Here is a 67615-nt window from a genome sequence, read left to right on the forward strand (position 1 = left end):
ATAGTTATAGAGAAGCTTAAACTATTTTTTTCCATAATGAAAATTTAGGATTGATTTTTTTTTGGTGGTTGAGAGTAGTTATGTGAGTAAGAGAATAGAATTGGTTGAAAATTCCTAAAATTGGGGATGAAGATTAAGATCTCCTAAGAGATGGGAAAATAGAGGGAGAAGGGGAAGATCCCAACCTCGTTCTTCTTATTACTCCAATTATTATGAGATCCCAAGGAGGGTAGAGAAAGTCAAAAGTGTGATGTCAACAAATCACATGGCCATCATTGAAAAATAAGATCATAATATAATATAATATAATATAACTAACTAATCTGGAATGTAATGTGAAATATATTTAATGTATCACATTATACATATATTTTTGGTTACGTTTCCCTCTATACATATAAATTTTTTGTGGCTGCTATCCATTCCTCACACATTCCCCAATCCCCTCCCCCTCATTCAATGCTTTTCCAATCTCATATTTTATACTAATTATTCTAACAGATATATGGCCATAATGTGGATATATAATATAATTTTCCATTTTCTATGTATAATGAGAAAAAGTGTAAACCTACTTCAATATATTTTACTTCTAAATCTAGCATACGTTCTTATTAAGAGATGTGAACTTCCAATTCTCATCTTAAGCTAAAATATCAAAAATTTAAAATTTAAAAAAAAAAAAAAAGATCAATTTTGACCAATTTGTTAGGTTATTGTATCAATTTGGGATCCGAATCCTTTCATTTCATTAGTTTTTAATCTACACTTAACAAGGGTTAGCAAATTCTAATTATCAATTCAATCTTACATAATTTATTTAATAATTTTAACAAGAAAAAAAATAACAATGTAAAAAATCTGAATAAAATTTTGTCAAAAAATTTGACAAACACAACTTGATCATTGAATTACATTATTAAAATACATGAATCTCTTTGGTTTGGAGTACATATAAAAGTTAAATAATTTTGGCGACACAATGATCCTAACATATGGCTAATACTTACTTAGGATATAAAACATTTTGCTAACAAATAAAATTAAAGTAACAATTAAATGAAAAATAACCATTAGTGATAATGTTATATATACTACTCAAACATTAGTAAAAGAAAAAAAAAAACTCTCTAAATAATTAATAATTATTTATTAAATTTATTTTAATTCCTTTTAATATTTTGATTACAAAATACTAGAAAAGAAAAGGAAAAAAGAAGCAATATAGTACAAATAAATTGTCAAAGAAAAATTATGGAGAAATCTAGTGATCAAAATATCATTCAAAAATAGTTATTTATAAAAGAAAAATGGCACCAAATAGCATAATCAGAAAATAAATATAATCAATAGCGCAAAAAAAACAATACCGGTAAAAATTGACTTATTCCTTATCGACCGTATAGTAAATTTTTTAGAATTGTCAAATTTTCCCTTTAGTTTTCTTTCTCTCGTGCTATCGGTGATGACTTTAGTTACTCATATCATGCTATAATAATGATTTCTATCAATGAGAGATGCCTAACATATCAATGTGTTTTTCATGAATTTATCATTGGTAACTTGAACTTTGAATTTCTATACGATATAAAGTTTGATAGCATAACCTGAAATCAATAATTTATTTCAACAAAAGTTGCAACTGTATATCAATTTCACTTATAATATTACACTGATAGATGCTATCATATAGATAGTATGTTATTAGTGATTCAAAGCTTTTATGGATAGCATGCTAATCTAATCTCTTTTCTTTGTCCATCTATGTTAAAAACAAACAACCAAAATATCACTTCATAGTAAAATTACCTTAATATCATTGATATATAGTAGTCTATTAGGGATATTACTTATAAATGTTATTAGTGATATTCTTTCATTGCTACCACTGATAAATATTATTATAATTGCAATAGAAGAATATTTTTTATAGTAGCTATAAAAAAAATCAATTGATAGCTTAATTAAACCTCATTATTAGTGATTGCAATAGAAGAATATTATTTATAGTATCCTTATAATGATATCGCTTATAGTTACTATCAACAATATCTTTCTAATGCAAATCATTGATAGATAATGTTAATGATATCATTTTACGGTGATAGCAATATAGAAAAGTTACTTATAGTAGCCATCATGAATATTAATTGATAGCAACATCGTTGATAGAAGATATCAATTATAGTAATTGATACCACATTTCTCAAGTTGGAAAGCTATTATTGATAGTAGTTATCAACAATAGTAGCTAATTATAACAACCAATACAATATCTCTCAAATTGAAAGTTACTCTACCCTTTAGTAGCTATCATTGATAAAAGCTATCAATGATAGCCTTATCAATTATATTGACTGATAACATATTTCTCAAATTAAAAACTATGATTGATAGCTTCTCTATCAGTGATTACAATGTTTAACAGCTATCAAATGCTATCAACGATAGCTTTCCATTTAAGAAAATCGAAAAAAAAAATACTTGAAATGGTGACTAGTTATTACTAATAGTAGCTATCAATGATAACAACTGATAACACACTACAAGAAAGCGGAGCATTTCCGACGCCAAAAAAGACGTCGGCATAACGAACGTCGGGAAAAAGGGTATTTCCAACGCAGTCGAGACTGCGCTGGAAGAAGCATCGGGAAAAACCTTTTTCCCGACGCATCAAACAGGCATCGGCCACGCGACGTCGGGAAAAGACCAAATTAATTTTAAAAAACACATTATTCCCGACGTCGTGCACAGTGCGTCGAGAATGGCGTCGGGAATAGGGGGTTTTCCCGACGCACTGTGCGGCATCGGGAAAACCGTTTAATGAGCGTCTGGAATGACCTTTTTCCCGATGCCATTTGAGGGATATCCCGACGCGTCGACACGACGTCGGGAAATCCTCTTTTTATTCGTTTCAGTTCTGTAATTTACAGAACTGAAAGCCGAGAGGAAAAAAAAAGAGGAAGAGAGGGAAAAAGAGAGGTCGAAACCGAGAGGAAGAAACCGTTATGCCGCCGTCCCTCGTCGTTGTTTTGCCGTCGTCCCTCGCCGCCGTTCCACCGCTGTCTGCCACTTTAGGTAAGTGGAAAATTAAAATTTGTTTAGTTTAAAGTTATGTTTTAGGATTTTTTTTTAGGAAAACTGTTTTAGGATTTTCTTTTGGAATAAATTTCTGTTTGTTGAATGTATTTTTGTATAGAATGTGTGTTTGTACCTATTGAATACATTTTGAAATGATGTACCTATTAAATAAATTTTGAAATGATGTACCTATTAAATACATTTTGAAAGTAATTAAACTTTATGCACACATGGTGAAAGTCATGTAAATTGTAAGGATTGTATAAGATTGTTTAGAGCGAGAGAGTACTTAATAGGCCTTCCACTTTTGGGGTGTGTGTTTGATTATTAGTCAATTCTACACAATTGGAATGATGAAGAAAGCATCAAGATATTGAAGAAATGTAAAGAAGCAATTCCAAGTAGAGGTGAGGGAGGGAAAGTAATAATAATAGAGATGGTGTTGGAAAAAGAGTTGGAACAGATGAAGAAATCATCAGTTGAAACTCAACTTTGTTGTGATGTGTTAATGATGACAACTTTCAATGGTAGAGAAAGGAATGAAAAAGAATGGAACACTCTTTTCTTAGCTGTTGGTTTTGGTCACTACACCATTATTCCTATATTGGGTTTAAGGTCTCTCATTGTGGTCTACCCTAATTAATTACCATACCAACTTCTACCCTCTTTCCCAAAGCTAAGTCTCATCCCATTTGCCTTACCTTGCAAATATCCAATATGTATAATGTCAAATCTCTATATTGTAACAAAAGATTGTGAAACAATAAGATAACTTTTTGTTTTGTTTTGTTGTTTTTTAATACTCTTTCCCTACTCCTTCTTCAATCATGTGGAATTAATATAACAATAGTTGGGGATATGTGTGTTGTTGTTAAAGAAGAAAGAGAATAACCCTTTTTTATATATAGATATAATAAGTGACTTCACCATCATCTAATCTAAAACTATAACTCCTAAATTTGTTCAATCCACTTCGACCCACCTTGTTTTTAAAATCATTTTTGAGTCTGAAATTGTTAAAATTCAATTTTAACATTTTTCAAAAAAACATGCTTTTATTCTTTTGAAACTAATTTTAATCGTACAAAAATTGTACTATCCTATATATAAAACATAATGTAACACCCAAATGCATTATCGAAGTCTTTTACAAGTCATTGTCATTACAAGCAAACAATCTTATCGAATGTTTTTTTTCTATGTCCATAGCCATTATGAAAAAGATGATAGAAGAATTAACTCGTGCACAACAGGAACCATCACATGATCCCTAGCTTTGTGGTACGTATATGTCTCTATTATTCTTAAGTTTTTGCAAATATATGATTATGTACTAAATTTAGTTATTTCTATACCATTTTTAGGACCGAAGGTGTAGAATGACGCGCATACGCACCTCGTTGGGAGACTTTTTCTTATGTTTATGTTTTTTTCTATTTTGAGAACTATATTTATTGTAGTGAACTTATTCGTATTATTAAATTTAATTCTATTTTTTTAATTTGTGTTTGTATATTTCTTAATTTATTTTAATTTATATTCAATTTATTTTAATTTAATCCAAAAGTAAGAAAATTTTTTTGAGCAATCTGAACATCATTGTGAATGTTTGAGCAAAATATTATAAGAAAAAAAGTAGAAATAAAATATTAAAAAAATATATAAAAAGGAATTCCTGACGTAAAGAAACGTCGGAAAAAAAAACGTTGGAAAAGAGGATTTCCCGACGCCGGAAGGTGCGCCGACATAGTTTGCATCGGGAAAGAGGTATTCCCGACGCAAGCTATGCCGACGCGTAGTCCAGCATCGGGAGAGGCTTTCCCGACGCCGTTTTGTACGTCGGGATAACCTTTCCCGATGTACTTTTCATTTTCGCCGACGTTTTTTGGTGTCAGGAGTACCCCCGTCTCTTGTAGTGACAGCTATCGATGATATTCACTAATTATAGCTATTAGTGATAACTTTCGATGCAAAAAACAGAGAAGAAGTGTGTAAAATAATCATTTTTCAAATTGAAAACTATCGATAATAACATATAACACTAATAGCAATTATCAATTATAGATGCTATAATTGATAGTTGTTATCACTAATAGATGCTATCAGTGATAAATTTTAATTTGAGAAATTCGGCAAGAAACGGTTAAAATGGTGGTTTGACGTGGATATTTTAGTATTTTACTTTTTTTATACTATATATGCAATTATTTTATGGGGTCTTTTAAAAAATATAATAAAGTGGTAAAATATTTATACTGTATAAAACAATTTTGAAATTAGAAAAAGCCCATAAGCCCACAATGGAAAATACCAAAAATGCCTCATCAACCACGTCGTTAACAACGTGCGTAATATATTTGGTACATGATCGTTTAGATTTAACTATTGTTTGCAAAATCTAAACGATTTATTTTATTAATTCTATCGTTTAATTTGGTTACACGATCATTTAGTTTTTGTTAACCGATTGTTTAGATTTGGGTAGCCAAATCTAAACATTTTTTGTTCAAAATTTGGTATATGCTTGTTTAAATTTGGCTAAACGAATTTTTTCAAGATTCTTTTGGTACACGATCGTTTAGATTTGGTTAAACGATTTTTTTTAATTCTTTTGTACACGGTCGCTTATTTTTTTTACACATTCATTTGGATTTGGCTAATCCAATCTTGACGATTTTTTTCAAAATTCTTTATACAGATCCTTTAGATTTGAATATTTTTTTGTACACTATTGTTTATATTTGGTTCGTTTAGATTTGGGCGACGTTAAAAAAGAAGAAAGACAATGGAAAAAAATCGTATTGAAAAAAAAGAAAAAGAAGAAAGACGATAAAAAGAAATCACAAAGAAAGAAGATAGAAAGAAATCGCAGAGAAGAAGAAAGACGAAAGGACAAATGTGTAATATTTAAAAAATGGTTAACTTTATGGGCTTTGTTACTCGAGTCGTAAATATATTTTAGTAGTTTGTTATATTTATGAAAATTTCCCCTATTTTATCCTTATGCTATATATACCTTTATTTAGTTTTTTTTTTTCTCTTGTCATTTATGCAATTAACACTTTATAAAATATCGCTCATAAAAGAGGGTTCTGTTTAAATCTCACTACAAAGGAATGAAGAGCCTGAAGACCCAATAGCTGTTAAGGCCCAAACCCAATTGGTAGACACAGTCCCCTTAAAGCCCAACGTAAATAGAATGCTCCTTCAGAAAGGGAAAAAAGTCGTACAAATACAAATGTTTTGGTTGGCGTGCAAAATTACAAATACTATATTTTTCTTTCTTCATCTTTTGCAATTTTTTCCAGTTACAAACTTGGACAAATTCAGATGTTTCACAGTCTCTAGAACTTAAATGGTAATTTATACAATGTTGTAATTTACTTTAACTATGAATGATCACATAATAGGTTTATTAAATAAATGTTGTCATTTCAATATATATTCATCAAATCCACATGGAGTTAAAATTTCACCTCTACGTCTTTCTATTTCTCTATCATGTTATTCGTGGTTTCCCTCAAAATTCACGTAAATGACAACGTTAAGGTTATGTTATGTTGTTCATAAAGTCATATCGTTTTCAATTAAGTAACCATTCTCAAATAAAAATTATAATATTTTGAATTAGATGCTCCAAAGTCATATTTTATATTATAATATTTATAACTATTTTGGAAAATTGCCAAAAATAGGCCACTTTTAGAGGGATAAATGATTTTTAAGATTGAATTTGAAAAGTTTGAGTTTTAGGACAAAATGAGGCTAAAATGTCAATTTTATCCTTAATGAATTTTCCCTTCCCTTCCCTTCCCTTCTCTTCAACCTAAAACAAAATAAAACGTAAAGAAAAAAAAAATACTCATTTCTCCTCGCGCAAACTAAAAAAGACAAAAAAATTGAACTTTCCCACTTCAATTTCTTCTCCTCTCCTTTGGCGCCGTATTCATCCTCTCTTCCGGTGAACATCGATGAGGCCACGGGGAACGTCGCATTTCCATTACCTTTCTTCAGCTTTCTTTGGGACATCGGAGCATGCTTTCTTTAGTGGCAATCGAATAGTGTAAACTTATCCTCATGGCTTTTTCTTCGCAACTCAGTGTAAACCTCTCTTCCGATGAACGTAGGTGAGGTAACGGTGAACATTGGAGCACGTACTTTCCATTGCCTTTCTTAGAGACTCAACTGTCATTGTTCAATTTCTTCACCAAATCTCGATAGGTGATCACTCTCCCTTTCCTCTTGTATGTGCTTTTTTTTTTTACCGTTGTACATATAAATTTATATAAATTTGTGATAGTTGTTGGGTGATTTTAGCCTATTTGAAAACTCTCTATCGTTGGGTTATTTAATCATTTTTTCTTTTTCTTTGTTTATTGAAATCAATTATATACCTTTATTTACTGATTTGGATTGAGTGTAGATTATTTTTGTTGTTGTCTACTTATTCTTATCTTAGAATATGGAATAGTTTAGTTGTTTTGGTCTAAGTTAACGTGGAATTTTTGTAGATTAATATGGAATTGTTGTAGATTTAATATGGAATAGTTGAGGGTTTTATGAGGCTTTGCATATGCTTTATGCATGCTTAGTAAGTCTCTTAAGTACTTATGTTTTATCTCGCACACATCTCGCACATTCCAAACTTTCATTATGCGTTTTAAAATCAAATTGTTACCCTTTCTAGTCATTTAGAGTCTTCTTATGCATGTTTAGCAAGTATCTTAGGCACTTATGTTTTATCTCACACACATCTCGCACATTCCAAACTTTCACTATGCATTTCAAAATCAAATTGCTACCCCTTCCCTAGGTCATTTAGAGTGTTTTTATGCATGTTTAGTATGTCTCTTAGACAATTATGTTTTATCTCGCATACATTTTGCACATTCTAAACTTTCACCATGCGTTTCAAAACCAAATTTCTACTATTCTGAAGTCCTTTGGAGTGTTTTTATGCATGTTTAGTAAGCCTTTTAGGTACTTATATTTTATCTCACACACATCTCACATGGCATAGAGACTTTAAATTGCTTTTCATTTGTTTCTTTTTTGTTCAAGCTTCCGTTATGACATCGACATCAACTAACATACCCATGTACAAGATTAAGCTGTCCCATTATTTTTAGGCTCTAGTAAGTTATTTATCTCATTTAGAAAATATAACACTTAATATTAAGGCCAAACTAAAACCTGATCAGTTAGTCTTATTTAGAAAAACAAAGTTTGGCCACTTTTTGGATATAAATATTGTCTTCAATAGGCAACTCATCCATTACTTATTGTTAAGGGAGGAGGAAGATGAAACAAAAGATCATATAAGTTTCTTCCTAGGGGGTGTTGTGTGTACTTTTTGTAGGAGGGAGCTTAACATTGTATCGGTCTATGGGATCCCAAAAAAGAGTCTATTTAGTCTGTTGGGAATAGTAGATTGTTGGAGAAGTTCTTCAAAGACAAAGAGTCCATTTATGTAAGCGAGTTAAAGGATACACATTTTTGGAATACGAGGGTGATGACGATGATATAGTCAAATTAGTTTTGGTGCACTTTATAGAGCTATCCTTATTAGAAAAAGATAAGATAACTAAAGTGGACTAAAGTTTTTTAAAAATTACTGATGATTGAAACACATTTGATAATTATGATTGGGGCGAGATTGTTTTCGGACGCACGCTTAGTGCCTTAAAAAGAGCCTTGGACATGCAACATGCTAAGGGAAAGAGGAAGTTTACTAAGACGAAATATACTATCATGGGATTTTCGCATCCGTTACATGTTACTTCCTACTTCAAACTTATGCACGCATACACACATGCACACACACATATCCTAGAGCACTTGCTAAACTTGTTTGTTATATGTGGAATACGTTTGGGCATATGTGTTTGACTCGCCAATGGTGTAGCAAGCAATAGTAACTAACTTGAGGATCGCATGGTTTTATGCCTTTTTGTTTATCCTAAATGCATTTGCCTTTTCTCATTTTAGTTGATAATTATGGCGGCCATTGAGATGACACTTGAAGAGGAACAGTTGAGAATTAGTTCAGGCGAACTTTTTGACAAACCTCACCCATCTAACATTGTTCATATGAAGAATGGTAGTTCAAAAAAAGTATGAGAAGTTAGTAATGATTGAAGTGACTTTAAAAAAAGTAAGAAACAGAAGTCAAAGTCTAAGATGAAAGTCTACTGCAACTTAAAACACATTGAACTTCAAAAAAAGGTTAGAAATCGAAGTCTTGGTTTTAAAAACTGTTAATGCTCTTTTGATCTTTGTATCGAGTTCAGTTGTCTAATACTAGGTAATTACTCCTATGCTTAGTTCCATATTCTCGCTAATCTTGATGTTCAGTTTCTATTATTATCCTTACTAATGCATTTTGAGCTTCCATAAGGTAATGAAGGAGTCTACACGAGGTTTGAAGGCTTGGTAGATCATATATTGCAAAATGAAGAAGTGAATGCCTAAAATCAAAAGGTTGACATAACCGGTACCCTTCAGATTGAGGATGCCGAAGGAGGATCACTTAAATAATGAGGTGAAGATGGGTGACGAGCAACAAATGAATGCATTGGGCAATGAGGTCATATTGAGTTAGAAAACCTAATCGAAGTATCAGAGAATAAGGTTCAAATTGGTTTAGAGGAGCCAATAGACGTCGTTGATGATGTCGTTGAAATTTGGTCAAGTACTGTTATTTTGTGCGTTGGAATGTGTCAAGAGATCTCCTAATGCTATATTTTGTGCGTCGGAAGATCCTCTCCCGACGAGCAACAAATGAATGCATTGGGCAGTAAGGTTCATATTGAGTTAGAGAAGCTAATCGACGTATCGGAGAATAAGGTTCAAATTGGTTTAGAGGAGTCAATAGACGTCGTTGATGACGTGGTTGAAATTTGGTCAAGTACTGTTATTTTATGCATTGGAAGATGTCAAGGGATCTCTCGATGCTATATTTTGTGTGTCGGAAGATCCTCTCCCGACTCATTTTCGTCGACTCCGACCCCGATGTGGATTTATTCGTCGAAAAAGGATTTCCCTACGCTTTTTCATATATCTCTCGATGCCTTTGTGCATCGGAAGACCTCCACTTTCTTGTAGTGGGAGAAAATTTTCAAATACTTACAAATACTTCCTGAAAATACTAAAATCATCAATGGGTATCCAAGATACTTCCTAAAATTAATCAATGGCCGGTATTCAAGATACAACCTACAAATACTAAAATCTTACCAAAAAAAAAAAATCAACAACTTGCAAGAGGGCTGGGTGATGACAGCAAAGGGCGAAGGTGTGAGTTTGTGCGTGACAACAACTGGAAGAAACGTGAAATAAAATGACCTCGCGTTAGGCAAACAGATTTAAAGCCATGACAAACTTGGTAGGGCTAAACGTTTCTAGATCTAAGAACTAGTGGACTTGGCGAATAGATCTGAAGGATTTGGCATGAGGAAGTTTTATTAGGAGAATGTAAGAGAATAGAGAAAAAAAACTTAAGGAAATGAAGAAAAACTTTAAGGATTTGGCGAGACTAACTAGCAGTCGACACAGTGGCGAAGATCGTAGAGATGGAAGAAGAGGAAACTAAAGATTGATTTTGGAGGAAGAGGAGATGCGAGATGAGAGATATGGAGGGAAGAGGGACAGAGGTGACTGCTAAAAGAAAAGCAATGCAAACCCTAAATTAAAAGGAAAATATTAATTTTATAAAAATAAAAAAATAAAGGTTAGCTTTAATGTCGATTTTAAAAATCCGTGTTTTTAAAACCGACATTAAACCTCCATTTTCATTTTTTCCAACCACATTAAAAGCCATATTTCTTATAATGTGTAGTGGTTTCATAAAACCCTTTCAAAAACTTTACAAACACACTTACCATCAACCAATAAGATACACTTGGGGGCCCCAATCTCTTATTTCCACGATCATCTTCCTCAAAATACTCAACAAAATATGTGTCCTATTTCTCTTCCTTTAAAATTATGAAAGCTTTTTCAAATTTCATTGCATGTTCAAGCACTAAATATGTAGAATTCCACATAGTAGTTACATCTAAAAAAACAAGAGCCTTACATTGAAAATTTTTCTAGTTTCACACATGTTTTAAATTTTGCCATTCTCTTACGTGATGATTGTACATATGTAACGCCCTGAATAGCGAGGTAAAATTCTAGCATTTTATGTGAATTTTTCGGGATTTTTAAAACTTTGTAGATGATGAAATAATAATATAATATTATTTATCGCATTATTATTATTTATTTTCACCATTATAACTTAATATTAATGCCTTTATTTTTATTGGTTATTATATTAATTATTTGATATTAATATTGTTATAATTAATTAATATTAAAATTGTATTATTTATTTTATTTTTATTATTTAATACCTTCTTTTATTATTTATATTATTACTGTTATTTTATTTATTTTATTATCTATTTCGTTATATATATATATATATATATATATAATAATTTTTTTTAAAAAAACCCTAAAGGCGCGCGACACCCCTCCATCATCAATTTTCGTCTTCTTCTTCCTCGCGCCGCCACTGCCATTCCAGTGCCTCTCCGTCCTTCACCCGACGACGGCTGCGGGACTTCTTCGCCTCTTCTCCTCCGTCGCGTCTCCGTCTCCGCCGTCGTGGTTGTCAGCTTCAACATTTCGTCCGCCGCGGCTCCCTACCATTTCGGATCTCCTCTCGGTTTCACGCACTCGGACGTCGCCGTGCGTTCTTCGTCCGACCGTATCCGCCATCAATCAGTCGCCCTCCGCCGCGTTGAAGCAGAGTCAGTCGTCGGACTCCACCAAGCCGCGACGCGTCTCCGTCGTCGAACGCCCGAAGCCGAGCCGAGCCACCTAAGCCATATTTTTCTCCCTCCACTTCGGATCACGGCGAGTCTTCAGTAAGGATCATTTTGATAATTTACCCAATGTTGCCATAACCGTTTCGAGTTTGAATATTGGAGTAAGACTGGGTCCTATCTTTCGTTCCTTGAAGGTAATAGGGGTTGACACTCAAGTTCACGGTCCCACGGCAAGTTAATTTGGAGATAGCTTTCCTTTCCTCGGGTAAGTCAACGGATGTTGCTTAGGACCATTTAAAATGACTTATACTAGTATCCTCGTTTAAAACCCTTGTGTTTTCGTTTAGGTGGATCCGTTGAGCGTGGACTCGATCGGGGGGCATAACCAAGTATCAGGTAAGGGTTTTCCTACTACTGGACCTCAGATTGAGGTTGGAAACGTAGTAATCCACAGGGGATTACACGTTAATAACTGTACTGAATAAATGCATGTGAGTTTGACTTTAGTATCGTTGCTATGTTCTTGTCTGATGTAAAGGTAACGCGACCGTTAGTTGTAGCTTGTGCGCCATCGGGTGTAAGGAATTGTGTACGGATAGGCACCGATGCCGGATGTTCGGTATATTGTAGTTATGTTAATGGGCTACGTTGTGGATTGGAATGGTATGTCGATGGGCTTGAAAATTTTGCGGTTAGGTACGTGGTAGTCTTTTGTTTGGATTTTGGTCATGGAGTCTGGTCGTGGAAGGACGGTGAGTCCGGTTTGATTGACTAGTTGACTGGATCTAGGGTTATCACAATGGTGTGTGAAGCGGAGACGCATATAACTACCGAGGATGTAGTTGTCTAAATCTATATTATCTGACTGGCGAGGCCTATGGCGAAATTGTAATATGAGTGTTGTTGGGGTATGACTGTTGTAAACGGTTTAGTATGGACTGAGGGGTAACGGTTAGCTTCATCTATGGGGTAGTGTACCTTACGGATATGTGCATCCTTCGGGAGCACTAGACTGATATGTGTATCCTTCGGGAGCACTAGACTGATATGTGCATCCTTCGGGAGCACTAGACTGATATGTGCATCCTTCGAGAGCACTAGACTGATATGTGCATCCCTCGGGATCACTAGACTGATAGGTGTATCCTTCGGGATCACGAGACTGATATGTGCGTTCTACGGAACCATTAGACTGTTATGTAGGGTACCTCTGAATAGGAAGTTAACTATTGTTCCCTAATGGGCCCGGTAGTGGGTCCCTTACTCGGTATAATTATACTCACCCCTTTTCTCTTCTTTAATTTTTCAGGTAAGGGTACAGCGAGGGGCAGACCGACGAGAGGCAGGAAGGATGCGTGAAGGCCATATGGACGCGTCTAGTTTTCTTTATGCTTCCGTTGATGTATTTTGTTAGAATATTTGGTTTTGTGATTTTGAGTTGATGACCTGAGTACTTTATTTGAAACTTTTGTGACAGTGATTTAAAATAGGGCCCGAAACTGTTTTTGTAATATTTCTAATGTTTTAATGAATCGTAACCGGTCCGTCATGAATTTTGTGTTTTGTGGTCGAGTCTTAGCACTGAGTAGTGACCTTAGCTTAGTCCGGAAAGTTGGGTCGTTACAACATATCTCACAACATTACGAATACTAGCAATAGAATCATGCATATCTTTCAATCCATCATTTACAATAAGATTAATTATATGAGCACAACACCTCATATGCAATAGCTCTTCATCTAAAAACAATAGATTTCCAACTTTTAAGTCTTCTCTTAACATATGAAATAGCCTCATTGTTGGAACTTGCATTATCAATAATGGTTGTAAAGATTTTTTCAATCCCCCACTCCAACAGACAACTTTCAATTGTCCTTCCAATAGTCTCCCCTTTATGATTAGCAACTTGACAAAAACTCAAAATCCTTCTTATGTAAAATCCATTTAGAATCAATGAAATGTGCCATGATGACTATGTAGTTCACATTTTGTAGTGAAGTCCAAGTGTCCGTAGTTCACATTTCATGTTTTTCTTCTCTTCAAGATATAGTTTATATATATCTCTAGCTATTGCTACTCTCAACGGAACATCAAACCTAGGACACGCAATACTACAAAAGTGTCTAAAACCCTCAGTCTCAACAAATCTAAATGACAACTCATTCATAATTGTCATCTTAGCATATGCTAGTCTACATGCTGATTAGCTAAACAATGTAGTCAAAAAATTACTAGCATTGACTCCCTTCTCATCATTTGTAGGTACAAGAGTTAAGGTTATTTGTCCTTTATTTTCTTCTTTGTACAGGTACTTTTTACATTGATTTCTTAAATGCTTCCACAAAGTGCTAGTTTCACAACTATTACTATCACATGCATAATCCTTGCTACAATAGTTACACTTGCACCTAGCATCATTAGCACTTGTTTCCATTGTTGTGAAATGATTCCACACGGGAGAAGTTTGTTTATTAGGTCTCTTTCTTTTGGACTTGGGAGGTAGAGGTGGTACATGTTTTGTAGTTTGGCTTGTATTATGAGGAGGAGGAAGAAGGGACGGAGGCGTTCCATTATTACCGATAGAACTCGAATTATTACTACTGCTATCCATCTATAAAATAAATGAAATTAACATCTAATTAACATCCTTCTTGGAAATGACGATGTCAAACTTTTTTGTTCTACGCTCGTGCTATTTTCTTTTGGTTCAACTGTCCTCTACATAGTGCAATCAGTCTCCTTTCTTCTATGAAATTCAATTGCTCGTACCTTACTTGAGTCCACTTTGCTTCATCTAGTTCTACCTCTTGGATTACCCTAAGGAATGGCACCTCAACTTCAACAGGTAAAACTGCTTCGAAACCATACGCTAGTGGAAAAGGGATTGCCCCTGTTGACGTGCGAACTGATATTCTATATCCATGCAATGTGAAAGGTAGCATTTCATGCCAATCTTTATAAGTGACCGACATTTTATCGAGAATCTTTTTTATATTTTTGTTTGTTGCTTCCACTGTCCCATTCATCTTAGGGCGATAAGGAGTGGAATTATAGTGTTTAACCTTGAACTGACTGCACAACTCCTCCATTAATTTATTATTAAGGTTTTTTCCATTATCGATGATGATGCGCTCAGGCAAACCATACCGACATATAGTGTCCTTTCGTATGAACTTGACAACAGCTGCTTGGTGACACTTTTGTATGAAGCAGCCTCTACCCATTTCGTGAAATAATCTATGGCTACCAAAATGAATCGATGGCCATTTGATGCCTTTGGCTCAATGGTTCCAATTACATCCAAACCCCACATGGAGAAAGGTCGTGGGGCCATCAACAAATGCAATGGAGAGGCTGGAGCATGCACTTTATCTGCGTATGTTTGACATTTATGGCATATTCCGCATGTTTGATGCAGTCTGATTCCATGGTCAACCAAAAAATAACTAGAATGTAAATCTTGCCTCGCCATCATGTGTCCATTTGCATGCGTCCCACACACTTCTTCATGAATTTCTTCCAAAATATTTTTGACTTCCAAGGCATCGACACATCGCAATAGAGTCATATCGTAATTAATTTCTTTTGTATAATACTTCACCACTTAGAAAAACTTCATGGCAAACCTCCTAATGGTGCTCTTACTATTTTCTGATGCCCCTAGTGGATACTCCCGATATGCGATGTAGTGCTTAATATCATGATACTCAGGTTTACCGTCAGGTTCTCGCTCGAGGCTCATACAATAGGATGGTGTCTTATACTTCTCCATCCTTATGGGTTGAACTTCTTCACCGTAAGCTACATTAAACATGGCAGAAAGAGTGGCTAATGCATCTGCAACCCGATTGCGTGTGGGACGTGTTCAAACGCTATCGAATCAAAAGTTTGAGCTATTGTGCGAATATAATCGTTATAAGGGATCAATTTAGCATCCATCATCTCCCATTCCTCATTTAGCTGATGTACAACCAACAGAGAGTCCCTAATGACTCGTAACTTTTTTATTTTCATCTCGTATGTCATTCGAATTCCCAGACTACATGCTTCATACTCAACCAAATCTTCGTATGTGACTTCTGATGTTGGTTATAAGGAGATTGACAAAATTCAATTTGTTTTAAACAAATGGAGCAACAACAACAACTCTGTTCTTAGTTTGATGACTATGAATATGAAAACAAGGTTTGATAAGTACTTGGATTTGCTTGAGAAGATGAATAATTTGATATTTGTGGCTATAGTGATTGATCCTCGATACAAGTTAAAGTACTTGAATTATTGTCTTTCCAATGTTTATGAGAGTGATGTTGTTTAAGGATGTAGTTGAGAGCGTGAAGATATATTTGTATCGTCTATATGACTTTTACAAATCACAAGATAACCCTTCTACTCAAATTGGTCATAGCACCAACAACCTTAAGCAATCAAACAATGTTACTATGGAAGTGTGAGAATGATGAAGAAGTTGATCCATGGATAACATTTTGTGCTTTGAGAGAAGAAGAAAACTTAATGGAAGTGGAGAATGACTTGACTTCTTATTTGTCTGACAAGGATGTAGTAGATAAAGATGAATTTGATATTATGTATAGCCACCTAATTTTGTTCGACATTATTTAAAATCAATTTAATTGTTAGATTAAGTTTTACCATAATTTGGTTTATTTTTAATTTTGTGATTAACTACCTTTTTCTATAAAAAAAATGTTACTTAACTACTTTTTAAGTTTTTTAGGTAGTTTGGTTAAAGTAACTAAACCATTTAGTTAGGGTAACTAAGATAGGTGGATAAATACATAAAATGATAACTTTTTTGAATTTGATTTTGGTTATTAAAGGCTCCATGCCATTTTGATATGAATGCTAAAGTTGGTATTATTTTCAAATGCAAAAAATTCCACCATTTTGAATTTTTAGCCATTTGAAGAAATGATTTTGGCTATAAATAATCTCTTCTTATTCATACACACAACACAACATAAAGAAAAGGCCACACAAAAAAACCCTAGAAATTTTTACAATCTTCATATCCTCTCTTCTTCATCTAAATCTCTAACTTTCATACCCCCTACTTCTTTTAACCTTCATACCTTCTTAAAAAAACCAAAAGATCTACAACATCTATTTTATGTTTTCTAAATCTTCATCTATCTCCCTACAATACCAATAATCCAACACAGAAAAAAAAAAACTCTAACTTAGTTGGAGGTGTATGATAGGGCTTTGATCTCAATGATTCACACCTCAACAACAAGTGAGTTTAGTGTGTTGGGATTTTAATCTCTCTCTTTTCTTTTTTTCTTATTCTTATTATTTTGTTTATTTTTCCTTCAAAGTTCTTTATTTTCTTTTCTTATTCTTACTATTTTCATTATTTTATTGATCTTTCTTTAAGTTTCCATAAAAAGATGCAAAAAAAAAAAAAAAAAACAAAACAAAACAAAAAGACAAAAAAAAAAGACTAAATGATTAAATATTTGCTTATTATTATTGTTCTTATTTCTCTACTTTTATTTCTCTTATAATTATTTATTTATTATCTTGTGAGTTTCTCTTTTATAGTTTTTTTTATTTATTATATATTTCTTCATACCTTGTTGTTATGTATTTTTTTTATTTATTATTATGTCTTTCCTTTGTTAATTTATTCTTAAGCTTTATTTTCTATATATTGTTTCTTTACATTCTTTTATATATAATTAGCATTTTTTATTTATTTAATTCTTTTTTTTCTTTTTATAGCATTTATTATTGTTTCATTAGTATTTTCTCATCTTGATTATCGCTTCTTTAATATTTTTCTCATCTTAATTATTGCTTCTTTAATATGTTCTTGTCTTTTATATGTTATTTAATATTTTGTTTTTTTCCCTCTTTTGTGGTCAAGTTAATATGTTATTGCTAAGAATTTTTAAGTTTGTTAACATTTTAAATTATTTTTTCTTTAAAAAAATCCGACGATGGAATCTAAGAAATTTGGGAGTCCAATTTTTTAGAATTCTTGAGCTGAGGAAATTGATTCTTTGGAAGTCTGAGATCGATATTCAATATGTTTTTATTAAAATATCAATATGTTATTTTGTGTTTGCATAATTTATTATAATGCTTCTTTACTCTTGTTTCTATTTATCTAATTTTCATATTAAGTCTCATTTTATTTCCTATTTAAAATTTTTAACTCTTTCGAATTAAAATTTTCAAGTTTTAAAATCCTTCAAATTTAAAATTTTTCAAGTTTTAAAATCTTTCACAAAATACTTTTTGTTTTAAATCATTTAGAATTTTTTTTCTTTTAAAGTTATAATTTTTCATGTTTTTCAAACATTCAAAATTTAATCTATGATTTCATAAGGTTTCTTAGTCAATCCTTTTTAATAACTTATACCATTTTTCTTAAACAAAATCCTACGACAAAATCTAGGAAATTTGGGTGTTCGATTTCCTAGAATTCTTGAGGCAAGGGATCACGCCTTTGGGTGTCCAAGATTTGATCCCAAGAAAAAAGATGATTTTAATTAATGTTTTTTAAAAAATCTCTTTTTTAGAAGACTATCCCTATGACAGATTTTGAGAAATTGTATTAATTTCTCACTTTCTTAAGGTGAGAAGATTTTCTTCAATATAGTCTAATTGATGGAATGCTTTCCACTTATTCTATGAGATCATTGCTTCAAATTTTGGAGTAATGAGGGGTAAAATAAGACAATTAAAGAATATTTTCAATAATTCAAGATTTGAAATTTGGCTACCGTTTTCTAAACAGGTGTTGTGAGGTGCTAACACCTTCCTCATACACAAATGACTCTCGAACTCAACTCTTGTTTTTGTAGACCATTTTTTTATGATTTATTTAAAATTGTTTATTTTATTTCGGTATCCAATCACATCGTGAAAAAGATTGGTGGCGACTCCTATTTTGTTTTGAAATTAACCCGTTTTAAGGACGTCGGTCGCTCTGCGTCGTCTCGAGCACGTGGCGACATTATGTATTGGTGGAAAATGAATGGGTACAAATATCCCATTCTATCAACAATTGTTCGTGATGTTTTGACGGTTTCAATATCTATGGTGGCTTTTGAATTTGCATTTAGTACAGGTGGGAGGATTCTTTATTACTTTCGTAGTTTTCTGACTTCTAGAACAGTCGAAACCTTGATATGTACACAAAATTGGATTTGATGCAGTTGGGTGTTATTATATCTTCATCATCAACTTGAAGAGTTAGAGACTTGTGAGAATATTGAGACAGGGTAATTGATTGCCTTCTTTATTATCGACTAACATGTATTATGCTAAGTATATTTTTATTTACTTTTGTATGATTTATTTTGTAGGGAATCCGTCATATTCTGTTATTTTAGACTAATGAATTGGATTTGGAAGAAGAGCGTATTGATAATTAGTATCATTTTTTATAGCATTACATGTTATTACTTACATTATATGCAATTCTTATGTGTTTGTATTTTTTCAGGAGAACAATCACCCAAAATCGTCATCGTCGTGGTACACTTTGGACGCCAAGTTGAAATCTTTTTTTAATGAACTTTAAACATTTTAATGTATTTTTAATGGACATTATTTAATTTTGAACTTTTCAAACTATTTTTCAATTTGAATGGACATTATTGAACTTTAAACTTTTGAATGTATTTTTTAATTTCAATGGACATTCTTGTTTAGTGTGATTATTAATTTTTGTATGAATTTGAATTTTTGAATTTATTTTTAAATTTTAATGGACATTGCTATTTTGTTTGATTATTATTTTTTTTTTATGATTTTGAACTTTTGAATGAATATTATTGTAGACTTAGAATTCGAAAAGAATATGAAAATTTGGGTTGAACAACTGAAAATGATGAAAATTGAATTCTTAGCAATATAAAAATTTGAAACACAATATAATTAAAAAAAAAAAAAGGCCAACCCGTCAACCCAACCTAGCCCAACCCGAATTTTTTGGGTTGGGTTGACCCTCGAATATTAAACCGATAAGGTTTAAATTTTGCCAACTCGGTCACTTTTGGTTGATCCATATTTTTCCTCCAACCCGGCTTATGTACACCTCTATTATATTTTCTAAATAAGCTAAGGTCATGATAAACAAGGCGTGATGTACTAGTGTCCAGCCACTAACCTGTAGACCCCTGATCACATTTACTTATGTGATCATAGCTACTAGTTCCTCTTGTACCAGGTTCGTTTGCACAACAGGACGATTCCCGTTTCTACAATTTCTAACTAAGTGTCCAGGCTTATAACAATTATAACAAACAATTTGTATTGTACTTTTGGGCTGGGGTTTCTGAGATTCTTCTGCTTGTTAGAACCTCGTTTCATTTTGTTTCCTTTCGGCTTCATATCTGGTTTCAGAACTACAATAGACTATTTTTGGTTAACCGCATTCACCTTTTCCCTTTGATCGTGTCTTCTTGCCTCCTCCTCTATCCTTAAACGCGTGATCAAGCTCTCCAACAAAAATTCTTTCGTTTTGTGCTTTAGAGTGTTTTTGAAATCTTTCCACAGTAAAGGTAGCTTATCAATAATAACAACTTGAAATTGATCATCAAGTGACATATCTTCGCTAATTATCTCATGTGCAATCTTTTGTATCTCATGTGATTGAGCCTCCACGAATCTATCATCAATCATTTGATATCGCAAGTATCTGCTTATCACGTACTTCTTGGATCTCGCTTCCTCAGTATTCTTTTTTTTATAATGTGTCCCACACTTCTTTCGCAATAGACATGATACTGTAATAGTTATATAATTCATTAATAAGTTCATTCAGAATTAACTTCTTGCATATAATGTCTGTCTCCGTCCATGCAGTAAGACTATTGATTTGTTCCTCTTGTGGATTGGTTTTTGGTACTTCTGGTTTTTCAATGGAACAAGTGGTGGTAACTTTCTTCAATGTAAGGAGGAACAACATATTTTGCTTCCATCTCTTAAAGTGTGCTCCTTCAAAACGAAATGGACAGTTAAGAGCAAAAGACATCAAATCGCCTTGGAGTGATCTGACCATCACAGCAAAATCGTACGTTTTCAAATTGTTGTTACAATTTACTAATAAGAAGTTGTTGAGAAGCTTTAATGCCTAGACTGAATGCCTAGAGAGAACGTGTACTTTCTTTTTTTGTATCTTGCATAGTGTATTTGTATCTCGCTTGAACAGAACACCTTCTTTAGTCAACACGTTTACTGGTCAACTCGCCTATTGATCAAAATGCCTACTAGTCAATACGCTTAATGATCAATTTTCCAAATGATCAACCCGCTTATTGATCAATTCGCCTTGTCAAAATGCCTACTGTAAAACAAAAACAAGATAGAATAAAAGGGCTAGCTAAGTCGCAGATCTCACTTTCTTTAAGACGTTTCACAGCTCTGCTCTTTGTGCAAACAGATTTTATCGCCCCGTCGTCCCTAGGATAAAATAGTTGTATTCTTCAATCAGGATTGCACTAAAACTGATTAGAATTCCAACACTCAAGTAGACACTCTAATGCTTGGAAAACTTGAAACAAAGAGATTTTTTAGTGCAGGAGAGAACTTTTGGAAAGGAAGAAGTCATTTTGTTTGTTGTGTTATTTTGAGAAGAGAAGCGAGGTCCATATATAGAATGAGTAAGGAGATACAAAGGAAAAAGCACTGACTGATAATTATCATTTAATATATTAAAGATTAGTATATTATGAAATTTGGGGAGATAAAAGTGATCATGTGATTGATGAGAGAGAATATTTGTTTTTTATTTTGGAAAAAAAAAAGAATGATGTGATTGGATAATAAATGTAGAGATTATGGGATTTGTTTTGAAAAGAATGACGAAAAAGAAAAAAAATAAAATAATAATAATATTATTTTTTCATTAAATAGGACCCCATTTCTCGTGAAAGTCATCATCTTCTTCCTCACACAAAACCCTAGCCTCAAAATATCTACCTTTGCCTTGCTCGTCTCTACTGCACATCCACTCGTCAGTTTCTGTCTCTGTCATTCACCGTCACTTATCTTGTCGTCCATCGAAGCCAATCGCAAGCCCAGTCGCCGTTAGTCACCAAGAGCCATCGCATTCGTCTAAAAAATTGTCACCGTCTTCCAACGCCAATCCCCCTGTCGAACATCGAGTCTCAGTCCATCTCCGATAGGTCGTCGCATCTCTCCTTCATTGACACTGTTTGGAATGTCGTCATTCGTTCGAGTCGTGTGCGTGTAAGTGAGTTGCTTCCTTTGTGAATCGCGCAAGTCAGCAACCCGAGCCGTCCTTCATCCCTTGCAAGCCGCATAAGCCATCTACCAAGCCAAGCTGATTTCCTCTTCACCCAAGCCGCCTACCCGACTTCAGCTATCCAAGCCATTTTTTAGCCGCCAAGCTTATTTTTTGTCCTTTTCCACCTATTTTGGTAAGTTTTTGTAAGTTTTGATTGGGTTTTAGGTATGTCCAACAAATATTAATTTTGAACTCTAAATAAATTAATTTTGGATTAAGTTAGGTTATTTTTTTGAAAGGTTTGGCTAGATCAAATTGGGAGTTTATGTTGTAGAATTTTCCTAAACCAAGGATAAATTGAATTCAACCTCAACATTGGGTAAGTTGAATTCAATTAGTTTTGGGTCTTTAAGCAACCATTAAATTATTATTTTAGTTATTTGGTTCCCTTGTTGTTTAGGACTTGATTGTTTGGAGAGTGCTGACTGTTGCTATTAGACATAAATTTTATTAAGTTAATATCGAGGTAAGAGATTCTTCTACTAGACTCTCGTACTGAAGTTAAGAGTTTGCATGTGATTTCTCTATTATGCATTGATGTAGTTAAAATGCATAATGTATTGATGACTGATAGTTACGACTGAGTTATGTTGATGATGATGACTGATTTATGTTAATGATGATGCATGAATTATTAACCTCATGATTGCAAGCATTATGATTAATATTCGTGTCATGGCTATGATGTTATGATGTGCTACATGCTATGGACTGGGTGTTCAGTTAACTTTATTTGTCAGGGTCGTACCCATATAGGTGTCCCTCAGGATTACCACCTTTTTTTATGACTGTATGGTTTAACGAGATCATCAATCTATCATGAGATGTTATGTATATGAATGGTTCGACGGGGTCACTTACAGTCTAATTGTCTTGTGTTCCTTCAGGTTCACTGAAGAACAGTTTGTCCTAGGTGTTCCTTCGAGTTCACCGAAGACCAATTTTGTCCTAAATGTTTCTTTTAGTTCACCGAAGACCAGTTTTGTCCTAGGTGTTCCTTTAGATTCACCAAAAACCAAAGATATTCTTACGGGATAATTAGATTGCGTGTGTTTGGGAACGTTCTAGTTTAGGAATACTTCTTTACAATATCCTAACAAGAAGTTAAAAAACACCTAGAGGGACTAGTAGTAGGTCTCTTACTGATTATATATTTATAATCACTCTTCTATGTTAAATTTTTTAGACAAAGGTAGAGGGAAGCTAGCGAATGACAAGAAGTGACCGCGACTTCCATAGGAAAACGTTTTGTTCCACTTTTACCTTACAGTTTTGATTTCAGTATTTTTGTATTCTTTGATGATTTCTCTTTTAAAATTAGATAAGACCCGAGCTAGTATTTCATTTTTAGAGATTTATTCTACATACTTTTATTTATTTATAATTTTAATGAGCATTTGAAGTTTTCAATTCAAGTTAGTGTTATTTTCTCATTTTGTTAAGAAAGTTTTTATTTTCGTTTAGTAGTAATGATCTCAGTTTAATATAAAAAGTTGGGTTGTTACGCATATATTGTGTTCTTGTCGCATAAAATATATAATATTTAAATCGTATTTTGGTTCCTAAACTTTGTTTCTTGTTTTAGTTTGGCTCCTATACTTTTAAAATGTTTGTTTTAGTCTCTGAACTTTTAAAAGCAGCGTATTTTGGTCATTATCGTTAGCTTTTCGTTAACTATGAACGAAACAATGTGGTAGCTTCTATATGTGGATGACTGAGCTGCAAATAAGATAACCACTCTTAAAAATTTGGGGATTTTAATTTTTAATTAAAGGTCATTTAATTTTTAATTAGAGGTCATATGGTAAATTAATGTTTTATCAAAGAACATAAATGTCATTTTACTTTCAATATTTTGATCATCCACATTTGGCGTCTTGGCATTCTAATTCACTTTCTCAACTCGCTAGATGCAATTTCATCTACATAAAAACATTTTAGTGCCTCAAGTTTGGAATATTTTGTATATCATTGAGGTGTTTTTTCTCTTCCTCCCAATTCTTTCTTTATTTTTTCTTTAGAATGGGAGGTTGTGATGCATTGTGAGAATATTTATTTGCAATTTCATAGTGTTTATTTTATACCTGAGTTGTATACTTATTTTACTTTTTATAGTTTTTACATTGTCATGAGTGCTAGCACGAGTATCTGTTTAAAGATTTCAATTTGAAAAAAAAAATATAGTAAAGGGTGGGGGAATTTAGGATGAGATGTGAGAGATTTAATTTTGAATAAAAGAAAGACATCTTTTAGGTTTATTTGATGAATTTAAAGCCTAATCTTTCAAATATAGAAGTGACCACACTATCATTTTGCTAAAGAGTTAATGAAATTCTAACGACATGGATTAAAGTAAGCTTGTTTTAAAAGTTTAGGAATCAAAATAATAGGATTTAAATCAATATGTAATCATTTAAAAACACATGATAAGCCCCCGTTTGGATGCATAGCTAGGCATTAAGTTTTAGTTTCTTCTAGGCATCAAGTGTCACCCCAACTCGGATGCATGTTGGTATTTCTCTTGCCTAAGTCACATCTCCTCTCAGGTTTGTGAGGAAAAAATTTGGGAGGGGCATGGCAATAGTATATAAAGAAGGTCGGGTGTGTTATCCATAAGAGAGTGCAACTTTGTTATTTATTTTTATCCAATTATAAATCAAGTCTCCCTCGAACAAATGAAAAAGTGGGATCCCTTGTATTCAAGTTTCGAACTTAACAATGAAGGGAGCTACTCACCAATAGTTTTCTTGAGAACTATAATTCTAAAAGGTCTTTGTAAACTACGTCCAAAGATATTTGTACAGATTGTTTAGCTACACACAAGCTTTCTTGAAATACTCAGTCCAATTGGAGAGTACACATCTTCTTGTAAAGATAACGTTTAGCAGAACACAACCTAAAATCACAAAATCCCAAGCTTTTAATTTCAAACCCATAACTTCTAATTAATTTTTTGGTGGTTAATTTGTTTGTGTTTAGAATAATTAATTCTTGTATGCCTCTTCACTGCTTTATTATTTTATTTTTCTAACAATGTATTGTTCTTGCCGTTCTCTCTTTTTGTCCTCTGTAATCTTATGCCAAATTTTTATTGTTTATTAAATTTCACCAACAAAGTTGATGTTATAAACAAATATTGCTACATACTATCTATAATTATAATCACAAAGCACAATGGTGCATATGAACAGAATTTTTATTAGACTACTTGATATCTACATTGTGAGAAATTTTCTATCACTTTTTATTCATATACAATTAATTATATATGTTTTTATTTTTCCTTTTCCTGCAGGAAGAGAAAAAAAAAGTTTATTTTAAGATTTTTATTTACAATTGACTTCTTAATATTTTAAATTATTCTAAAGTATATTGTATAATTTCATTTTTAAACTTAGTTAGAGTTGTCTTTGATACAACCTACTTTTACTTTATTATTTATTAACAATAACTTTATTATATTAATGTGTATAACTATTTTTTAAAAAAAAAATTATATAAGGTTCAATATACAAAAGAAAAAATGGAATCCAATTTACCTAAGAATATTCTAAAGAACATGGCAATTAGTTTGTGTCAATAATATAATTAGAGAATTAGTCAACATAATCTGCTTGTTGTAATCCCATTTTATCTTTTTAATTAATATAGGAATTTGAAAATTATGGAATCATATTAACAAATTAAAACTAAATTTGTCAAAACACAATAACAATTATAGATAAAGATGGTCCCAGTCATGAATGGTTTAGCTAAAACTAAATTTTAATTTTTTTTTTTAGAGCTATAGAAATTTATATTAATGAATTATATTATCCCTTCCGATTGCATCATGTAATTGAAAAAAATTAAACTTAATGAACAAATAATTTAAAATCCCTCAAATATATTCAAAAAAAATACAAAAGTATAGAGATTTACATCGTCATTAGCTGCGTATATGCATACGTAATTGTTTTAATTTTATAATTCATCAAAGTGTAAGTATAACCTTTCGTTAATTAAAAATACTCACATAATTATATTATAATCCAACGTTTTCTTTTTCTTTTTCTTTTTTTCTTTTTTTAGTTTGTCGGCAAAACTAAAATATTTTCCATAGTTATCTTCGTAATTTTGATTCTCTTACGTCCTTTTATGATATTAACATTTTCAGAACCATTATTTTTTTTTTTATATAATTTTTTGGTAGTTGGATTTAGTTCATTGATTGCATTAGTTTAATTTAGTTTCATTTAAAAAGACATAAGTTGATTTTGGTTTGTCACAAGATTGAGTGGTGGCATGCGTCAAGCTCTAGCCCAACAATATATAATCTATATATATCTTTTATGATTAATTTTCATTACATTTTTCACATTTATACTTCTCCATTAATTTCTTTTATTCAATTAAAATTTTCATCTTTTTGGTTTGAACAAATTTAGTCCGTAATTTTAAAAACTAAAATTTAATACTTTAAATTAAACTACGGTGTCATTTTAGCCCTCATTTTATTCTATCATATTCATACATTTTGGGACATTTTCAACTACAACAAGGTAAATCAAAATATTTATAAACTATTACAAAATTTCAAATTTATCACTAATATTGATCTACATTGATAAAAGTCTATCAATAGTGTCTATTATCGATAGAATTTACAACCGTTTATTTGTCATTTATAATTATAATCCTTGAATGTTTTACGTGGTGGTTTCCAAAAAATTTCATTTTTGTGTAAAGGTTTTTTTCTCTTCAAGACAAGTCTACTCGAATTTTTAACTTTAAAAAATACATATTCATTTGATATGTTTTGATTTAACTAATGAGCTTACTAGTCAAATATGATTAAAATATTCTATTGATTGTACACAAAACTCCTTTTAAGTCCATGGCGAACAAAGTTCAAATAGCATGTAATAGAAAACAAACTTAGTAATTATTGTACTTTGAGTTGCATCATGACTTAATAACAGTAGAAATAACTATAGTAACATATGAAAAACATAGAAGACACATCAAGCTCTGGTAACCTAGTTCAATTATCACTTAACATCTACATCTGGGGGGTCCTTGACCCATGGTTGAAGATCGTATATTGCTTATGTAGTAAATGACGATTACAATGTTATGACTGTGGGTACAACACTCTAAACACACGTCAACATACTGCCCATAGACTGACTCAAAAACTTCAAAACTAAGAATTGTATTAAAATAATTGTCATAACATCTACAAGGACGACTCCCCTTTAATCAATAATCACTTGCAATATCCTCATAGAGTATTCTCAATACCCATCAATCTCGTATCAGCTTCCTAAATTCATCACATTTGATATTATGCAAAATAACCAATATGGAATATACCTCCAATCAATAATAGATCACCAACAAAGCTATTCGAAAAAAAATCCCTTATTTTCTTCAACATACCACGCACGACATCGGATCCAATAATACGATGCACTACAAGAAAATGTAGTTATCACGATGCACAAAACGACGTCAGAAGAAAATATGTCAAGAAACAAAACCTACAGTCGATGTTGTGAACATTTGTGTTGGTTGTGGTCCTCTTTCCCGATGTTGCGTTCAAGATGTCGAGACAGCATAACCCTTCCCCGATGTCATGCGCGTAGACGTTGGGAAAATCTAAAAATTAAATAATAATTTCTATTTTTCCCGACGTCATGCAAATACACATCGGGGGATACCTAGCTATGCTCGACGTGGACGTGCAAGGCATCGGGGAAAATGGAAATTATTATTTAATTTTTTAGATTTCCCCAACGTGTACGAGCACAGCGTCAAAATTGTTCTTACTATGGCCGACGTTGACCTCGACCATGTTGGGAAAGATGTAACATTTAAATAATTATTTTAAATTTTTCTCGATGCCATAAGTGAAACGTCGGGAAAAAGTCTCAATAAGCCCGATATTTCACTTATGGCATCGACATACGTGGGGATCTCTGACATCTTCGTGCTGCGTCGAGAGATACCCTATAAATAGGATGAACTCAAACGAAAGAGAAAAAGTTAAAGAACGAGAGAGAGAGAGAGAGAGAGAGAGCTCCGCCACTGCCTTGTCGTCACCGTTTGTCGTTCGTTGTGCCCTTGCAGTCGTCGTCGAGTAGTTTCACCACCCACCATCCTTCCCTTGTCGTCATATTCTGCCATCGTTGTCGCTCTACATTTCTGTAAACGGTTTATTCTCTTTTTTTTTTTTTTTTTTTGTATATTGAATTTGTTTCCATGGATAGAGTTAAATTTGTTACAATGTATATTTAGATGTATTGAAATTGTTCGAATTTTAGGAATTAAGTTGTATGTAGAAAATGTATATTGAAATTTGTTATAGGTGTAGGTTGAAATTGTTGAAATTTATGTTTATATATATCGAAATTGTTTGAAGTTTAGGAATGAAATTGTTTGTATAAATTTTTAAAAGTATTGAAAAGAATGTTTGTGACAACTTGCTCGGTATATTATTGAATATTGAAGGAAAAATGAAAGGTACCACGAATGCTCAATTAGATCTACAAGATTTGAAAATAAGAAAGGATTTATACACGATAGAAGTTGGTAACAGATTGGTGAAGCCCCATGCAAGTTACACGTTGACTAGTAGCGAGCGAGTTGCATTTTGCAAGTACTAAAATCAATTAAATTTCTCAATGTATTCGTTTCTAATATTTCACAATGTGTAAATGACAAAGATGAGAAAATATGAAGTCTTAAGACCCACGACTGTTACATTTTGCTATATTAACTTCTCTCTATTGGTGTTCTAGCATATCTACCGAAAAATGTGTACACTGCAATTGTCGAATTGTGTTGTTTTTTCCATGACTTGTGCGCAAGAATCATACGAATCAGTGGTTTGGACCGATTGTAAGCGGATATCATAATCATACTGTGTAAATTGGAAAGAATATTCTCACTGCATTATTCGACGTAATGATACACCTTGTCGTTCACCTACCATATGAAGAAAAAGCCATTGGTCCGATTAATTATAGTTGGATGTATCCCATTGAGAGAAGTCTACACATGCTGAAACAGTTTGTCCCAAAAAAACCACATCCTGAGGGGTCTATTGCAAAAGCATATGTGATGAATGAATCAGGAAATTTTTGTTCGAGGTATTTAAATGGGATTGAAACTCGATTTACTCGAAATGAATGAAATGATGATAGAATTTTCAATGATGAGGTACTTGGTGAGTTTAAAGTATTCATGCAAAAGGTACGACCATTAGGCGCGTCAAGTTCACGAGCGCTATCATACGAAGAGAAATGCCTTACACATTGGTACATACTGAACAATGTAGATGAGATAGCATAATACCGCAAGTACACATTTTCAACTCAATACTTCACTAGCTATTTTAAGTTTTTGTTAAGTTGTTGTCGTCACAAACACATACAACTATGTACTTTAGAAAACACTTGAGATTGATATGTCCTCAAGCTCAAACCGCTGCTTACTTATTTTAAAGACATCAACAGTCATTTCCTTATTGGTTCAGAGCTCATATATATAGAGTACATGAATTTGAGAATTGGTATATCCTTATTTCAGAATTAATATTCATTTACATCAATTTCAGGTTAGAAATGCGTGAAAGAGAAAACCTTTTAGATGATTTCTTTTCACTTGCGATGGGACCTTCACTTGACGATCGATCCTATAGTGGATGCATCATCGATGGAGTATGATTTCATACAATAGAGCATGATTTCCAACGCACTACACAAACACAGTGGAGTCATGGTAATCAGTGAAAACAGTGGCAATGGAAATGCCGACAACAATTTCTACGGTGTATTAGATGTTCTTTCCATTCAATATTCGATGGGTCAACGTGTTTGACTATTCAAGTGTAGATGGTTTGACACGAACAAGAACAAAAACCATAGGACACATGTGAAATTAAGGTATAAATCAATCAACATGTCGCGTTTTTTGTTCCTTAAGGAACCAATCATTCTCATAATCCAAGCACATCAAGTCTTTTACCTCGAGGACCCAAAAAATGGTGCCAGTTAGAAAGTTGTTCAAGTGGCCCAAAATAAACGTATACGGGACATGCCCAAAGTGGATGATGTTGAGAATGAGTAATTGAATGTACTGGAAATCATTGTCAAACATCGTGTGGATGAACACATTAAGGATGACACCATGTGCAGACCAGACATTGATCTTACAGTGATGGAAAGATCGATTGTTCATTAGGTCATTGACGACTTCATAAACAATGGAGATGAACAATTATCCATTTAAAGCAGATCAAACGACGACGAATAATAATGACGAATCACGTATTCAAATATTTCATTTTTTATATATTCAGTTTCAAATACTCTCATTTGTTTATTTAATTTTATTTCACCTTTTCCACAGGTACTATGTCATTCACTAATAGTTTCAATGAGACTGATGCTCTTTTTTATTTCACAACCGACATGTTTAATAATGCAGGAGGAACGTCCTCGATGAGCGACACGTCAGGTGAGACCCATTACGTAAAAAGTTAATTGCATAAACACAAACATCATTCTGTTTCAGATAGTCTACTGTTTCCGTAGATGCCTCTATACTCATTACTAACACTCTTAGAAGATGGGAGCACTCCAAGAAGTTAGACTAGATAGATACGTGTAGTAGAATGGGAAGATCTTAATATCCATCACTCCAGGAGTGGATAAGCCGATCTTGCCACATGTTGTTCGCTTCAGCAACACCATCGGTGTGTTAACACAAGATACATTTTCAGTCCGCTTTATTAAGTGGGCTTATGTTACTCCTGACTACATCGAGGTTGTGAAGGGCAATTTACGGGTAGGTTTTTTAAATTATCGAAACCTAATCTGTGTGTACTTTTCTTTTGTAGTGTTGGTTCGTTCTTGATTTCATAGATCAAGCACTTACCCAATTTGTTAAGCATCAAATGCTTAGCACGTGGAAAGAGTTAAGGGAAGACAACCATAGGCACGTTAAGAAGTTTAGTAATCTTGAACAAAAATGTGTCAATCCACCCCCAAGATTGAAGAATCGTGTGGAAGATTGGCAATTCCTCTGTAATCACTACGTTATTCGATAGTTTCAGGTGATTTACATTTTTTAATGTTCCTCGGCGTTATTTAATTTTTGTTGTTTCTAACATTTTGATTGTTTGCATGTAGAAGCAATTAGGGATCAATAGGGCTGCTAGAGCGAAGCAACCTTACAACCTCAATAGCGGATCCAAGTCATTTCTACAACGATAGCATGAGCTCACTGAAAACGAGGTCAACCAGTCGACTGTGTGGAGTTGTTTAGAGAAACACACACTCGGAGTGGCCAATTTGTTTCGCAAGCTACCACGGATGCGCATGTAAGTTTATGAAAATCTTGTGTTATTTTGTACTTTTATTACGAGTTTGACTTAATTAAAACTTTTCTTGCAGAATCAAATGCTAGAACTCCAGTCTCAACATACCTAGAGGATTCTCAACCACTCTCTAAGGATAAGATATGTGAGGCAGTTTTGGGTAGACGATCGGACTATTCAAAAGGTCTTGGTTGGGTCCCAGGCCAAAGTCCCGAGAGACTACTAGAAGTTCTTCGTCTTCATCATATGAGCAAGAGATGCATGCCACGGAAGTTAGTGCCTTAAAAGCTCACCTTAACAGCGCTCAACAATTAATTGAAGAACAACGAAGAATGTCAAAGTTGAATAAGCGACGAACGGAAGAAAGTACCCGACAAGTGAAAAAAATGTCCGATAAATGGAAGAAATGAGGAAGATGCTTGAGGAACTGAATCAAGCACAGAGAGGACCTTTACTCCATTGACGTACATATTTTTTAACTTTTAAGTTCTTTAATTTTTCAAATTACATGAATCTAAATTTACTTTCATGTCAATGTAGGTTGGGAGCCTGGGAAAATTGGCGTCCATGGTGATTAGGAGAATTAGTTTTTAGTTTCTATTTTTCATGTAATTTCTGAACCTACAGACGTGTACTTTTTGAATATTGGATTTAATTTTAATATAAATCGATTTAGTATTTTAATAATTTTTATTAATTTTACGTTAGTTGTTTTTTAGAATTTGATTGAATTTAAATCGAATCAATAGATTACGAAAAAAATTAAATAATAATAATTCAAACATATTATTCAACATTTTTTCCGACGTTATTGGTTCATTGGGCATTATGGTCTATCCTGACGCCGCATCGGGCAAATTTCCTCTAACGCCGTGGCGGGCATTACGTACTACCGACTTAAAGGGCAACGTCGACAATAATCTATTGATGACGTATTGATCGGATGTCGAAAGTATCCTTTACCCGACGTTTTGAATCAGTCTACAAATGGTGCGTTGAGAGAAAACTACTGACGACGTCGTCCTGTTTGTGCATCGAGGTCTCCTCCTCTGACGCATTACTTCCAACTCTATTGTTGATGTCGTTTTCTGTAGGCAAGCCAATCTTGTCCGACGCATTTTGTAGCTTAATTGAATGCCTCTATGCATCAAGCGATCCCCTAATTCTCGTAGTGATGTAAACATAAAATAATAGGTTCAATCCCAAGAAGCCAAGAATGAAGGCACTGAATAACAACCAGTCGAGAAAGCCCAACAACCAAATCTCTATCGATATAAAATACTTAAAACAAATAAAGAAAGTGGGACCACAGAATTAACAAACTCCCCCTTGAGACCAGTTTCCTTTATTTGAGCAGACAAGCATAACATCAACCAACAACAACCAATAGCAGAGAAACAGAACCTACCAAACAGAAAAATATAATGGGCTTCAAAAATGAAAGTAGGCCTCATAGTAAGCAAACCAAAGGACACAGAGTAAGTAAACCAAAAATAGCCAAAATCACATTTAGACCTAATAGCAACAAAACATAAAAGATCCATTAACATGGTAGAGATCCATATATCCAGATCCAGTTGCAACAAAAAAGTATACCAAAAAACAATAATAATAATGTGAACAATGTGCTATCCTTTGCTTGCTGCCAAATAAAGTTAAGAAAGAGGTACTGATGTAGTAGTATCAGACGCCAATCATTATAAGTCTCTAAGCAAAGAATCCACAATGGTGCAACGATCAAACAAGCCATGAATAACGCATGTAATGGTGCGAGACTCCTTAGAAAGGGCTTGTACCACACGAGAAGCCAGATGAGCAAACAATACCAGGCCAGGAGAGGACAAGGGACATCTGGAGGGAAGTTGCAGGAACCACCAAGAGCAACACAGAAATCCAAAGGCAAGTCAGAAACATAGACCCTTTGAAACAGGAAAAACTAAGCATCATAGTCTTAAGAGTAGGGCCAGCCACATCTAATGCAGACAGAATGGTGGGATATGACAGTAAAAACACACACAGCTAATGAAGAAAGCATATAGGAATATGAACGCCAAAAGTGTCTATATGGCGTAACAGATGATTAAAAACAAACTCTCGAACATCAATCTTTGAATCAATATCGTTCAGATAAATAAAATGACCAAGTGAAGTAGAGATGGTAGATGCATAAATTGAGGGAACCAAGTTTGCTATACCAATTTTGTGTAGTATAGCATACTAGACACTCAACAAAGCAGCAGGAATCTGACCATCCGCAAGTCAAGTACTCACAGTGCCACTAGTTAATTCCATATCAAGACGCTTAGGAGAAGGGTAAGAAACAAAAGAATCATCTGGTAAAGACATACCCAAGAACTGATTAAGAAGAGAAAGGTAGATAGTGAAGCAGACGCCATGTACATGTACCTTATGAAACTCATTAGCACTAGGGTCATTAAAGTCAGAAGGGAGATTAACCACCAACTCACTAATAAACTAAGGGTGAAAGGGGCCAACCTAAAACATAGTCTTTATCAACCCAGTATTCCAGATCAAATCAATCACAAGAGTACACGACTGATGCTTGTCGAAGATATTCACCTCATTAGCAATACAATGTTGAACGACATATTTCCTTTTGTGCACATTATCTTCATAATGGAAGGTTACACAGTTAATAGGCACAGCAGGTACATTAAGAGGGATCTTACGACGACCAGCTTTGGTTCCACTTTCTGACCTTTAACAAGAGGCTTGCGCATTACCTTAGGCATAAACGAAGAACCCATAACCCCAGCAGAGGGCATAGCAGACGGGGCATACCGAGGAACCGACAGATCATGGGGACCAACTAGAAGAACAGGTGGAAGAGTGGTAGTAGAGTTTACACCTAAAACAGGAGGAACACCTAAAATAGTAGAAACCTCAGGGGGAACCTAGAAGGAGAAAGGAACAGAGGTTGACCTAGGAACCTCAGTCACAAGAGGATCACTAGGTATGATATTCAAATAAGAGAGCTGAAGAGAAGCAACATGGGAAGACACATTCTTGGCAGAGACAGTAGGGGAAAATGAAGAACCAGGAGAATCCGTTCACCAGACATATGCGTAGAAATACAACGAGGAGTATTCATAGTGACACCGAGGCGATGGCAGCGAGACAATAGCTTAGACAAAACCACATTATCAAATTCCTCCAAAGAGTCCGAATCAGAATCAACATTGATAGTATCAACAGAAACCTTAAAAGCAAGTCGTGAAGAAGAAGGAGAAGAACCAGATACCTAAGGGCCAGGACCATTAGCAGTTATGGCTTAAGTAACAACAGTGGGAGAATTGTCATCTTGAGTAGCAGTACGAGTGGGAGAAGGAATAGACGGAGCATGCATAGTAGCAGAATGGTCTACATAACTATTCTGAGCACATGTCATAGCAGTAGTATCCATATCTCTAAGCCAACAAAGACTCTTAAACGGAGATCGGGAAAGAATCATCTATAGCGTTTACCATAAACAGAAGAAACTTCTGAAGACAAAGGGGAAGCCATTGGAGGAACTTGAGATGGGTAATAGACAGCCTTTTGCATAGACACCATTTGCCCACAAATAGTCAATAAATAGAAATCTAAAGATAGAAGACGAATCGAATGATAAAACGGAAGATGCACGCCATGGAGAAGATGAAATGAAGCAACCACCGAACAAGCAGCAAAAATTAAATTTAAACAAATGCCTTGAGACGCAAGAAACTCGAAGACGATCTAAAAACAAAATAAAATCTTATAGAGAGTACTCAAGGCCCAAAATAGTAATTGTTATTCAGGAGATTTGGAAACTCCAAACCCGACCCTTAGACTTTCAAACACAGCTGCTTCTAAAGGTTTGGTGAGAATATTGACAAGTTGGAAAGAGCTCAAAATATGCTCTAGTTGAATCACTTGATCTCAACAAGCTCATAAATAAAATGATGGCGAATATCAATATGTTTTTTACGGCTATGCTGAACTAGGTTTTTCTAAATATGTATAGACTCAAATTATCATATTACAACATCATAGTAGACTGAGAAAGGCCATATTTAGCCAGCATTTGCTTCATCCAAAGTAACTGCTTACAGCTACTACCTACTGTAATGTATTTTGCTTCTGCAGTAAACAAGGATACACTATTCGGCTTTTTGCTGAACCAAGCTGTTAGGTTATTTCCCAAAATGAAGCATCCTCCCAAAGTACTTTTACGGTCATCGAAACACCCAACTCAATCAGAGTCACAATACCCAACAAGAATAGAGGTAGTGTCAAACGCATACCATAAACCCATAGTCAATCATACCCAAGATATACTTCAAAATATGTTTTGCGCAATGAAGATGAGAGGCACGAGGATCAGATTGATACCGAGCACAGACACTTACAGAAAAGGCAATATTCAATCGACTAGCAATTAGCTTCCATTGATACTTCTATAGAGACTTTCATCAACCTTATCACCCAAAAGATCTTGAGTAACTTTCAGATGAAATGCAACAGGAGTTCGTTTTGACTTAGCTTTGTCCAAGCCAAACATAGTTATTAGATCACGAGAATACCTTTCCTAAGAAAGAAAAATCACTTAAGCGCATTGTTGAATTTGAAATCCCAGAAAGAAGGCTAGTTCACCAACCATACTCATCTCGAATTCGGCTTTCATTTGATCAACAAAACAGGTAACAAAAGCAGGAGAAGATCCACCAAAGATAATATCGTCAACATAGATTTAGGCAATTAAGAAGTCATATCGTTTACGTTTAATAAACATGGTCTCATCAACTCCACCGTAACCACAACCTTGCTAAGATAAGAAATCAGACAAATGCTCATATCTGACACGGGGAGCTTGTTTAAGCCTATATAAAGCCTTCCTTAATCTATAAACATTATCGAGTTTACAGAATCGTAAAACCCTTTGGCTGAGCAACATATACTTCTTCAAAAATAAACTCATTCAAGTATGCACTTTTTGCGTCAATCTGGTAGAGTTTAATTTGACGAAAACATGCGACGGTCAGCGGTAAATGAATTGCTTCAAGCCAAGCAACCAGAGCAAAGGTTTCTCCAAAATTAAGGACCTTCAATCTAAGCGTAGCCATGTTCAACCAAGCAAGCTTTATTTCTAGTGACTATGCCTTTCTCATCAGTTTTGTTTTCAAACACCTACTTTTTACCCATGATATTTGTGTGAGTTGGCTGAGGAACGAGCTCCCAGACTTTATTTTGTTCAAACTAGAGTAACTCTTCTTGCATGGCTAAAATCCAGCAACAGAGGTAGGTTCTAACTGAGAAATGTAACATACATTTGCAATCATTTTGGCGTTATCACGCCTTTCCTTCTTTCAAGTAGTGATTCCGCTACTGATTTCACTAGTGGTGGAAGTGGAGTGGTGGTTTTTTGTAACATGAGACAATGGCATAAAGGTCTTTGGTGCAGAGGATCCATCTGTAATATTGTCTCTAAAGTCACTTTCAAAGTTAGAAGCTGGTGGTGCAGTGGAGCCAGATGTAGTATTGTTTCTTAAGTTAGTAGCTAGTAGATCAACTAAGGGAACAAATATGCACTCCTTTGATGTATCAGAGGAGATGTTTCCTCTGTAATAGAAGATGAACTCCATAAAACATTTTGATCACTTAGACAATTAGATATTGTGTATGAAATGGAAGGTCATCATTGTCATCTTCAACTCTTTTGTCTATGTTGGGATCATCAACAATAACATTGATAGATTCCATAACTGATCGGGACCTCTAATTGTGACTCTGTAAACCCTACTGTTAGTGGAGTGACCAAGAAAAATACCTTTGTCTAACTTGGAGTCCCACTTGCGGTGAAACTCTCTATCTCCTAGAATGTGATATATACTACTAAACACATGAAACTACTTGATGTTTGTTTTTTGCCCTTCCACAGTTCGTAGTTAGCTCTCAGACGTACTTGGACACTAAGAAATGTGGTTGTGTATATGTCAGGCAGTATTTAGAGCTTCTACCCAAAAGTAAAGAGGAAGAGCTTTAACATGTAACACCACTCGAGCCATCTATTGCAGCATTCAATTCTTTCACTCAACGACCCCATTTTGCTAAGGCGTCAAAGGGGCAGAGAAATCATGAAAGATGTCTTCGGACTTGCATAACTCATTTTAAATGTACCATTTTCAAATTCCTGATTGTGATCACTGCGTATATGAACAATTCTCTTGTCTTGTTCTCGTTGGAGCTGAAGAGTAGAGCTTGACACACTTTGAAGACTTCTGACTTTTCTTGAACAAATTCACCAATGAATAACGAGAGAAATCATCTAGACACATGAACGCATATCGTTTTTCGCAAAGCTTTCAACTTGCAAGGACTCATCAGATCCAGATGCAGAAGTTCGAGAAGTCGAAAGGTTGTACCTAGACCAGTAGTCTAGTACAATGCATTTATTAGTTTTCCAATGGGGCATTCATTATAGAAATTATAAACATCGGATTTTAAGGCAGGAACTTCAAGAACACCATCTACTCCAATAGTTTTGCATATGGTTGAAACACTAATATGATCAAGGCATTTATGCCACAATTCTATTTCATCTGATTTTGATAAGTTACAGACAGATGTCTCTAAATCTTAGTGATAACAATTGTCCAAGGGATGAGTTTCACTCAATATCACTTTACTCTTCTTATCAACCACTTTATATTTGTCTTTACTTTAGTTGACAGAAAATCCATGGTCACATAGTTGACTAATACTAAATAGATTTGCAAATAACCCTTTAACCAACCCGACATCTTGAAGAAATGAAAGACTAGCTTGATTAATAGACCCTTTTCTAAATATTTTTCCTCTAACTCCATTGCCAAACATTACATATCCAACATTACTCTTTGAAATCAGTAAAGAATGCAGCATTACCCGTCATATGTCTGGAGCAGTCGCTATAAAAGTACCAGTTTGTAGCTTTCGAACTATGAACAGAAGTAAGTGCAACGTTGCACCTATTTATTCCTCTACTGTTTTTTGGTCTCCATTCAGTCTTGGGAATTGCCCATGGGATGCTTTTTCTGACAAATTTTCTATTTGAGTACAGGTTATGTAACCCATAACAGAATGGTTGTATGTGACTAGACCTTCTACAAAAGTGACAGACCCATTTCTGTCTCTTATTTTTAACAGCATATCATTCTCCTTTGACCACGGGAACTTCTATATTGTTGTCAACATTACTAGAGGCTCGAACAAATACAGTGGAAGAATTTCTACATAAAGAACAATTTTCAGAAAAAACCCAACCCATTTTTATCACACCTGGTTTTTCCATCATTCAAAATACTATTCAGACTCTTTGTCCCGGATGTGAGCATCTTAACAGATTTAGAGACTCAAAATCATAACGAGCTTTTTTCAGTTTAGCTTTGAGAATAGCAATAGATGACATCAAATAATGGTTATCCTGCATCAAAGCTTATAATATTTCTTTTTGATGTTTTAGTATAATTTGGTCTTCTTTTCCCATTTCCTGACTAAATCATCTCCATCTGAATAACACAGGATGAAGATCCTGAAAGATCAATACATGTAGCAACCTCCTTCTGCCCACTGGAACAACCCTCTTTAGCAGGCTTGTTTTCTGCAGTATTACTGATGAGGGCTTTACCAAATTCTTCAAACTCACTATTAGACGTAGCTTCATCGTACAAGGTGACTATTGAACTTTTCCTCTTTTGTTTCAGAAACGTTTCTGATACTTTAACATACTCAACTTGATAATGTCCGAAACCATCACACTCATAACATCTGATACTTCTATCGCTTCTATCATTTTTAGATAACCCAGATTCTCTGTCTCTTCTCTCATTCTCCCTTCTTCTGTTAAAACTGATGTTATTGTTTGAACTTGAAGAGTTCTGGGAGTATGTAGAGGAAGTATTAGAATCATGATGGTTATGATTTCTATAATTCTCAATATGCTTATGAAATTGACTTCAAAGCTTTGATAGTTGTTTAGTCAAAAGGAGAATTTGCTCAAGGTTTCTTCGTTAATATGTTCTTTTGGAGATTGAGGCACATATTCACTTACTGATAAAAAAGTAATGCCAGATTTATTCTTGGAATTGCCTTCTCCCATGTTTAATTCAAAAGTTCTCAGTGATCCAAACAACACATCAAGTTTCTTTGTAGTAACATCATTAGCTTCCTTTATAGCTGTGACCTTCATGTTAAAACGTTGAGGGAGAGATCGCAACACTTTTCTCACTAGTTTTGTTTTTGACATCTTTTCTCCTAATGCAAATGATTCATTAGCAATGTCCAAGACACGAACATTGAAATCAACAATTGTTTCATCATCAGACATTTTGAGAGCTTCAAAATGTGACGTCAGAATCTGTAATCGTAACATCTTTTCTTTGGAGGTTCCTTCATACGCCACTTGTAGGATGTTCCATGCTTCCTTGGTAAATGTACATGTGTTAATTAATCTAAACACATTTTGGTCTACACCATTAAAGCGGGCATTCAAGACACGAGAATTTCCCAAAGCTGCTTCATCTTCTGCACTCGATCACGTAAGTTCAGGTTTAAGAGACACTTTACCAGCTACATCTGTCTCAATTAGATGCTCCAATCCAAATACAACAGCTTTCCAGGACTTGTTGTCGATCGACTTCAAGAAGGCTATCATTCTTGCTTTCCAATAGACATAGTTTTATCTGTCAAGCATAGGAGGTCTGGTAGTTAAATTTTCTTCACGAATCCAGTCCATTTTGTTAACTTTCTATGAAACCCGCTGTAATACCAATTGAGAAAACACCCTTAGTAATTATCGTACTTTGAGTTGTACCATGAGTCAATAATAGTAAGAATAACTATAGTAACATATGAAAAACATAGAAGACATATCAAGCTTTGGTAACCCAGTTTGATAACTTAACATCTACATCTGGGGGGTCCTTGACCCATGATAGAAGATCATATATTGTTTGTGTAGTAATTGAAGATTACAATGTTATAACTATAGGTATAGCACTCTAAACACACATTAACGTGTTGCCCATAGATTGACTCACAAGCATCAGAACTAAGAATTGTATTAAAACAATTTCCATAACATTTATAAGGATGATTCCCCCTTAATCAATAGCCACTTGCAATATCGTATCAGCTTCCTAAATTCATCACATTTGATATTACACAAAATAACCAATATGGAACATACCTCCAATCAGTAATATATCACTAGCAAAGCTATTCCAAAAAATTGTTGTTTTCTTCAACGCACCACGCACGACACCAAATCCAATAATACGATGTGACCAGAAAATAATAGACGCCATCCCAACAAACTGAGAATGAAGACACTTAATAACAACCCGCTGAAAAAGCCCAACAACCAAATCTCTACTGAAATAAAATAATTAAAACAAATAAAGGAAGTGAGACCGTAGAATTAACAATGTTAATAGTCACAAGATTTGTGGTCCAAATCTACCTTGCCTACTCTGTCGAAAACAAAATCGATTAAAATGCTTGAATATGTCCATGAATTGTTTTCATGAAATTTATTTGACATTTTTGTGGGTTATAATTCTTCATTGAAATTCTTGAATATCTTTTATTAATACTTTGATATAATATTTTGGATTTATGAGACCATAGATAGATATATATCGATGAAAGTTGTGTCCATGCATTATCTTTTTGGAGACGTAATGTAATTTCGATACTTTATTTAGGACTTGCTTTATTTCAATTTCCTTCCACTTTTAATTACCATTTCTAATCTTTATCACAATTCACAAACAATAATCTTCTTTTCATTTCATTTATTTACTTTTTTGAAAAAGTACATATCAATTTCACTTCCATTTTAATAATGAATTGATTAGTAAAAAGTAAATCTTACCTAAGTAATACACAAATCGAAAAAAATGTATTTTATAACAAAGTTATGAAGATGTGTAAAAAATGAAAACGATATGAAATTGATTGCATTTGGATTCTTTCAAAAAAAAAGAAGAAAACCTTTTTAAAAACTTTTTATAACGATGGTTATAAGTATAGTTACATTTTTTTAATCAAGAATTAATAGCTTCACATTTATATTTAAAACCATATAACTAGTAGCGGTAGCGGTTGATCGTGTAGCTGCGTAGTCATATGATGTTGATTGTGGTTGCCAGAGGTATGTTACAATGGTTACCAATGATAGGTGCCAATAGTTTTTGGAGGAATCGACAATGAATGACAATGGTCGTTAGTAGTCTCTAGTAGAGGTATCAAGTAACAATAGGAGGCAATCTTTTTGTCACGGCCATGAAAATGAAATAGTGTGAAGCATTTTGATCATTTTCATTTATCATGAAATTTGAGAAAGAATTTTCAATTAAACACTCTGAAAATAAAGTTTAGACTAAACTATTCCTCATAAAATAAATCCATTTCCCGAACTCACTTTCCAGAAAATCATTTTGAATTGGTTATCAACACTACAAATTCGAAAAAAAAAATACATTCTAACCATTTAAAATCAATCCAAATCAAACCTAATAATTAAATTCTACTGTTATGAGCTTTGGAATGTGCAATTCATGGACAACCACAGTGCATTCTCATGGCAATATAAAAACTTTTTCAATCTTTATTCTTATCAAGTTGCTGAACTGTATGAGATTTATTAATATTAAAAAAAAATCATGTTTTAGATTCAATCAATTATTTAAGCAGGGAGGTTACTGATAATTGAGGTCAAATCTGCAGTCACCATCAACATTTCTTAAATCTGAGAGCTCTCCTCTTTAACAAAAGAGAATTCAAAATATAAATAAAGGGGAACTCAACTTTAATGAGAGCTCAGTTCAGAGCATAGGCAAAAGGAGGAGAGAAGGAGATGGAGAAAGAATGGTCCGTCCTTTATAAGAATATTTGAAAATCAAAGGGTTAAACTGGAAACCAAGAAGTGAACGAAGGGGTTTTAGTTTATTATTTATATATGAAGAGGAAGAGAGAAGTAGAAAAGGAATCCGAAATGAGGTCTTCAACAGCTGAGCTTTCAGTGTTGGCTAAGTTCAAACCTGTTGATCATGCTGCTTCTAACATACCCACTAACCACTTTCTTGCTATTTGCAATTTGATTCTTCAATTTCTGGGTAATTTACTCTCTCTCTCTCTCCTTGTTTTGAGAGCTGTATAAAGAAAATGTTCTTGTTAAAATGAGATTGGTTTTTGGTTTTTTTTTTTTTTTTTTTTTTTTTTTTTTGGTTGCAGATAAGGTAGGACCAACAATGACTGTTCTAAGACAAGACATTTATCAGAACATTCAGGTATACACATTATGAAAATAGCATAAATCTTTCTCTTTTTCTCTCTATGTCTATTTCTTATAATGAAATGGTGGTGTAAAATGCAGAGGTTGGAGACCATGTATGAGTCTGATCCTTCGATGTATTCCAATATGGTAGAAATTTTAAAAAAAGAGACAAATGAAGGAAATGCAAGAAAGCTTACCAGTTGTAGCAGAGCCTTTCTTTGGTTGACAAGGTAACTTTTTCATTCTTCAACTTGTTTCACAATTATACTTACCTTCACCCGCAACTTAAATTTTGGGTCAATTGGTGATTTATAAAGTGTTTCTCCTTCCTTAACCACTGGTAGCTGGTTCCTTCACTGGCTTTTGTTGTGCTGTTCTCTGCTGTTTTTAGTAACTGTTTCATCATTCTCTGAAAAAGACCAGAAGACATCTGTTAAATTCCATCCATTATTCTCTCTCTATCTCTCTCTCTCTCCCCCTTTTCTATGGAGTTGTTAATCAGATATTATAAATGAACATAAGATAACATTGATTGAATTCTTTTAAAGGTTAGGACTTACGGAGTTAGGAAACGAATAAAGTAACTCAAAGTTGTGAGAATGATGACAAGCAAGATATGTATTATAATATGAATGAGAACAAGGAGGAAAACAAACCTAAAGTTCATAAAGACACCAACTTCATTAAAAATTCCATCTGTATTTAATGATCATACTGACTTCTGATTCACCTGTGAAAAATAGAGAGAAAGACAGGATGTATAACACTAATTATGGTGTTTTTACTTAGGTCACTGGATTTTACAGTGTCTTTATTACAAAAGTCAAAAGAAGAACCTAGACTGAGCATGGAGCAAGCGGTAGAGGATGCTTACAACCTTACTCTAAAGCCATGGCATGGATGGATTTCATCTGCTGCTTTCAAAGTAATTATACTCTTTAAGTAATTCTACGTGTTTATCCCCATATCTGTTTCAAACAAGGATTAAGTCTTATGTATAACAAAACAGTTGCAACGGGTCATATTGATCCCTTTCTGCTTTATTTTTCTTTGCATCTAATCTGATGGCCATGGTGGTTTTATATAAACAAAAATCAATATAATGGTTCGTGCAGATAGCTCTGAAACTTGTGCCAGATAGTGAAACCTTTACTAATCTCCTAATGGCCAAAGACGAAAACAACGATGCCCTCGTGAAGGAAATAGACTCCTTCATTTCCCAGCTCGCACCTTTTCTAGAAGATATCCATAATATTCTGGTAAACTCAAGTATTACTTTCAGCATTAGAACCAATTTAATCACGGTTTACCTACTGATCACGTTCATGGGTTTCTTTTCCAGAGACTGTACAGGTTAGATCGCTTAAAGTCTGCATAAAGGAAGACCAATGGACAAAAGAAGAGTAGTTTCCCAAGTTTTGAGTCATTTACATTTTCTTATGTATAGAAAACATGTAAATACAACTGCCATAGGTAGCACAGGAAAGTTTCTTTTTCCATCTATTTTATTCATACACTTCTCATCTTTCTGCTTCATACAGATATAACAGTTAGGCTTGTAATGTAACTGGTAGAATTACTATTTTACTAGACCGCACGTCATGTCTGTAATCTTTAACTGTATAATATATGGTGTTTTCTGTTTAGCCAATGTCAACAAACAATTATCTGTATCTGATACCAAAAGTGGTAACTGTAACTGAATTCTTCCCCAAAAATGCAGTTTGGTGTTACTAAGCAAAATTGTATGACCAAATTAGCCTCGTTCTAGATCACTCTATCACAAAGAGTGGAGTAAATAAAAGTCAGCAGAATGTGATAATATACAAAGTTCCAAATTCTCTCTCTTTTTATTTTGTCACAAAAGAATTCAAATTCAAACTTGATAATCTTCATCAGTCCACAGACTTTACAGTTTTGACCATAAACACAATCTGGAACTAAATAAAGTAGATATATACCAAAGAACGAGCTCCTTGCTTCCCATGCAATCTCAAAATGAAAAATAAGTTACTCCCTGGTTGTCAATTGGTTTTGAGATAAAGTTTCATATTATCAGATAAACATTAGTTAGTTGATTCTACAAGATCAGTAAATTTCTTTGGACCTCTTATCAATTTTCACCCATGTTTCATCGTGATCATCTACAAGACTACAAGCAATAACAATTACCTCCTAGAGACTTTTGCTAGTTCTACCAATTTCTGCATATTGTTCCAATTCCTTGAGTAATTGGCAAATGCTGCGGCATGTACGCTGTCCGGAGGAAATGTTGGAAGTTCCAACAATTCAATATCAGTTTTAAGTTTTTAGTCAACCAGGGTTATAGATTTTATGTAGGAGTTCATGTCTTTAGCCAGTGGCAGGATGAGTACTTAATATCACTGAATGCAATTTAAAATGAGTTATAACTTCACATTATACCATTCTTGCTTAAGATGGGGCAACCTGAAACATCTTCTTTAATTGTGCAGTCAACTTGAAGGCCATCTCCACGGTCTCCTACAGCTGTTCATCTTGAATGACAGATGAATGATGTAATGAATTAAATATATGAGTTGAATAAGAACCTTATAAAAGTTAACCATGGAAGAATTCTCATTTCTTCCACCTGGGTTTATCAAATGAATTGTTGTCATATTAATCACGTCCTATCTCCTTATAACTCAAGGAAGACACAGTAGTACAACCTATAGAACAGAAATTAATCATATCATATATGAGTTTCAAAAGATTTTAGAAAAGTTCCATACAACGTTGATGCTAAATCATGTTTATTTGGTCAAATATTACGAAGTAATAAATAGCTATCTTAAGCGCATGTCTATGTCCTGGATTTCCAAGTCGCATAGGTAGCCATCCCTTAGAATTGCCAGATTATAGGCTAAAGCCTCATGGAAAAGACACCCTTTCCATTGTAATGGAGACTTAATATGATATCGAGAAGTAAGAGAACTTGTATAATATTCATGTTATTTCAACCTCATACCTTCCTAATTGATAGTCACTAATTGGATTTCACGCTGTCTCCAACCAGGCAAGTATGGACGAACTTCAAGAATATATAAGAGATTAAGTATACACTTCACTAACCAATATTCGATATGTTTCTTATCAAAAGAAATGGTATGTTCAAATATAATTATTACTCTATCTACTTGAACTCTTGAGTAGTAGTGATTTCATTACTATGCTGAAAAAAAAAAGTTGCACCAACAAAACAATCTCGAAAGTGAAAGAAAAAAAAACTACCTTGGTCCTCTCTTCTTCAAAGAGCATGTTGGCTTCCATTGGCGTTTTTCTCTTCATCTCCATGCAGAAGGGAACAGTGTTTCACATCCTCAAACCCTGTCGTTGCCAACTTGGATGCTATCTGCATTTGAGAGAAAATTTGTAGTGATGTTTTGACATAGACTAGCATAGCGTGTAACAGAAAAGGAAAAGGCCGATATGACAAAAAGAGGCAGTCACTGTGCTCCTCGATGTTCAATAGACATTATTTTCATCACTCATAGATATGATTTTGAATCACCATAGTCTAGTTATCTACTTTTTCTCCTTATGCAGGAATCCCGTTACAAAGTGAAGTTCAATCCAATTTTACTTTTGTAGTTGAATGCAAGTTCAGTGAAATTAACTGACAACATTTTGAGATTTTGACTTATTTAATCAATATCCCATTTCTTTGTAGATTTGAATTCGGGATTGATATCAGAACAAGTATGAGAACTTGGAGTTTGAATTGGACTCTGTACTTGTTGCATAACAAGGTTTGAAAACATATACTAAATAAATAGCCTATGTTATATAACAGAAAGATCCTGTCATGGATAAACTGTTAAGCCAAGGATTCTTGTCACTGTATATACGAGTAATATATCGCTTTACCAATGGTTTTACACCACCATATTGCTATTCTATGTGGTGATAATAATCTAGTCATACCCTTCATGAGCTTCTGTCCTCCAAAGGGATTGTCCACAAAAGTTCCTTCACTTATACCCTTTAGTTGGGATAGCTGAACAAAAAAAACCGTCACCTCCTTGAGGTTGCTCGATCCCTTATATTGCCTACCTCTCTACCCTCTTACTTATAGAGGAATGCTATTATCACTATGGCCCATCTAATTAATTGAATGTCATGTGTGTTTTCCATCTCCAAACTTCTTTAGAGTGTCTCGAGGAGTTCTACCCAGTCACCCGATTTATAACTAATATTCCTCTCCAGGTGTTTAGATGCATTGCTTTCGTCCACAATTATGGTCCTAATCAAACCAAGTTTGCTCCTTGGGCTCACCCATGTTTCTTTGTGGGGTATCCCCTACACCAGAGAGGCGAGAAGAGTTTCCACCCATCTTCTCGAAAATACTTTGTGTCCATGGGTGTCACCGTCCAAGAGAACAAACCCTTTTCCCATTAGTCATCTTCAGGGGAGAATGTGAGTGAAGAGACAAACTCTTTCTCTTTTGTTCCTTTAACTCCTTACGTGCCTTCGAAACCCATTTTTCTCAACACAGTTCTTCCCACCAACCAAGTCCTCTAAATAACGTACTATAGAAAGAATCTTAGAAAGAAAGTGGTGCCTCCTACTGCTTCGTCGACTCTAGTCCATGACTCTAAACTGATACATGCTCATGTGAGTGAGGATAATAGTGTTGATGTGGTTGACAATGTGAGTGAGGGAGACATAGACAATTGTTAAACCCCTAATTTTGCATACTTATAAAAGAAGGGGCGGAGAGACATATTGAGAGAGAAAAGGGTGTGGGTCCCACTTGACTATTAGTATAAATAAGGAATGTTTGGGATTGTTACCCTAGGTCTCTTTTTAGGTAAAAGCTGCCGAAGGCTTTTAGGGAGAGGATTTCAACCTTCTCAAAGGAGTCGGGCACTGTTTGTTTGTTTTTCTTGTTTTCCTTTTAACTCTTATTTGCTGGATTTCTCATGTTATGTTGTGAACTGGATAGTATTACCCTTATCAATATATTAAACAGAGTATTTTCTCTGTTTTATTCTCTTGTTACTATTGTCTGGGAGTTTTTCCGAGTTTCGGGACAAGGTATCTTAACAACAATGTAACAGCTTTAGAAGAAAAGAAGGTTGCCAGATGTGATGAAAATAGAGTCGAAACACAACTAGGTGAGACTAGTTCAAGACTTGGATAAGCCAGGAAGTTATGATCCTTTTGTTCACATGCCCATTGCTTTGAGGAAGGGCACAAGGTTATGCACGAAGCAATCTATGTGTAACTACATATCTTACATAAATCTATCACCTGAGTTCAAGGCTTTCACTACAAGTCTTGATGTTGCAACAATACCAAAGAACATATATGAGGCTATGGAAAGTCCTAAGTGGAAGGCAGCTATCATGGAATAAATGGGAGCTCTTGAGAAAAACAACACATGGGATCTGTGTAATCTACCAAAGGACACGAGACAATGGGATGCAAATGGGTATTCACTTTGAAATATAAATCAGATGGAACATTAGACCGATACAAAGTCAAGCTAGTTGCAAAAGGGTTCACTCAGACGTATGGAATAGACTACTCAAAGACGTTTTCACATGTGGCAAAGTTAAACATGGTTAGGGTTCTTCTATCTGTTTCAGTCAATAAGAAGTGGCCTCTTCACCAAATTGATGTAAGAATGTCTTTCTAAATGGTTATTTGGAAGAAGAAGTGTACATGAGTTTCCCTCCAAGATTTGAGGTCCAATTTAATCATCAAGTGTGTAAATATCGGAAATCTCTTTATGGCTTGAAACAATCTCCCAAAGCTTGGTTCGATAAATTCACCACATTTGTTAAGTCCCAAGGTTATACTCATGGACACTCTAATCATAAGCTATTTACGAAGAGATCTGAATCTAGGAAAATTGTTGTGTTGATTGTTTACGTCGATGATATTGTCTCATCATGTGATGATATTACTGAGATTACTAGGTTAAAAAGGAAGATGGGTGAGGAGTTTGAGATTAAAGACCTAGGGAATCTAAAGTACTTCCTTGGGATGGAGGTTTCACGATCAAGCAAAGGAATTTCAGTTTCACAAAGGGAATATACACCTAACCTATTGAAGAAAATATGTCTGACTGGATGTCGTTTGACTAATACCCCTGTAAAGTTAGACGAAAAACTAGGAAGTTCTGTTGACAAAGTTCCTACTAATAAAGAAAAGTATCATCGGTTAGTGAGCAAGTTGATTTATCTATCCCATACTAGACTAGATATCTCCTATGCAATTAGTGCAGTGAATCAATTTATGCAGGCTCCGTACAAAGAACACATGGAATTTGTGAACCGTATTCTGAGATATTTGAAAACTACTCTAGAAAAAGGTTTGATGTTTAGGAAAACTAGCAGAATTTTGAATCATGTATTAGCAAGTTGGGTCTAATTGACATCTACCCCCAACTTGAAGGGAAGTATTGAAAATAATTGTACTAAAGTTATTTGTGTAATCTTTATATCTTCATTATTTCTTTTTTGTCAATGCTCATTATAACAAATAAATATTTGTATTCTTTTGATAATAAAAAAATATACAAAAGACATATGTAAACTAGTGTTTTCCATGTATATCCGGTGTTATTCTTTTTTCTTCTTCTTTAATTAATTTTTATAATTTGCTACATAACACTTAATATAACTTCAGTATTTCAGTTACACAAGAATAAAAAACTGAAAATGTCAAAACTTCTTAAATCACTAATTCGACCCAAAAGTTTAAGCTAATAGGTGAAAAGATAGAGCTTTATTCCAACTAGTAGATAATGACGTGGTTACATTTATTTGCTTCATGACATACTTGTAAATCCCAGGCAATAAATTGGTAGAAGGTTGAAATATTGAATCACAATGTAAAACTCTACCCTGTGTTTCTCAAGACAGGGCAGCTCGAAATCGCCTTTTCAACCGAGCCATCCAAACCAGGACCTTTCAGGAGTTTTCCAACTAACTCCGCTGGGTCAAAAAAGAACTCCACCCCCTCAATCTTATCTTTCTCATTCACCTGGTTCATCAAAAAGTTCAACAAGGACAACCCAGAATGAGTAACATACAAGCAAAATTTGAAGTTGGGTCTTACCTTGAAAATGGCAACTCCATAGAATTCAATTCTCTCCCCAGTGGCGGCATGGTTTCTGAACGGCCCCTCCATGTAGCCCCAATGCCTGAACTTGAACACAATATTTGGGGGCCCTGAATAAACTTGGATAATCTCAAGAGCAAAACCTCTAAGGAACGTCGCAGTGAAAGCTCGGTGAGATGATTCGGCAGTCTCCTTTTCAGCATTATAGTACCTGTTATGAAATTGATAATCAAAGAAAGTGATAAAATACAAACAGTAAAATAAATCAACACCTTAATTTACTAATATGTCAGCTACATCCATGAGAGAGATCCATCACAGAGCTATAAGGTTATACATGACACCTCCTCCCGACCATACGCCCAAAATCGTAAATAATGCATAAACGAATGTAAATTATGTTAAGACTTAAACACTGGGCTTAGTCATTCAGAATGACCATGAAAAATTCAAAGCAAATTATGTTAGGACCTAGACACTATACTTAGCCCTTCAGAACGACAATAACAAATTCAAAGCATTCCAAGAATACCTGTACTCATCGGGGAGGGCTGTCTGAAGGAAGGGATTGTAACCTCCAAGTTTACTTACTTCTCCAATAGCTAAAGGCTTTCTTCCTGAGAAACGAGAAATGTTTATTTCATTTAGTATATCGTCAACTTGATGAAACAAAATATGACTATCATAAGATTCAAACATTTAGTTTAGGATGCAATTTCCTATTTTATTCATACCATTGAGACAGAAAGTATATTTGTTTACGTCTATTGTTTTGAAGTCACTGGGTGATATCTTATGGAACATTTCCATCTCAAAATTCTTCACAAGGCTTTGCACTCTCTCTTCAAGTGACCCAACAGGCCATACCTTCCACAATGAAATTTACAAGTTAAAAGCTTAAAAGGGGATTACACCCTTCACATTTACAACCCAAATGTAAACAAAAAAAAAAAAAAAACAAAACAGACATTTAGAGGGCTAGAGAGCAAGAAATTACATTAGTCCTCTCTTCTTCAAAGAGTTTGTTGACAATATCATAGTTAGGAGGAACCCCATATCTCCATTTAGTGCTTTTCTCTTCATCACCACTCAAAAGAGAACGATACTTCTCATCACCATAGACCATTGTGAAATCAATGGTTTAGGGATGAATTTGCTTTGTGGGTAAAGAGGGGAATGGCATCTTATAGAATGCAGAAGGAGCAAGCAATGGAAAGATGGTAACTTACAATGGCGGTGTTTCCTTGAAGTCATCACTGACGTAATCTATTGCCATCCTGCAATTTTTTTCTACTCACCAACCAAATAAGTAGGATTTTTAAGCGATAACCAACCGAAATTTAATAAATAAACCTTTTTTGTTGGACGCAAATCCCATTCCTTCCATTAAAGTTAAAAGTTGCCGTTGTTTTGTTTGTAAGAATGTCCCGTCATAAGGGTGAATCTACAACCTGTTTGTTTATTCATTATTTTTAAATTTTTAAGCATAAATTTCCGTTTGTGTTAAATGTTGTGAAATCATTAAAATTAATTCTTAAATGTTTTCCTTTCGCGACTACCACTTTTTAGATTGGTTGAAATAGTTTTTCTATTTCTTTCAAATATGATGTAAAAATGTTACATCAAATTATACCTTTTCACCTATGCTTCAAATCTTTTACTAAATCTTACGTAATATTTTCGAATTTTATCCTTAATCTATGCTTTCACAATTATCTAATTTAGATAATTGAATGATATTTTTTTAATTTTGAAAAATATCGAATTTTGAGAAAGACATTTGATTCCGTCTCCATCCTCACTAAGATTCCATAGAAGAAAAATCAAACCGTTTGAATGGACCAGAAAAAAAGAAAAAAAAAGTTAAGATTTGTATTTAAATTTCAGGATCGATATTGGCCAGGAAGAATCAAGGGAAACAATTTTAACGATTTTCTCCAAAAGTTAGTTGCAAGATATGAAAACTTTTTTAAGGTTACTTCCGACAACATCTCTTAAATCCAAATTCCAATAGTAAAATCTTAGACATAACATGACTATGCAAACTATTTTGAAATCAACCATTCTACATATTTTTTTAAGTTGATTTCCACTAGGAAAAAGACCAAAAGAAAAAAAAAATATGTTTGTAGTGTAATGTATAAAAATATGAAAAAAGAAATAGTTGAGTATAGCCACTTAATCACATATGTTGCAAAAAAGAGTTTTTGATTGTTTAAAAAGAATTAAGTTACAATTTTATCTTTTATGTAAAAAGTAATGATCAGTTTATCAGAAAAAAAATGATGAACTACATAGAGATGGGGTAGTCTTATTGCTCATATACCATTCATTATGAAATTAGAAAGTTTTAGGTGTGTGTCTGAATTATAGAAAAAAAAAAAAAGTAAATCGTGCAAATTTTGAATCCAACATAGAGTAAACATGACTCGGATATAAAATTATATTGTAATTACGTTTGGTTAATTTTTCATATTTAGTAAATGACTTTAAAATGTGATATGCAAATCAAAATCCTGACAAAAATATATCCTGAAATTTTTAATAAATAAATAAATCTATCAAATACCACATTCTGGATTTGGAGACTATTTCAAATGCCATTTAAATTTCATTTCTATTACAATTTTTCCCAAAAGGCTGTTAGGTAGCAGGCCAATTTCAAGGAGTTGGAATTTGTTATCCAATTCCACTTTAAATGCAGATTTGTTTACTGGGGAAATTTTGACTAACATAACAATTAAGTATGAATATACAATTTTTTGTAGTCCATTGAATTTCGAATGTCTACTAGAACTAAATTCAAAGTTCTTTCTTCACCTACTTTCACTTGAATATTAAAAAAAAAATAAGTATTAAATTTCATGTATCAGGAATTTGTATTAAAATTTTGTTCCCTAAACAAATATTAGATCGTTACCATATGACTAGTCAGCTTGTGGTGAATTAAAATATTTGGAATCCACAGACAACAAACGATGCCGATCGTTATCAGATACGCAGCTCTCGTTCCCAAGAGAGCTTCTCTTTTTTTTTTTTTTTTTTTTTTTTTTTTTTTGTAATTGTAGTCCCTATCCTTGATTTGATGAGATTTAGGAAGTACACCCTCAAAAAATGGTGTCAATGGGAGAAAAATATATCACAGTATCAACACGGAAAGAGACCAGAAATAACCAAAGTGAAGGGCTTACGCATTTGCACTTCGTCTCAATTATATATTTATAAAAACCAAAAATGGCAGAAAAATCAAGCAAAAATATCAACCTGAGGCCGAGAGAGAGAGAAATAAGTCATAATTGTGGTAAAGTTCAGTGGTTCATGATTAGTACACAAACAAGAGAGTTAAGGAACATGAAGGGAAATTGGCGGCATTTACATCCCCTTCAAACAAATTGTTCAGTGGAAAAACAGAATTGTTCACTAAAAAGTTGCTCTTACAGAAATAAAATCCAAAAGCACCCGTCTGAGATTCTTTTCGTATCTTTGTATCAAATCCTGTGTCTGAAGCTAATTTTTTGATGAGTTTGGTGGGTTAAGAAGGGTTAGCTCTACAAGGGACCAGGACCAGTACTTTTTAGCCACTTAAAGTCCCCGCCATTCACATTTCTATTCTAATCTAAAAGAAACAATCAGCATGCTTAAAATTCATGCCATTGCCAACACATAAGTTTCTTTCACGATTTACATTTCCTTTATGCACAACAAATGAGATGTTATCTGCCAAATCTAATTCGAGAAGTCGTGGCTTTTGATTGAGAATGTTGTCTCTTACCATTGGTGATTCCACTGTCACTTACACTGCCTTGAGTAAGATTTTCTTCAACTTCAGAAAATTCTTTTGACCAAGAATTCAAAGGAATCAAATGGCTATCATCCTTGGCACTCTTCCTTTGCTCTTCATGCCGTTTAACGTTTTCAGAGAACCGATGGATCGTTTTGTTAAGTTTTGCAATTCCCCTTTCAACTGGTTCTACTACGTGTGTGACTGTATACTTCATGTCATCAACAATCTGATGGGGAATAGAGTAACCAACTTATCAGTGCCCAGAAATAAATGGCAGGATTAAGAAGAACAAGGTTTAAGTCTTACGATTTCACCGCTTCCAATGACAACATCTCGAACACTCTGAGGAAAATTCAAACGTTTCTCTCTCTCATCATGGCGACCCAAGCGTATTTTAGTTGTCCGTTCAGAGTCTTGAACCTCCTCCGGATCAGGTGGCGTTCCTAGTGATGCATAGTCAGACAGCACCGAAACATTACGAACACATCTTTCTCCACGTTTATAAGGTACTGCTGGAAAGGTATAAACATGTGCGACAGCAGCAATACCCATCTGAATGAAATGAAATAATTTTAATTTATTACAATTTAAACCTGCCGGATTGCAAATGAAATTCGAACTTAATAAAAGGATAGCAGAAAACAGAAAAAGTTATTACGATATAATATGATGCGAGATTTAACATTCTTGACAATCAACTCAATTTGTTTCAGATCACATGGAATGACATCATAATTTTCCAAGAAAGTTTTTCAACCGCCCTCAAATAGGCCTTAACAGAGTTTCCTCCCCCTTGAAAGTCAGAGATGGTTATCACTTTTGAAAATGATACCCAAGGGTCCCAATCAAATGCTAGCTAATACCCATACTCTTGGGTATGAATTTAACTCCAATAACATCACAAATTTCCAAGTATGGATCGCATGCAATAGTTAATAAGTTCAATTGATCTCGAACAAAAAATAATAATAATAATAATAAATAAATAAATAAAATAAAGTGGGGCGTGCCTAAAACTTAAAAGCACAGCTGCAAGATAAATGAAGCAAACGGTCAAGAAATGTAGTCTCGACTCACCTCAATACATATCAGGTAATCTTGTATGCGTGTCTTTAGCTCCCGAGCCAATGACCCTTTGAAAGCTCCTATTGAGAAAAGAAAGGCAACGGCAACACCTTGCCACCAGGTGAGGAAAACTATTGACTTGACCACAAGAAACTTTGCCAAAGGTTTAATTGATTCCAATTTGTCCTTCGTGACAGAATAGAATTGGAGAAGGCAATATAAGGCCCACGATTGACTAAAATTAAGTACTACCGCCAAATAGGGATAACTGTAAGGATACAACAGAGATAGGTCAAAATTCATCCACAGACTAGGAAAAGTATGTTAGAACTACAAGTACTCTAACACCTAAATCCTAGAGAAGAGGTTTGATCACATTTGTCCACATTATAGACAATCGAGATCATGGGGCATTTGTGATGTTAAAAATTGTAGAACATACACAAAAATGAATTAGAACACAGACCCATATCTCCACTCGAACTTTCCTTCTCCATAGACCCCGAAACTTTCAAGAATCATGGCTAGGAGCGCACATATCATCTTCAATATCATCTGGATGTTAATCAAGGATCAAAATCATTATCTGAATTTGACAAGACCACAATTATTTCAAAAGAAAGAAAAAGCAAAAAGATGATCACATACATATTGAACAATACCGATTTTCACCGCATGATAGAAGTCAGAACCAAGATACCATTCCCTTATGAAGCAATTTAAGGGAAAAGGATGTTCTACAACCCCATATGCATATTTTTCCGCCAAAAGTGGTGTGCTAGAGTCAACAACAGTCTGACTTTCCATGAATTCAACCGTGCGTTTCTCACCACCTTTCAACCATATAAAAATTGTAAATTTTTTTGCCATATTTAAGGGCATCAAACTAACCTAGGAAAATGAATTAATCACCACCAAAACAATTTAGCATCTCATACTACATTGCATACAACTAACACACAAGAGCAATAATGTACTATGCAACAAAAAAGAGGTGATCAAAAAGTGTGCCGCATATCGAGGAGTGCTTTATCAGCTGATTTCCAAACTTACACATCACAAGCAGAAAAAGAGGTTTATATTCTACAATCATCCTTCTTATTTCAAGAGGAAGATAAACTTCTTAAAAATATTACGAATTGTTAGCTGAGATACACAGACAAGAAAGCAAATTAAGAAAACAGCGCTTCTGCAAATTGAAAAGATTGCATAAAATCACTGCAATGCATTTGCTTTATTTAAAAGAAAAAAAACTTCATTTAAAATATAAAACATACAAAAGGATGGGGAGGAAAGCCTCAATGTGATAAGATGGAAATAAAGAACCTTATAATTAGTAAAATAAGGAGAAAAGTCATAGCTATAAATGTTTAACCAGCAGCAAACAAAAAAAAAACAAAAATAACTGCAATACCATAAAAAGTAGACGTACCCAAGCAAGCAATAAGGTATCTTTCAAAGCAGTATAATGCAAATGCCTCGTAGCAGTCCCGTATCACTTCACAGTTGAATGCACCATTTGAATTTAACAATGACAGGAACTGCAGCCAAAACGAAATATTAATGACATGAAAAGTAGAGAAACATCAAATATAAGTTAAACACATTCAGAAACTTCTCCTACCAACAAAGTAGATCCTCTCCGTTATATATACATATATATTGATAGATAGATAGATATATAGAATAAAAAATAAGAAAAAGCTTCATTGGATAAATGAAGTTACAAAAGAAAAGCACATCAAATTGTAACAAAAGAGAGCTTAGACTATACACTGTAATTACCAAATGGTACCAAAAGTTCTGTCCAAGAAAAGCAGTAAAATTGAGATTGTCCAAATGATGCCTAAAGGATTCGTCATCATTGATGAGTGCATTCCTTTCTTTATCCAGGAAAACATCCCACTAGGACGCCCTAACAAAATGAAACCACAAAAGCATATTCTCTCTTTTGAAAGAATGCCCAGAAAATGTTCATGGGGAGACTATTGAGATTGAAGGCAAGACAGAGAGGAAAATACAATCCCAAAATGTAGCACACTAGCAAGAAACAAGATGACACTGAGGTTCAAGATTCTTTTTGCATACTAAGCACCAGCTGTGGAAGAGAAACCAACTAGGACGTTTTGATTTTTTTTCTTGTGTATACCTTCGAGGGCTAATTCCCACCCACCTAAATAAAGGAAGGAGAGAGGCTAGGACGCTGAGAATACCACAAAGAAATCTTTTTGAGAGATCCATGGACAAAGGCTTACGAGAGGAAAAAGGAGAGAAAATTGTTCAAAGCATAATTCAAAATAAAATGAGATCGTTTTCAAACTTGAACCTGAAATATATTTCTTGAGAATACCAAGTTTGCAGCACTTGACCAACTAACCATCTGGCAAGCATGTTTCTTAAAACAAATGCACCGGCAGAATTATATTATCCCTGTTTCTTCTTTGTTCTTTTTTGTAAAGGGGAACTATGGTTTTTTTGGATAAATGAAATTACAAAAGGGCTCAGTGCTATAGGAGTACAAAAAAACCCTTTCAATGGGTAGTGAGTAACGTGAGACTCTATAGCTATAGAGAGGGGAGAATTTACACCAAGTGATAGCAATAAAAGTTAAAGGATCAAAGAAAGTTGAAATCCGTTTCCTTATCCTCCAAAACTAATGAGCAGTTGCAAAAAAAGAAAAAGAAAACTTACTTATTTTAGTTTTAAGTTTTAACTTGGAATCAACAATAAATGTTGGAAGAGACACCATATTAAGATTCCCATGGATATTAGGAGCCTTTAAAATGAAATAAAAATTACACAAACAAACGATGTAAATAAACTAATAGTAGTAGTACTCTCACCGATTCTAGAGAGTAAACAGGAACCATCAATATAAGACCAATCAAAAACTTCTGTTCCTGAAACAAGAAAAGGCACTCTGTCAATCAACAGAACAGCGCCAAAAAAACATGCTATATGATACAGTGATAACTGATAGCTATATAGCATCACCTCTCGAAATAAGAAGAAGATGAAAACACACAGAAAACATATAAAGCCCCTGCACTGAGAAAGTCAAACAACAGAACAGCGCCACATGCTATGTGATACAGGGATAGCTATATAGCATAACCTCTCGAAATAAGCAAAAGATGAGAACACACAGAAAACATATACAGCCCCTGACTAAGAAAGTCAAAGGAGTAAAACTTCAATTAGCTTCACTCTCCACACACACATCCTATAACTTCAATTAGCTTCACTCTCCACACACACATCCTATTTTGTTTGACATCTAAGTCCTCATTCTCCACACTTCCTATCTTGTTTGACATCTAGGTAACCAAAGTTATCGTGTTTAGTGAGAGGGTACCCATAACAATCATCTAAACTAATAAAAAAGATATATCATTAGACATCAAAATGGAATCCATCAAGGCTAACACATTGGTTGTACAATGTGTCCGACTGGACATGGGCATCTATTCCCACCAAGCAGCAAAGTAGAAGAGTTCAAGAATTTCACAGAAGATAATATATCTAGTACTTTGGAGTTGCAATCAAATGAAGGAACACAACAAACCTCTGGTTGATTATAAGAAGCCAAATGTTCAATGATGAGAAACGTAGAAAGAACAAGTGCAGCAAATACGAATACACCAGCACTGAGAATTGTCCAGCTGAACTTAGGTGCTGCTTCGCTGCTTAAATTCAATAACCACATCTTCCCTGATCTACTGGAGGATTCAACCATTTTGAAGAGAATGAACAGTGTGTAGAAGAACACCCTCCTCCATCCCATCAAGCAAAACTGTTAAAAGAATCTAGTTAAATAGGATTGTGCTTGATCAAAACCAACTTATAAACCAATCTTGCAATATTATTTTTCTTCAACTAATTTTTCTCCCAGATCACTCTTCAACCATATTGAGATCTCAGAGAAAAATGAGTCAAACCCTCGCAAAGTGAAAAAATAAAGGTCACCGGAGAATAAATTATTTTGAGTCTTCAGTGCACTTCAGAAAGGGCCAGTCTATTAAAGTAAATAAGTAAAACTTCCAAGAACCAAGACATAAGAGTATAGAGGTTGAAGAACCCCACCAAACAATATGCATAAGACCTATAAAGTCAAAATATTCTGAATAAACATCAAGAATGAGCAACCATCGGGACTCTCATGCCCACACCCAGAAAATGAATAAGACGACTAGAACAAGAAACAATGGGAGAGGAGTGATTTTTTTTTTCACCTCGAAATAGGCGTCTAATCACTTAAAATTAATATATTATTTAATTTTATACTTTTAAATGCAATTTTTACATCATAAAAATTGGTTTTGAAAGATTAAAAATGTGTTTCAGAGTTCTTTTGAAAATGACAAAAGTGAAACTCCCGAACATGCTCTAAGAATCTTAGATTAACTGATCACAAGCTTTGAAGTAGTATCAGCTCCCACTATGAGCAAAGTTAACCAGTAATAGTATAAAATTCTTCTGATCACTATTTCTCTCCACGTCAAAACCAGTACAATCCCCTCCTACATAAGGAATGCACGATTCGGCAGACTTGAAAAATTCCCTAGGAAAATAAATCAATATGACCAAGTAAATCGTCTGTGATGCACCAAAAGCAATCATCCCTCACAGATTAGCATGCACACGAATATTACAAGAAATGCTCACAAGTGAACACAAAACTCTCAGAGAGCATGCGCGATTCAACATTACCGGTAACCAACGAGTGTATCAAAATAAGATCTCCTGATCAAGATTACACGATAGCTAGAAGTCTTAAACAGCGTGGACTTCAAACATAACAAAGAAGATTCCAGTTATAGAAAAATCGAGCTCAATGACAAAAAAATACTTCCAGTTTCAGTATTATATAACTAAAACATATAGAACTCCGTTGCTAATTTCCCGCTCAATCGCAAAGGAGAATAATATCAAGTTTCAAGAATCAACATAAAACCCTAAAACATCAATCAATCAGCAAATAACGACCTTAAAGGCTACAACAAACGCGAATGGAGGAGAGAAATTACAAGGAAACAAAAAACAATACAACACTGAACATAAAAACGAAAGAGATTATCCATTCAAACCTGCGGAGGAGATTATCCCGAGGAAAGTTGGAAGTGATAAACCGATTAAATTTTGAGAGAGTACGAATTGGGCGGAGGAAAAATGAATGAGGCGTCGGTATGGTGAACGGAGATGAGGAAATCGGGGAAGTTGCTTCGATAATTGGAAACGTGGTTCACGAAGGTAGAAGGAAATAGGAAGGACTAAAGTGACGGAGTCGGTGACAAAGCGAAGAGCACGGTAGAGTTACAGCCGTCGATTAAAGGCAACCCCCGGGACCCACAGGTGAGGCGGAGGGCGCCGATGGGCTGTTACGGGAAGAAGTTTGCCGTCTTTAGCTACCTCGGAGATGTAGACGGCTTGTTTGTTTTAAAGGCAACGGCGTTAGGAGGCAAGTCTCGAACGTGTGACGTGGCTGCATGGAATTTTTGTAAATCCACGTCATTGATGAGTAAGACAAAATTGTATCATAGTTGTCACCTACCTACAGAGATAGGTTCCAACACGATATCATTTTAGGAAATTATTTTTAAATATATTTGGTTATTTTTTATAAATTATATATATATATATATATATATATATTCTGTATTCATTTAGTTCTTATATTTAGTATTTCGAAAATTATGCATATTTTTCATCATTTTCTTACAACGATTAGTATTAGAGGTTGAATTTTTTGTCGAATTTCAGAACGAAAAACTATTTTAAGTCCTATTTGACCATCTTTTTTTTGTTTGGTATGTTTTAAAATTTTGAAAATTAAGTCTATAAACATCGTTTTACCTTTTGAATATCTACTTTTTGTTACATGTTTTAAAAGAAACAAGTCAAATTTTGAAAACTACAAAAATAGTTTTTAAGTACTTGTTTTTGTTTTTGTTTTAGTATTTGGCTAATAATGCAACTTTTCTACTCAAAATTGATTTAAATCATGATAAGAAAATGAAAGAAATAGACTTAACTTTCAATAACAAAACACAAAATGATTACTAAGCGAAACCTAGTTCTCAAAATTTGGCTTGAATTTCAAAAATATTAATAAACAGTTGATAACTAAGCAAGAAATTAGAAGTGAAATGAGTATTTATAATCTTGATTTTCAAAAACCAAAAATCAAAACCATGTTTGATAATCATTTTAGTTTTGATATTTTGATTTTAAAAATTTAAGTCTCTTTTTTTCGTAATTTTACGATGATATGATTTTTAAGTATATAAGTTGAAATCTTAACTAGATTTCAAAACACAAAAACAAACTTTTAAAGACTCTTCTTTAGTTTATAAATTTTGACTTGTTTTCAAGCCACTTTTAAACCATAACCAACAAAATTTGTAAATCAGTGAATGAACAAAATTTGTAAATCAGTGAATGAAAGTGTGCTTTTGTAAGTATAATATAAAAAAGATTAAAAACTAAATTGTTATCTAACCAAATCTAAATAATTATCTACGTTTGACTTAAGTAAAAATGGAACGGGTGCTATAACTTGATAATTCAATATACAAATACTTTTGTTTGAAATACGATTATTTTATATATAGAACATTTTTACCGCATATATTACTCTCTTTCCGATAAACGAAAAGTAAAATAGTCACCTGGGACAAGTTTCTTACTCTTTTTATAATATTAATTAATTAAATAAAATAAAACAGTTCTCATCGTGAACTTTTGTCTAAATCTTTTTTTAACTTCTTTTCACTTAATTTAACAATAATTAACATGACCTTCCACCTACCTAAAGTATGTTTGATCTTCTTCCTATAATTGTTATAGAATAAAAGAGTCTAGGACTCAGAGAATCTACGACTAACACCCACTAATATACCTGGGATTTTGAATAAGAAAAATGTATGACAGTGACAGACATTTTAAGTGTATATCTATATACATACTAACATCTCAATTATTTTTATCAACTGCCTGGCCTAGGGTGTGGAACAGTACGTTGGCTTTGTATATCGAATAACTCTTAAGTAATGTACTACATCTCCAAGACTTTCATGTTTCTAAATATACAAAAAGAATGAGAGCTTTTCCTATACGTGACAAATGGGATATTCAGATTTGTTCCCACATGATTGCTGGAACACCTGAGCAAATTGGTAATAAACAATGACATATGAGAGATCGAGGCCAGTCCCTCGAGATTCTATTAGTAAAAGCACACAATGGAGGACAATCCATCTCCCTTCTTCCTTCTCTCTTCTATCCTCTGCAATCATGTAAGTGGCTGGGTAGTAACCAAATGAAAATCTCCCATTAAATACAAATTGTTATTTAGCAGGCTGTTGAGCTTCAAATCATTGGGGCGCTCGAACGAGATATCCGCTGACCTTCTTCCAAGTCCTTTAGAAACCTGGAATTCCAGCCAAATGGTAATATCATGAAACTTGATCAATATGTTGCTTAGAGATTTCAATTATAGGGGTATTTGCAAGGGTGGCTTGTAGGACTGTACTAATTAATTACTCTTGCAACCACCTCATCTAACTCATCGGATAGGAACAGTTACAAACTATAGCAACACGATTCATATCACAAATTGACATAAATCAACTCATATAAACACACAAAGTATGACAATATCCTTTTATTAAATGTGAAATTGGCAGTGATAGCAACTCATAAACTAGACCATGAAATCAAATAAGTGAATAACCAACATTGCTTACCGCCTAGAATTTAGAACCACAGAACCACCCAGTATAAAACGTATTCCAGAAGTAGTTGCATTTTGTAAAGCTACAGCACGTGACTCCTCATATGTCGTCCCACCTACAATGAATATGATGACTTCTTGTGGCCTGCTTCATACCAAGGTAGCCAAGTTATATTTTAACAGAAGTTTCTTTCTGAAAATAGAGAGTAGAATTTTTTCTAATAAGAAAAAATATACATCAGGATGATCATCTAATTCTCCACTACCAGACCCCTTTGGTCCTGTGAAGTGATAGCCATGTTATGGAGAGTGTAGCACGACAGTAACAAAATAATATTTCAAGAGGCAGGCATGAAAACAGACATCTTTTGGGACCTTGTGAGGCTTCTTTTAATCCTCTGGCACGGTTTTTTTGTACTTCTATTTCAATGATGAAGGTATCGTCTCTTTTTTTAACAAAATGATTATTTAATTCGAGAAACAGCATATCAAATTCTTGGAAAAAAAATACTTAAGCATGTAAATGTTAGAATTATAGAGCAGCCATCTGAATGCCTTGTCAAATCTTTATCTAATTAAAAATCACACTTCATAACAAGTTACCGCTACAAGCATCAGAATCATCAATCTTTGAACACAATACACAGTTCAGCAAAGGAGGAGCTAAACAACATTTATCGATGTAAAAATGGCAAACACAATCACACACCATATAACTTAAAATTAAGACTAAGTTTCACTCTTTCATTAATAATTGAACTTAATTTTCAGCTTGGTCTCTAAAAAGTTTAAAAAGTATCTAATGTTTCTAAAAACTGTCAAGTTTGTGTCTAACAGGTTCTTGAATTTTCAATTTAGTATCTTAAAGTCCTACACATAGCTCTTAGACACAAAATTGAAAGTTTAAGCACTTATTAGACATTTTTAAATTAATGGGACTAAATTTGTAGTTTAACCTAAACTTGTAACTAACCTAAAATTTAATAAAAAAAGAAAAAAAATTGAGCATTAAAAGAACCATAATAATATGGACTCAGACACGCTAATACTAGCAACAAACCTTCCTTGCTGAAAGTGATTCCCAACAAACGGGTAGTCCACATCTCTCAATCGTCCCTTGATTATACTTTCCATGGTCTGGACCAAAAGAGGTTGATGCTGAGTGTATACGTTTTCAACCCCCTATCAGAAGTGAAGAGAATAAGCACCCTAAACTGCAAACTAGAAGACATTATGTGTACTTATATACAAGTTTCCAGCAATACCTTTAATCCACGAGCCATGTTACGAGCAATATTCAAAAGATCTCGATTTCCATAAAGATCACCCGTTCGCTTATCAACACCAGCTTGTTTTAAAAGAAACTGGACAAGCTGTCACATCATGTTGTTTTGAGCACATCAAGATAATTGAAGACTAACCCCTCTAGTTATAATTGAAGTACATAAGCTATTTTTTAATAATAGTCTGCCAAAGAATGAGTAGTTCTCACGAACACACAGGATGAAGAAACAGAAAGCTTTTCAAAATCCCAAGAGAAGGATATCATGCTACAGCATCGTAAAATAATACCCATAAAATAATCGAACATGTTAAAAATCTTTAAATAGAGAAGTAGAAGATAAAAAAAATGATGAAAATGACGCTAAAATGTATACACTACCCCTGTTTTATATTTGGCAGAACGAGAAGCCAATTTATTGAAAAGCTGCATCAGTTGGACAGGGCTCTCCTTCTCATACCGTAAGGCATACAACATAACAAGCCGCAGACGGTCTATATCAGAAATACTCTCATTGTTCAAAAGATTTGTTACAGCCTGAAATGCACAAAAACAGAGTTGGTCATGCTGAAAGTAACAACTATATCTCATCAATTAATTCTGCAGAGACGTTACAAACATCTAACATTTACAAAATTTGTTCCAATCATAATAACTTCCCCAAACTCAATGTAACATATTCTTGTCAACACACACACCCAAAAAGACAGCTCACATGGTCTTTGACTTTCCTATCGCCCTTCCAATTTCCCAACAAAATAGTAGAACAAACCAGAAAATAGTCCTTGAGTTTTGTGCTAAAAAAAAACAAGATGGATGTCAAAGAAAACTTGAAGATAGGAAAATGTCATCATTTCACAAGTTGATGTTGTACAGATATGAAATAAAAAATGCAATGCACATCAAAGAGAAAAACGATGAAAAAAATATTATGACCTCAAAAGCAGCCACTTGCCCACCGTTGCAAGCCAATTCCTGTTCTGTCTGTGAAACTAACATAAGCTTCCGCTCCTCAACTATTTTACTCATCTCTGTCACCAACGTCACATGTTTTGAAACATTACCGTGCATTTTTCTGTACTCTGGATAATTGTCAACAAACTTGGCCATGTCCTCTGTAGAAAACAAAGCAAAAAAACAACTTAGTGACACAAGTTTCTCCCCCTAGTTGATCCTTCAAAAGTACCAACAAAGAATTTCAAACAAACCTATTGTCTGTATGTTCTGGTTACTTTTGGCAATTTGCTGAAAATCATCCACCAACTTCTTTATATTCATTCCAATATCTCCAAAATTCTCGTACATGTTAGCTTTATAAAACGAATCTTGCTCTGATGATAGCACAACCTCCTGCATAATCTCAAAAGATCAAACACAATTGAATAGAATTGTGAATGAGTTTAATTGTCCAATAGAAAATGAATACTGGCGCGGAGAAGAACAATGAACTTTATACCTGTTGATCCTTTGAAGATTTTGCAATGCTTTTCAAGTCCACTTTATTGTCTTGAATACCTATCAATTCATGAACCATTGCCTAGAAAACATAACTATGAATAACCAACACAAACATATAGTAACAACAAGGCAAAATATCTTCTGTGATTCCAATACCTGATAAGTCCATTGATTGAGCAGGGGAGTCAGTGGGTCATCCCTCCTATCAATTACCAGCAACAAAGGGGAAACTTCCATTCTTCGAAAATCAAACAGACCACTTTCTTGCTGATACATAAGTTTCTGGTGCATCAAAGACAATATACATTAGAGATTATGACCCTACTTGTGATAATAAAGCCAAAAGTAAATAATAACAAATAAATAAATAAATAAAATACAAATTTGAAGTTATGACACCGCTTCTAGAGTAGAGTATAATTGAGGAAGGGTTAACTGACAAATTAAAGTAACAAAATGCAAGTTATAATCGTAAGAATTTACATACCGATGCTTCCTGCGCTATCCGCTTGGCAACATCAGAAGTCCTTTGGTACCGAATAACAGGTCTCTGTTTTAAGGCCAAGAAAAGTGCTGCAATGCCATCTACGACTCGGTCACAGAAATGTTGCAAACTAGGAGGATCAACAACTGCTGGAATCATGTATATATGGTTTGATGGCATATTTAAAGTGAAATGATAAGGATCAATGGCCACAAAATCCCCATAAAACTCCTGCATGATCCATTCAATAATTATGTGTGATTATCAATATTAAAGCTAAAATGTGAATACAATACAATATACAACTCATGCAGACCAGCTATATCAGATGATGAACAGGATGAGCAGAGAATGGAGTTTAACTCTCAGGCCAATGAACAGGATCAATAACACACAGAATAAGGTTCATACCATTGATAAACTAGCCATCTAATTTGACAAGAGAAGGACCATGATTCCAGTATAGATACCATTCTACTTAACAACTTAATGGGGATTTCTCCATGACTTGTCTTATACAATTCCTATAGAAGAAAAATTACCACAACTTGCTGAACAACATCCTGCTCATCTGAATCAGCTAGAATATGAATCTGAGTTTCCTTCAAAATGTTGGAGAAAACTGTAATTCAGATATACAGAAGAATGATTAACGTATATTGAAGTTATTAGCACATCTTAGAAATCCATAAAAGACATGAAGAACTCACAAAGGTGATACTCCCCAAATCTAGGATTAGCCAGCTGGCGACGCAAAAGCTGTATATTCTCTGACGTGGGCCTGAGAAAGCAAACCGCTTTAAGATGATACATGGATTCACTCGACTTTGATACAGCATCTACCAATTCAACCAAAAAGACTTCTTTCTGAAGAAGCTCCGACTGTGAGTACACCACACTGACAACACTGACCTGAAACCAAATAAAATAATAACGATATGATACAAACATCACATCATCAAACACGAGCACCCATGATACCTCTCCCCAAGCTATTTCACAAAGGAGGTCTAATTCTAGCATGATTGCGATATATATGCATAAGATACCATGACATCAATTTTACATTATGATGACACATTTGTTCAACAACCATGCAAAACGTTACACATTAAGAATCAGGAAATAAAATTTTGGAATGGAGGACCTAACACATTGCTACCTAAAAGCTTAACCAGGGAGAACTGGCAATCAATTTTCCTTAAAAAACTAACCCATTCCAGTCTAGATTATTAAAATCGATATTCAGCACTGTCAATGATATAAGAATTAAACATTTCTTCCCTTCGGAATACACAGACAATCCAGCTCCACGTTCATAGAGATCGAAGAAATCATATACAAGAACTACCCGGGGCAAATTATCAGAGTACGCTCTGAAATACAGCTAAAGGATACCATAACATACATTTTCCCACTTTCTCAGACCAATACAGTATGGAGAAAATTGAAATCAAATCCCCCTCTCCCAGACCAGAACAAAATTCCATACTTCGACATTTGATTTTCTCGTCGATAACAATCAGAAAGAAAACTGAAGGAGTGGAATGGCTACGATGGCGCATACCGTCTGAGAATCAAGGATGAGAACCTTCATGCCGGAGATGTCCTGCAACATCTTGTTGATGTAATCCCGAACGACCGAAATCAGCACCATTTTTTAGCTTGCGGTTGTGAAATTGACAATTCTGATCCCGGAAACAAAAATTGGTGAATGCGGTGGGAAGGAGTAGAATCGCAAACGCAGAGAGAGAGAGAGAGAGAGAGAGAGAGAGGGGTGAACGGAGAGTCTCAGATCTGCGGCGACCGAGGAGAGAAGTTGCCGATTATTCAAGATGATCGCCAAAACGCACCGTCTTGTTCACACTTCCC

The 67615-nt window shown here is 34.1% G+C and overlaps 4 protein-coding genes and 1 long non-coding RNA gene across 17 annotated transcripts in view; 2 read left to right on the forward strand and 3 right to left on the reverse strand.

Annotated features, from left to right (window-relative positions):
* Positions 1-18193: 18193 nt before the first annotated feature.
* LOC127148361 (uncharacterized) lies at positions 18194-19549 on the forward strand. The gene is made up of 2 exons (XR_007819252.1): positions 18194-19151; positions 19376-19549. It is a non-coding gene; the product is annotated as an uncharacterized LOC127148361 (long non-coding RNA).
* Positions 19550-42268: 22719 nt separating this feature from the next.
* LOC103485647 (pathogen-related protein-like) lies at positions 42269-51229 on the reverse strand. 5 transcript variants are annotated; one of them, XR_007819254.1, is made up of 10 exons: positions 50936-51214; positions 50673-50805; positions 50471-50555; positions 49936-50149; positions 49721-49860; positions 46099-46219; positions 45271-45362; positions 43503-45102; positions 43044-43255; positions 42269-42721 (listed from the first exon to the last, which is right to left on the reverse strand). XR_007819254.1 is itself a non-coding variant. In XM_017043969.2 (5 exons), exons 1-5 carry the CDS (start codon positions 51062-51064, stop codon positions 49717-49719), a joined length of 705 nt encoding a protein of 234 aa, XP_016899458.2. In that variant the 5' UTR covers positions 51065-51229; the 3' UTR covers positions 49584-49716. The 5 variants fall into 5 exon arrangements, 2 of the variants coding, with proteins under 2 accessions (XP_016899458.2, XP_016899457.2); XR_007819255.1 differs by lacking the exons at positions 43503-45102; positions 45271-45362; XR_007819253.1 differs by lacking the exons at positions 42269-42721; positions 45271-45362 and having other exon boundaries at positions 42759-43255; positions 43503-43576.
* Positions 42529-44492, forward strand: LOC103485646 (glycolipid transfer protein 3-like). Of its 2 annotated transcripts, XM_008443320.3 has the most exons (6): positions 42529-42685; positions 42804-42859; positions 42946-43076; positions 43636-43771; positions 43962-44105; positions 44189-44492. In XM_008443320.3, the coding sequence occupies exons 1-6, from the start codon at positions 42529-42531 to the stop codon at positions 44222-44224; spliced, it is 660 nt and encodes a 219-aa protein (XP_008441542.1). In that variant the 3' UTR covers positions 44225-44492. The 2 variants fall into 2 exon arrangements, with proteins under 2 accessions (XP_008441542.1, XP_050937798.1); XM_051081841.1 differs by having other exon boundaries at positions 43962-44492.
* Positions 51230-53216: 1987 nt separating the features above from the next.
* On the reverse strand, positions 53217-60177 carry LOC103485649 (protein LAZ1 homolog 1). Of its 5 annotated transcripts, XM_051081842.1 has the most exons (10): positions 59875-60159; positions 59193-59348; positions 58353-58580; positions 57631-57687; positions 56220-56328; positions 55436-55620; positions 55254-55342; positions 54800-55055; positions 54029-54274; positions 53217-53948 (listed from the first exon to the last, which is right to left on the reverse strand). In XM_051081842.1, the coding sequence occupies exons 3-10, from the start codon at positions 58569-58571 to the stop codon at positions 53652-53654; spliced, it is 1458 nt and encodes a 485-aa protein (XP_050937799.1). In that variant the 5' UTR covers positions 58572-58580; positions 59193-59348; positions 59875-60159; the 3' UTR covers positions 53217-53651. The 5 variants fall into 5 exon arrangements, with proteins under 5 accessions (XP_050937799.1, XP_008441551.1, XP_008441553.1 ...); XM_008443329.3 differs by lacking the exon at positions 59193-59348 and having other exon boundaries at positions 59875-60177; XM_008443331.3 differs by lacking the exons at positions 57631-57687; positions 59193-59348 and having other exon boundaries at positions 59875-60158.
* A 1614-nt stretch (positions 60178-61791) lies between these two features.
* LOC103485650 (vacuolar protein sorting-associated protein 45 homolog) overlaps positions 61792-67615 on the reverse strand; it is a 5937-nt gene continuing 113 nt past the window's right edge. The window contains exons 1-13 of one of the 4 annotated variants that reach the window (XM_008443332.3): positions 67311-67615; positions 66454-66655; positions 66286-66365; positions 65747-65974; positions 65416-65541; positions 65258-65338; positions 65010-65151; positions 64738-64916; positions 64183-64338; positions 63785-63892; positions 63580-63701; positions 62533-62664; positions 61792-62216 (exon numbers count right to left, since the gene is read on the reverse strand). The exon at positions 67311-67615 is cut by the window's right edge and continues 113 nt beyond it. In XM_008443332.3, the coding sequence (XP_008441554.1) occupies positions 62156-62216; positions 62533-62664; positions 63580-63701; positions 63785-63892; positions 64183-64338; positions 64738-64916; positions 65010-65151; positions 65258-65338; positions 65416-65541; positions 65747-65974; positions 66286-66365; positions 66454-66655; positions 67311-67400 (1707 nt within the window). In that variant the 5' untranslated portion in view covers positions 67401-67615 and the 3' untranslated portion in view covers positions 61792-62155. Of the gene's footprint in view, positions 62217-62532; positions 62665-63579; positions 63702-63784; positions 63893-64182; positions 64339-64737; positions 64917-65009; positions 65152-65257; positions 65339-65415; positions 65542-65746; positions 65975-66285; positions 66366-66453; positions 66656-67151; positions 67282-67310 lie in introns of those variants that run through there. The other 3 variants (XM_008443334.3, XM_051081846.1, XM_051081847.1) reach the window with 3 other exon arrangements.

The sequence above is a fragment of the Cucumis melo genome, chromosome 3 (assembly GCF_025177605.1).
Source record: "Cucumis melo cultivar AY chromosome 3, USDA_Cmelo_AY_1.0, whole genome shotgun sequence".
NCBI lineage: Eukaryota > Viridiplantae > Streptophyta > Magnoliopsida > Cucurbitales > Cucurbitaceae > Cucumis > Cucumis melo.

What these genes read in the sequence shown, in the direction of transcription:
- LOC103485646 (XM_051081841.1), top strand. Translation starts at nt 42,529, where the DNA reads ATGAAGAGGAAGAGAGAAGTAGAAAAGGAATCCGAAATGAGGTCTTCA. An exon ending in TTTGATTCTTCAATTTCTGG is followed by an intron (nt 42,686 to 42,803) that starts GTAATTTACTCT and finishes TTTTGGTTGCAG; the next exon opens with ATAAGGTAGGACCAACAATG. An exon ending in ACATTTATCAGAACATTCAG is followed by an intron (nt 42,860 to 42,945) that starts GTATACACATTA and finishes TGTAAAATGCAG; the next exon opens with AGGTTGGAGACCATGTATGA.
- LOC103485647 (XM_017043968.2), bottom strand. Translation starts at nt 51,064, where the DNA reads ATGGTCTATGGTGATGAGAAGTATCGTTCTCTTTTGAGTGGTGATGAA. An exon ending in ATATACTTTCTGTCTCAATG is followed by an intron (nt 50,556 to 50,672) that starts GTATGAATAAAA and finishes CTCGTTTCTCAG; the next exon opens with GAAGAAAGCCTTTAGCTATT. An exon ending in GCCCTCCCCGATGAGTACAG is followed by an intron (nt 50,150 to 50,470) that starts GTATTCTTGGAA and finishes ATTTCATAACAG; the next exon opens with GTACTATAATGCTGAAAAGG.
- LOC103485649 (XM_008443329.3), bottom strand. Translation starts at nt 58,571, where the DNA reads ATGGGATGGAGGAGGGTGTTCTTCTACACACTGTTCATTCTCTTCAAA. An exon ending in ATACCTTATTGCTTGCTTGG is followed by an intron (nt 55,621 to 56,219) that starts GTACGTCTACTT and finishes TATGGTTGAAAG; the next exon opens with GTGGTGAGAAACGCACGGTT. An exon ending in AAGTTCGAGTGGAGATATGG is followed by an intron (nt 55,056 to 55,253) that starts GTCTGTGTTCTA and finishes GTATCCTTACAG; the next exon opens with TTATCCCTATTTGGCGGTAG.